This window comes from Nilaparvata lugens, chromosome 2 (assembly GCF_014356525.2).
Source record: "Nilaparvata lugens isolate BPH chromosome 2, ASM1435652v1, whole genome shotgun sequence".
NCBI lineage: Eukaryota > Metazoa > Arthropoda > Insecta > Hemiptera > Delphacidae > Nilaparvata > Nilaparvata lugens.
The window spans coordinates 7,514,130-7,586,218 of NC_052505.1; the positions used below are offsets into that span (position 1 = coordinate 7,514,130).

The following is a 72,089-nucleotide window of genomic DNA, read 5'->3' on the forward strand; positions in this document are numbered from 1 at the left end:
GGGGATGCGAGAAGCGACTCTAAGTTGCAAAAACTTGTGGAAAAATTATATTAGACTAACTACTTAATCCATCAGTCATGCACGTAGCTGTGTGAATAAAAATTTGAAAAGAAATTAAGATTTGGAAAGTTTTGAAATAAGTGTTTTGAGAGATTATTGATGCTTATGATGCAATTCATGTTTAAATTTTTCCATTCCAAATTCATTGAAGCTTTTATTATTAATGTTTGAAATGAGCTTTGTAATTCATGTCTATGAAGAAACTTCCATGACAAAGCATAACTTCGTAGTGATTCATAAGTTTCTCAAGAACAACAACTATATTTATTAATATTCAAAAACAGAAATTATTATTATTTTTCAATTGAATATAGCTTTTCAATGCTTCACTTCCACTACTGATTGGTTTGAAATCAGTACCAAATTCACCAAGTTTGTATGCATATATGCAAGGATGTAAAAGACAACAAGATTGAATTATTGGGACAATCTCTCCACCAAAAGAAGCTGTTAGAGTATCATTGTACCGTACCACCAACATTTATTCCAAGAGTTTTTGTAAATTTTATTTCTCCTGACATGCTCTATTATATATACACTGCTGAAGTATTGAGTGTGGGTATGACAATGTGAGCCGACTTGAAAAGCTAGATCAGGATATACGGATGGCCGTATATCAGGAAGTAGCATTACATCCGCTAGTTACACCTGGGTGAAAAGCACTACCCTACAATACTAAATGGGATTGATAAGGCGACAGAAAAGTCAAAGATTCATGAAAAATAATACAGTAATATATAATATACTGATAAGAATACGTTAGCCACGACTCAAAATTTAACATTCGTTGTTTAATACTAGTAAGTATAACAGGCCTATAAAGCTAATGAAATCATAGTACAGTAATTGTATGATTTTTAATGGTATTAATGAATAGTACAGGATAGTACTAAGCTACTATACTAGTATGCTAGTATTATAATTATGCTAGAAGTGAGAAATAATTGTTTAGTACTATTAAAATGATTATTGTATTAATAAAATAAATAAAAATGGATAAAACTTGAAATGTTCATTTTTCAACATCAGAACAAACTGGTTGACAACAACCCTTTGTGCCGGTTGCACGAGAATCTTTTCAAAAAAGCCTTCTCGGATTGGTTCTCGTGAAATTAATCACGGTTAAAACTCATGTCACATGAAATGATCTCTACTTAAATCGCCCACTTTTCAAAATCAAGAGGAGACAGTGTAGAACTTATATATAGACCACATCCTGTACATCAAACATTCTCGAATAAAAAAATGACAATCGATTTCCGTTTCATAATCAAGGAATACTTCCTTGTTCGTTTCTGTGAATAACAACCGATTTAAAAATATATCAATTTCTATTCAGCGTTTTAATACAAATGAGAATGCACTTCTATTAAGCACTAATTTGTGTATCAATGAAATAAATCAGTATGTAGCACATGAACTATGATGCTATCGGGAAAAAATAATTCAAATATAATTATTATTGGAAAATAATTATCCAAAAAATTGATAAATAATTAATTAAATTATTTATAAAATGAGCATCACAAGTTTTCCCATTTATCCAGTTTTCATTCAATTATTAAAAGAGAATAATTCTTGGTGGACTTGCAGAAATTGTAATAGTATTTCAAATTTGATTTTGTTTACGTTTCTCGTTGTCTCATGAATTGCTCAATTGCATTCTATAAATATCAATTTGTATGTACCGTGAACGATATCCTCATAAATTTTAGTTAGAAGCATACGGAATTAATGAAAATGTACTGCATAAATTACGTTTTCCTATTGTTATCCCACATTCAATGCTAAGTAGTTTTCTTCGATTGATAAAAAATCAAGGCTGTGGATGTATTGATGGATAAGATGATTCAAGACCGGGTAAGAAGAGCAGACTTTGTTACCTTGAGAATCTATTTCATCGGTTACGCCTCTTATTCAATTATAATAGACAGCTAAAATATGCCTTTATCTGTATTATGAACGCCTAACCAAATTGTGCTTCGAATTATTTCAAACTTCAAATAACCTTCAAATCTTGATACAAAAATGTTTTCTTTTTGTTACTACCAAGTTGGATAAGAGTTGAATAAAAAAGAAACAATATCAATAATGCATCCAAGTAGCAACAGTGAGATTGGAATTAATAATATCATTGAAGATAAAAGTCTGTAATTATCTATATTTATGTCTTCGTTTGTATGGATTTTTTTTCATGAATGAGAAAATATCAATGAATGATGAAGTAGTAGCTTGGGGAGTTTCTCAGCACTTAGCCCATTAGTAATAGGAAAATATTTTTACAAATTAGGCTCAAGTCAATTACGTATAAGTCAGATCCCAATTAATTGCTTTGGTTTCTTCAATAATTACGAATATTCAATCGCTATTTAGAACGTCAACACATGAAGAACAACCTTTTTAGTTTAGGATAAGTAGATGGAATTTTATAGATGTTTCAATGAAAGACTAGAGCGGCAGGAACCCACATCACTACTGAGTAATTTACTTGCCTGTTTTCGTTCTTATTTGAATAATGTAATAGGATTCAGCACAGTATCATTCATAAACAGTTGTTTCAACAAACAGTTTTTCACCACACAAAATTAGAACTACAGTTGAACAACTCCTAAGTAGCCAACTCCACAGGTTGCTTGAATGATGCTATTGGTGGCATGAAAAACCTAAAAACATTCAAATTAAATGAAATGGGAATACTATTTGACGACAGTCCTAGAGAGAATCTAGGTTAAACTTAAACTTAAATGATTCAGTTATATAGTTAATTCGCTGATATATGATTACAAGCTATTTGAAAATATCAATTATTGTTGCTTCAACGTTAAAATTTGTTATTAGATCAATGTATTTTTTTATTGAGACAGCATAAAAATATGGGTTGTTCTTTTTTCTCATATAGCTCTACAGCCCATTGTGGGCTTTGGCCTCCTCCACAACATTCCTCCAAGCTTCTCTATGATCTATAAATACTCTCCATCCTATTCTTGATCTTTAAGAATACGAAATGAGAGTTGGAAATTTCCCAATACAGTGTGAAATAAGCAATATAACATAATTTTTATTTTCCAATGCATTCTACATTTATTCAAGTAATAAAAACATACTTATTAAACAATCCAGTATGATATCTAGAATATTTTTATTAGTTTGACAATACAGTAATTGGGTAACTAACCAACGCAAGTTTTTGAAGTGTCGGGGTTAAATAATCGAAGTTTCCTCGTTCCTATTGAGTACTTAATCCAATAATCACAACCTCTTGACTGAAATTTAAGTGCAGACGGATGAGCACTTTTCAGGCATGCTATCAAGCATGTTGCAGACAGCCTTATCAGCAACTTCTTATTTTAGCGCCTCCATATGCAAAATCCCTGGATATTTTTATATAAATATTCAATTGTCTGTATTAATACTACTAATATTTTTCAGATTCATTCAATCGTTCAAATCTGAATTGATTACTGCTATTTAATCTTAATTTTAAGAAATTAAGATAATAGAGCAAAAAATCATGGGTTTACAGTTCCTAATGAGAAATGAGATCACTTTTATTTCAACAATCAGAATACTGAATGATGATGAGTAGCATACAAATCATCAGTTGATTATTGAAATACGCGATAAAACCTATACAACGCGATCTTACGGTACGGTATGCATTTTAGTAGTATAAAACATTTACTTTCAAAAATAAAAGTTTTCAAGGATTAAATGTGAATTTAATACAATAAAATAAGGAAAAACTATACGTAAAATCTTAAGAAGTTGTTTAGAAAAATTGTAAATAGAATTGAGGTGAAATGAAAAATATATTGTCATTGTAGTGAAACTAAAAATATGAACCTGACAATATACTTCAAATTTCACGCACTATAGTATGGATTAATTCCACAACATATCCTTGTCTACTGTAAATTTTAAATAGTTAAATTATAATGAAATCTATTTTGCAGAAGGCAAAGGTTTAAAGTTAGTTAATAGTAAATGAAGATACAAACCCTTTTTGCAACCAGAATCACATTTTTGTGTTCTCCTCTCTCCTCTCCATAACTTTCATCTGCTTCTTATCGACGATCGAAATCAGAGAAACACTTGAAAACTCCATGGCCCGAGGAATACTCTCAAGGGAATCCAAAGTTTGAAGAGCTGAAGGTGTAACCAGTCATTTTTTTAATACTCAATTAATTTGAACACAGTATGAATATAATGCACATCACAATTGAATAGACTCAATTAATTTGAACACAGTACCGTATGAATATAATTCCTGAATATGATTCACAGAGTAAGTTGTTGACAGATAGTTGGAGTCAAGAATGAGTCGCGGAAAATTCAACAAAACAAAAATTTGACAACAACCACAAGCACGTTTCGTATTACAACGGAGAGTATAGAGTGTAAACTCTAGTGAGTTGAGTTTCTCACTCACACACTCCACGGTCCACGTCCAGTACAAAGGCCACGATTGGTCAATGCCAACAGCAACTCTGTTCAAACTAATTACAGACTGCGAGTCAGCTGTTGAATGTTTAATGCACGGAATAGAAGCTCAGCAGCCGTGCTAGTGCTAGCTGCTTCAAATGATGTGTGCTCTCTGTCACTACTCTCTGTCTCTACTCTCCTATCGAGTTGGAGAGATACTGAACTGGCCACCGATCGCAGTACGCCTCCAATCTCCAACATAGGTGATAGCCGCCACCAACGTTTCTCCCTTCCACCCTTTTAAAAAAAAGTAATCTTCACCGCCGGTTAGAAATTTAGAATGGTAATATATCCTACGTTATATTCCGCCAACAATCTCTATATGTATTTTTGCTTGTATTCTTATTGATTACAATAATAATATTATAATCACTTGGAAAGGATTAAAGCACAAAACTGTTCCTATTCCAATTTATACAACACACAGTCAAAAAATATTGAATTGTTATGAATACCTTTTTTTAAAATTGAACGATTTACACCACAAAACCAAGAAAACGAACAAACTTTGAATTTAAGAAATTTTAGATTTAGAGATAGTTTCTACGAACATAGAATAAAATATATTAGATAATAAGTAATTGGAAGAATCCAAAAATCTTGAATTATGTTTGTATTTTTTAATATTTCTTTTGTCTTGAAAATTGTCTAACAATTTTGACGAAATTGAAAATACACAGCGGCAGTAGATTCCTGACTCCTATGACGTTAGGTTTATGCAGCGTGTGAACCCTACTGAAGACTGAACAACCATACAAAGGAGACAATTGGGTTGATTGAATAAAAACTAGAATATAGTGACTAGCAGCTACTAGTCATTGGTTCTAGTTATCTAAGTAAGATTACACAGATGACTCAAGTCTTAGCATTTGCTTGAAAATGACTCAGAATTATCATTTGCTAGCTTTTATATTCAATCGACCTATCCATCCTCTACTTTGAGAAAAAGGATGTCTATTCTTCATTTTTGGATTCCTTCATGAACTGCGATTATCAACTTGACATTTTATATAAATTAATGACTAATAGTCTATTCCAATTGGATTAAAATAGACTTCCAGTCTTCAATCTATTCAAAAATAGATTTCAATAGACTGCTAGTCTTCAATTCTTAAAAAATCAAGAGTGAATTGTATATTTATGAAGAGTATAGTTTCAGCCAAGTGTTAAAAGAGCAATCCAGCTTTGAAAGCTGCTGACTTAACTCATTATAAAACATCACTTATCGACTACGGGGCCTGAAATAAGCAAGCATCGCGTGATCGTATCTTGGAAAATACAATGAACATAAATCGAAGTAAGGTCGATGACAAACTTGTCGATGTAAGTAGGAAAATCGTGATCTTTAAAAGCGTTCCTAGAAAGGCCTATTTCTGAAATCATTGCATCTAGAACCTGCATTTTCTTGACATTGGATAATATTGTTGTTGAACCTAGAAATGTTGTGGAACAGTAGTACAGCCTAAAAGGCTATACAAGTGAATACTATTCACAAAATTGCCTGTAATTAGGGACAAATACTTTGGTGAAATAAATTTTAATAATAACATAGTTCTAGAGCATATTATTGCCCAAAAATTGTATTTGAGTAGTAATAAACAAGATTGTATCTAGAGGAAAACTCAGCCTAAAAATGTTCAGTGAGTTTTAAAAATAATGGTTGTACTGGTTACAGTTCTACAATGCAAAATATAACTCTTTCATGACTTTGAAAATAATTAAGGCTACACTTCAAAAAACTAAGCGAAAGTTTAAGCAGAAAGCCTCATAGTTTCAAGTCGCTGACATAGTTTCAAGTTCGCACGAAATGGAAAAGTTGAATAAAAACACACATATGTTGTACACCATGCATTCTACACCATGTAGAAATTGACAACATATGTGTGTTTTTATTCAATTATGGAACGGTTCTACAATATTGACAATGACTCAGTCTAATTTTGAAATGGGAAAGTTATAGTGGAAATAAATATACTAGATATTAGTTCTGTAGTTGAAGTAGACTTCCAAAGAAACATTTTATCAATTGAAAACAGAAGAAGACTAAATCTATAACAATAAGTGACATATGAATGCTATGATAGGCCTATATGATATAAGTTAAAAAAATAAATCAGGCCCCACCGGTTGCCCACGAATAAAAATTATAATAGAATAATCGAAACTCATAATGGAAACTATATCACAATATAATATAACAAAAAATAGAATATTGTAATATGAATACAATGCATCATTCAGGAATTAATTTATGCTTCAAGAACTTCAACCAATGGGAGGAGGAAGTTAACTGGTGCTTGGAGGTTATTCTTTGGAGGCCAGTAATAACAATTATTATAATTTCAATTGATGATTGATACTAGTCCAACAGGTGGAAGTAGTCTGAAGAGTTGAGCAAAATTATAAAGATTTTGAATAAGAATGAGCTGGCCAAGCATACACTCAAGTATATGAAACGGTGCTCGTTACAGCGAGTCAAAACCGGTAGATCAAGTCTTCTGGTTATCCAAAACTATCAGTACAGGCTTACCTAATGAATACTATTGTACATCGATGGAATAATATAATTTCAAGTCTCTTTAAATGAAGAATTTTTGTTCACATTTTGATCATAAAAGTAGATTCGTATGGTTTTTGTTGGTGGGGAGTCCTTTGCGGGAAGGTCCCACCGCCTGAATATTTAATTTAAGCCGTCAATGGGCCTTACGACTGTCATACTTTATCCAGGACCGACAGTTTAACGTGCACATCCGATAACACGGGAGTGATCTGGTTGAAAAACTTTTGTTAATGAGAGGGTTTGAACCCGGGATCTCTATGCTGCTAAGCAAGCACCTTATCCACTAGATCACGGATCACTCCATTTTGATCATTACAAAATACAGATAGAAAGAAATGAAGTTTCCAGAGTATTATAGGTCTTAGGCCTAACTATTCAGAATATCATGTTCACAGAGCGTTGAAATGTATTGAGACGCATTTAAAAAAGAATGTAAAGGAAACTCTAGATAGTTAAACATTGAGGATACAGAATATAGGTTAACTAGGATAATAAAATAATAGGATGGAATATGTAGTTCCCTTTTTAATTAAAACATTTTAAAACTTTAAAACATTTTAACAAAAAGGGTATTTCATGTTTTTATATTGTTTTTATTAATTTTAATAAAGTAGCCCATACATATGGAGTGATTTTAGCATATAGGACTATGGAGAGCGTTCAAAAAACTTTCTAGTTTTGATAAAATTTGTTGAATGGGAGGGAATTGATGTTTTAAAAATTTTGATTTAATGCTACAAGTTTGGTTTTTCATCCTAACCCCTGCCATCCATTTATTACTAATTATTGTAGTTCAAAACTAAAAATTGAAACAACACTGTCTTATTTTGTCACATTCTATGTAAAAGTCTAATAAATGTGGATATGACAAAAATAAAACTGTTTTTTCAATGTTTAGTCTTGAACTACAATAATGAGTAATAAGTGGATGGCAGGGGTTAGAAAGGAGAACTTAACTTGTAACTTTAAATCAAAATTTTAAAACATCTTTTGAAAAACTGAAATAGTTATCAATCAAAAATCAAAATAAGTGTCTGATGAGAGCTAACGACCCCCTGAATGGGCCTCACTTTTGGGCGAGACTTCCTCGAATAATTCACACAGAAGAAGGTCGAGATGTAAAAACGTAGGTCAAATTATATTGAGTAATTCTGTAATAGCGGTTTTCATCATTACAGTACAAACAAGGAGAAATCTATGGACGATTGACACACTGAATACGAAGTCACATGAAAGATGGATTTATCCAACATGATTCAATGGATATTCAATTGAATACTACTACATCATTAACAATATTGAAAACTCGAGTGTATTGTCAAAATATTTCAGCAACAGTCAGAAAGCCTAGATTCATTACAAAAAATAAATAAATGTAGGCCCTAGTTGCTAAGATTAATCAATTTCCATTAGTTACGCCAATTGTTATATTGTTGGAGTTTAGTAATACTTTGTTGGCAAAATTCAGAATTGATAAGATTTTCAATATAGGCATATTGTCAATTTCAATTTTGGAAAACGAATAGATTCAAAGCAACAATGAGCCATCATGTAATTTTCATTATTACTATAATCGATTAAATATTTTCAATATTGGATTATTTTAGAGTAATGTCATGCCGTAGGGAGAATGGCAACGTCGCTATCAACTGGTCAGTCCAAGTTGAAAGCAGTGGTGAGAAGTTCAAAGAAATAGTTCAAGATCAATTATTGAATTAATTATTATTGCTTGCAATGCAATTAAGCCAGCTGACAGCTTTTCTGTAGCTGTATAGAAACTTTCAAGAAGAATCTTCATTTCCTACATAAAATTTATACAAGTTCAATGGAAAAATATAAGATCTAATGAAAAAATACAAGATATCTTGTATTAGGAAGAACTATATACATTTCTTATGTTCAAGAAATTGACTGGAGAACTAGGTTATAAGCTTGTTTGATAAAATAGAACAAGGAAATAAGTTTGGCAAAATAGATGGAAAAGGAGATATAACTTTAAATATGAAAGAAAAGTTTCAGCCCTTGTTCTTGTTATTCATACAGTGCGCTGCGCTGGAACAGCAACGATAAATTTGTAACGGGCGCCAGCTATAAACTGAGTAGACAACCCTCTTGGCAACAACCCAAAAATTGCAAAGATGATCGACGATTCGATACACAGAGCTGCTTAGCAATTTCGAAAACAAACCCGTTCATTATATTCAGCCAGTGACCAAGCCAGCATCGCTGACTTTATTTGATAAAAACAGTACAAAGCAGACTCGAGACTTTACTTTAATGAAATAGCAGAACAGCAGACACGGTAGCTTCATTCTAATGGTTCTGTTTACAGAAAACATGAAGACAAAAACAATGAGTCGTATTTGAGAAGCGAACTGGATATCGTGCGAAATATACAAAATATCAAAAGATTCTGTTGGGAGCTGAGAGTAGTAAGAACTCAGAATTTCATTCATGATAGGGAAATATAATCAACATCCATTATCTAGAAATTCGACTGAGTCACTGTCAATGTTGTAGAACCGTTCCATAATAAAATAAAAACACACATATGTTGTCAAATTCTACACAGTTTTTAACCAAATAAAACTGTGTAGAATTTTGACAATATATGTGTGTTTTTATTTCATTATCTAGAAGAATATTATTTATCTGAAAGTATATGATTATCAATAAAAAAATATATGCTTTAAACACAGTATTTGAAGTTCTATTACATTCAAGTTCTTCCTACTCAACTTGTAAAACTTTTAAAATCAACATCACCAACAGAGTTGGTTCAGAGTAAAACAAGGTGACGACGTCTCTGAATTGAAGGAAATAAGGGCTGGAGTTCCACAAGGTAGTGTTCTTGGACCAGTTCTTTATGTGCTGTACACAGACGATCTTCCTGAATTGGATGCAGTGACAATTGCTACCGTAATTTTTCTGATGATACTGCAATACTGGCAGAAGGGGAAACAGTACAAGAAGCAGAGCCACAAAACTACAGAATGCTACCAACAGATTCAGTGACTGAACCAAAAAATGGAAAATTCGATTGAATGAGATGAAGTCCATTCATATCAAATTCACCAACAAAAATATTCATGATCCGATTCGAATAAATCTGAATGGGAATGTAGTACCACACAGCAACACAGCAAAATACCTTGGAATGACTTGACGCCAAGTTGAAATTGAAAGAGCATATCGAGATGAAAAGGAGCGAGCTAGGACTCAAATACAGTAAAATCTATTGGCTGTTGAGTCGACATCTCAACTCTCATTGGACAACAAAATATTGATTCACAAACAAATTCTAAAACCTTTCTGGAACGTATGGAATTCAGCTTTTGGGCTGCTCTAGAACTTCTAACATCAATCAGATTCAAAAATTCCAAAACAAAGTACTGCGGAACATCGTGAATGCGCCCTGGTACATAAGGATTTACACCGAGATCTGCACATTTCTCATGTGACCAATGATATAAGACGATTGGCAGCCCATCATGAGTCACGTCTTCATCAACACGACATCACCTTAGTCATCCAACTACTACACAACTCTGAACTCACAAGGAGGTTGAAGAGAACAAAGCCCTTCGAGTTGGTGTAGTGCTAGTGAAGTGAAAAAGTATATTAAATAAAAGTGTAGTGAAAGAATTTAAAGTAGTGAAATTATAGAATGGAACTGTAGGCTTCACTGGAAGACTTTAGCAATGAAAATTAATATTTTAGGATAAGAAATAAGAGAACAAAATTAATGGTTAGTCCTAGTGACTAGTTTTAATAGAAATAATAATAAAATATGCCTTAATCACAGTATTTGAAGTTCTATTACATTCAAGAGCTTAAACTGAGAGCACAATTTTTGCGAATTTGTCAAAGATATTGACCATTTTTAAAGGTGACAACATTTTTTAGGTAAATAATGAACAGGTATTTTCGCCGTCTACACAGTCATGTTCATTTGAATATGGAATTATTCCCAAGTATCGTTAACATTATGTGTATCGTATATCGAAAGCATTTCATATTCCCAGATAAGTATCGAACAATCGGATTTGCACTTGGAAGGGTGACCGCTTGTAGACAAAAGCGTTGAACTTCAATCATATGTCATATAAAATATTATTCCCGGTAGTACTCAATCACTGTCAGTTCACGCCATAATCAGCTCTGTTATATGAGCAATAAAAATACTATTATTAAAAAACATGCAGTTCATACACTATAATTTAATGAGCTTGAAAGAAGAATAAAATTATTATATTTCAACAAGAGTAGTTTATTTTTGAGTAATTTGATTCAATATTATCACTCACATTTTAATGGAATTTTCTTTCATGTGTAGGCCTATCTATAAGTTGGGTACCCATTATATTTTCAAGGCTGACTTTTTGGTGAATTTATCTTATAACTGGGCTAACGGAACTCGATGTGAGCTTACTCAGCTCTGCAGGGGACTTCATTCAGAAAACTTAAAGTAAATTAGTGTGAAACATGAAACTTTATGTAAATACAAAAGTATGAAATGTAACGGTTGTAACCTCAATTTTATTCTTTGTAATGGGACTATTCTAAGGGAAAAATAATTTCTGAAACGCACATCTCACGAAAGCTCATGATAATTCCACCTGAAGACTTTTTATTGGTGCGGTCTTATGTTTACTTGGACGTATAGATGTACCTGGGAGTAAGTAAGTACATCCCACTAAAGGAAACCTAATCTCAGCCAAAAGAAATTAAATTGAATGTAACTATTATACAAGTTTTGATGTGCCAGTATTCTATGTTACCGTAATTATAAACTATAATTCACAGTTTACAAATAATTCCCTTACTTGGAAATTACTTGAAAACTCATAGTGGACAGTTGGTCTTCTCTTTCATGAACTATTCTTAGTATGTAGTGCTAATTGGATTCAGTGATATTGTTTACTTGTTATATAAATAGGTGACAGAACAAACTTGTATTATCTTTAATGTGATTATTTCTAGCGTATTACATTACTCTTGACAATTCCTATACTCTGATAAGTCTCTGGGAATCTTTAAAAAATACACATAGAATGTGTGATGAAGAAAGCTTTCTAGTACCAACTACAGTACACTCAAAAAATATATGCTCATTTCATTATAGTATATACAGAGGGCTCGAAAAAAGTATAATCTCTTTGGAAGTAAATATCTTGGATCTTGGTAATGCACAGGCAGCTGTTACAGTTTGCATCCAGACTACTCCTGCTACACTCCTTGTTGACTCGAACTACAATACCAAAAGAGATCCGATTGACACAGAACGGACGTCGGGCAGAGACGTGGCGCGGGCATGGCACCGACGTGGCGTATATAATGCAAGAAAGCGTCTACTCGCACCACGTCTCTTTGCCATATCTTGTGGTGTATGAGATTACAAGAACGGGCACGCCACTTATTCGCCATTTGTTTGTGAAAGAACAGAGAACTGTTGAATTGAGTATAATTGAATTAAAATGCCACTGTTTTTCCCGTATGGTGTGCATTACATACCCCACGTCCAAGCTACGCCCACGCCACGTCTCTGCCCGAAGTCCGTGCTGTGTCGATTGGGCCTTATTACTTTCCTTGCCCTATTACCATAGGTAAGGAAAGTATTGCTTTCCAAAAAAAATTAAGGTACCCTCATTTTAAGTTTCCTATACGTTTCAAGGTCACCTGAGTCCAAAAACATTATTTTTGATTTTTGGGTGTTGGTATGTGTGAATGTGTGTATGTCTGTGAACACGATAACTCCATTCCTAATTAACCGATTGACTTGAAATTTTAAACTTAAGGTCCTTATACCATGAGGATCCGACCAAATTCAAGTTCAAGAAATTCAATAAAATTCAATTCAAGATGGAGGAAAAAATGGCGTATAATTACTAAAAACCCATGTTTTTCACGGTTTTCTCGAAAACGCCTCTAACGATTTTCTTCAAATTATAAGCCCTATCAACTGACATGAGTCTCATTTCTGGAAAAATTGCAGGGCTCCGTAAAATATTCTTGAGAAAAATGGCAGATAATTACTAAAATACCATGTTTTTCACGATTTTCTAAAAAATGACGACCGATTTTTTTTCAAATTCATACTCTGTACAGTTATTTATCAACTCTATCAACTGGCATGAGTCTTCTTCCTGGGAAACTAATGGCCGGTCCACCCCATCCTTGAGAAATGGACTTTGTAGCCTCCTTCTTGTGCATGAGGTAGGTAGGTGGAGCAGTTTATAAAAAGATCACATAGTAGAGATATTTCATCTGTAGAACAACTGTTTTGACTTTTAAAAAAATCATCGAATTACACAAAGGAAAAAGTACTCTGAAAACAATAATTATATATACACATATACAGTAGTCTGATGTAGTTTCAAATATGTAGCCGCCAATCTTCATCATGTTATTTCCCTAAATTATCCTCGTTCAAGAATGAGGCATACAGTTAAATGAGCAAGGAAAGTTGTGTGAGTGTACCACACCAAATCTATAATCTAGTTCACTTGTTAACATTGTCAACAAGAAGTGTGGTATGAGTATTCCCATAGCCTCCTCCTGTATTAGAGGATGCTATGGTAACTGCATTTGCTGGTAATTCTGCATGCTAACTGCAACAGCTGTCGGTGCGTTACCAAGATAATCACTGTCAAAAAGTGTATACATTGTTTTGGAACCCTCTCTGTATTCTCAAAGATGTTTTGCCATCAGGAGATCTAGGCTTAAGCATGGTCAATTGAAGAGATGAAGATGAGAATGGACCTACAGATATTAAATTCCGCAGCACCGAGAAGTAGGTTTGAAGCTACTAACATAATTATAGAGAACCTCCACTGTAAGAAACATTTTACAAAAATTGAGCAGAAAAAGTAGCTTAAATCATTGTTGGTTATCCATCTTGTTTTCACTAATATTATTAAGTTACTCTTGTATTTTTATATAACTTTCAAGTGAAAAACACTCACATTCTTTGGTGTGGCGACGACCGTTTCGTGCTGGTGTTGCACATTCTCAAGCCAAACAGAAAATGAAGCATTGACGGTTATGAGGGAGAGTATTTGGTCAGAATGGGGATGGAGCGGAGTTTAACTAAATTGTAGAGAATAAACTAAATTGTAAATATTGCAGTAAATTTTACATAGGAAAAACAGCCAGAAATTTCAATATAAGATTTACACAAGAGCGATTTCCCACCCTTCCTCCCATTCCACCTTTGCAGAACACATTATCTCACTGACCAAACACACCCTGACATAAACAATAACCTTGAAATACTTCACTATTCCCACAAAAACAAAAATTAGATGAACTGAACAGTTTGAAATATACAAGTACACCATACCAAACAATATTTTTAATTACCAAATCAACTTATCTTCCTCCTACACCCTGTTTTGACAAACTCATTTAAATCCTCCTCCATTAACCACCAAAAGTCCCCTCCACCCCCACTCTGACCAAATACTTACCCTCATAACCTTGAATACTTTCTGTTTGGTTTGAGAATGTGCAACACCAGCAAGAAACGATCGTCGCCACACCAAAGAATGTGAGTGTTTTTTCACACAAGATATATAAAAATACAATAGTAATAATAGCTTATTTACACACTGGCCACGCTTACTTGATGTAGTGGTTAATTTCCGAAAAGGGTTTGTGAAATTTATTTGTTTTTTGTGGTGGGAACCAAATTAATTATTCATTAAAAAGAAGTTGGTGTAACAAAAAGTGTATGACGAACTTACCCTGATGGAGTCGATGACATGCTGACATTTTTCTCGAACATCCCCGAACGGACAGGATACAGAAAGTCTTAGCAAAGCTGGTATATGCATAATTATCATTGATCTATGATCCACATGACCGTTATTGCCATTAGCAATGTTTCCATTGGAAATTTTCGAATCGCCCATGTCTTGAGGTCCTTCCATCCATTGAAATATGGATTTTTCCATTGCATCAAGAGCTGTAGCTCTGATAGAAGTTTCTCTTGAGCACAAAGATGATGTGAATCTATTGACAATGTCGATGCTAGCCGACTGATCTGCATTTCCATTTTCTGAGACAGTTTCTTGCAATACTTTATTTGAATCAACTCCATTGCTTTTCACTTGTGAGAGGAACATTTACAACGGGAGGTGAAAGGTTTGAGGAACTATTCCACAAATGATAATGAATTTGATAAATGTAACACACGACTAGTAAGAAGAAATATTAGAATTTGATAACACAGTCTACTAACACGTTGAGAATATCAAGAGATTAATTAAGATTAATAACACAGCAATGCTAAGACATGTATCGTTTTCAATGAACCTGTAACAAGAAAAATTATTGATGATCACCACATAATACGGTATTAAAATGCAGAAGAAAAGTAAAAACTAGAAACAATTCGAATAAAAGATTTATAAGTTTAAGCAATCATGACTTTTCATTTTTGAATTACGGTACACACAGTACTTAAGTTGCTACACAAGAATAAACACAGTATAAATAAAAATATAAATTTCAGTACCCTTTTATATTATTTTGTCACAACATGTTTCGGACACTAATGCCATTTTCCATTCACACTTGGAAATAGCATTAGTGCCCGAAACAAGTGACAAAATAATTTAAAAGGGTACTGAGATTTATATTTTTATTTATATTAAAAGTAGCCCTAAAGAAAAAAGACAATTATCACAGTAGTACGGTAACTACTAACTCTTATGAAAATCTGAAAATGGAGATTCATTCATTCATTTTTATGAATCAGTCACTGAAATAGCTCTAATCGGGTTTGAGTCAAAAATGTATTTCCGTTCGTAACTTAACTAAAATTTATCGTTCAGTTTGTTCACGTTTACATAAGTACTTTTAACCTACTTGAAAGTGTGGACGCGTTACATGGCGCCGAGCTCTATCTTTACCAGGCAAGGAGTACTGTACCTTGATTCTAGTACCTTGGTGCACTGTGGTATCAAGGTACTCCTTGCCTGCTGAAGATGGGGCTCAGTACTCTGAAACGCTTCCAGACTTACAAGCAAGTTGAAAGTACTATTGTAAAAGTAAAAGAACTGAGCCATAAAGTTTAATTAGTTACCAATAGTTCAAGTAAGGATGAAAACCTTACAAGAAATTAGAAGATCCTGAATTATCTAAGAACTTGCACAGCGATTACAATTGTAAAAAACTGCCAGACTGATTTATTCAAGCAGCTTGTTCTGCACATATTTCAAAAGAATATCTGCTCTGCTGAACAGAAAGAGGATGCTATTGATTCTAATATGAGAGTTCACACATGTATGACAATGTAGACACATCCATAATAGCCAATGCCATTTCTGTCCATCATAACTGAAATTTATTATAAATCAAGACTTGTCAAAAATATTGTCAAATTATTTTTCTGCAAATTGTCATGAATGATAATGGAGCATTGGGGATGCTGCTAGTGGTATTGAAAAAGCTCTATTGCTGCAGAAGAAAAGCATTATACTGGTACAATAATGATGTTATCGTATTATAATGGTAAACCATTAACTGGTTCTGATATAATTAAGTAAGTATCAATAGATTTTCTACTAAAACATTTGTCTGTGTTACAAGTTTCACTGAAAATTCAGCCACCAAGTAGACTTTGCAACTGTATAGGCGTATAGGGGTACATGAAAAAGGTGTGGATGAAATAGTACAGGCTATCTTAAAGGGGACTTTTACAAGAAACTCCCAAAATCTGCAAGGAATCTACCAACAAAAGATTTTACGGAATGTACCAATAATGAATTCGTAAAAAACCTCAGTACGGTACTCATTCAGTCAATAAGTTCTTCATTCATCTACTGTAAAGAAATTTCTAGCCTAAAGTATAAGATGAACGGTAGGCCTACTTTATATCCTTAGCTTAATATGAGTTTTCCCATCACATGCAAAAATAATTATAAAATTTTATTGTCTTGGATATTTTTATTCAGTCTATAGGCTACAGCTGTATTGTTCAGCTCTTGTTGTAAATTTTGCTATGATATTTGATGGTCAATTTGTTTTGAGAGCTTCAACGGAGTGCTTGGAACGGAATAATATAATTAAAAACTTTGAATTGATAGTTAGTATGTGTAATGCTAATTCCTCATTTTTGAAAGTTTACAAATTCATTTGAAAGTTTTGATCGGCAGAAACCATTCAAAGACCTAAGTTACCGTACCGTACCATACAGAGCTGAATTTGGTAAAACATCAACAATTTCGATTCAAAACTATAACTAAGCCTACTTATGATTATTTAAAAATATTGGGATAATAAATCCAGAATGATTTCATCAAATGTTAATGAATGATTTTTTAAATATCAATTAAGAGAAATTGGTTTGAAATCCAAACAAAGAACATTGACCACCGGCACATCAATTGCAAGCTTACAAAATACGAGCATAATCGTACCTATTTCAATTATCACTTTTCATCACAGTCTTTCGAATCACGAGCTCGTAGAACTAATAAACTTGAACAATAAATTACTTTAAAAACGATTTATAAATAATAACCGGTAGGTCAATTTAATACCGATCTGTCAAAATCGAGCCAGAACCCACACCGAATTCACATCGGCAATCAGCTGATCAGCTGTTTGAGCTGACAGGACTACATTTCTAGAGTGCGCTAGTACTCACAATATTGACAACCAATAGAAACGTTGTATTTTTGAAGCGCCAAAATTTAAATTATTATTTGTTAGTAAAAAATACTATTATAGTATCTTTCTTTAATCTTTCACTTTCATCATACTTAACTATTGAAGTTTTATGAATTTTCACGCTGATTCAGATATGAATATGGATATATGTCAAAAACTATACATTGTCGAATTGTAAAAAACTAACATACCGAAACTAGTTGTTATTGTATTTTATATAAAAAAGGGTACTATGGAATTATTTTTTAACATACAAATCGAGTAGCCCTAATGAAATGAATAATTAAAAATTAAAAGATATTTTCATGAAACAGGGAAAACCTATAAAGAGACATCAATATTAGTTTGCTTAGATAAATAAAAAGCTTTGAGATAATTTAGGAGATTGAAGTTGAAAGATGTGCATGCAAAAACCTTATACAGATTCCAAAAAATAATTATTGGCAAACCTGTTTCATGAAAACAGATGTAAATTTAAAATAATATAATACTCATCTATTTCATCAGGGCTACTCGATTCGTTAGTTGGAAAATAATATTCTATAGTAGGGCTTTAATTCCAAAGTGCATAATAATATGCAATAATATACCTTTATCACATACACCCTGAGTAGCTTCAGAGGTGGGTGATTGATACCCAGGTGTTGCTCCTGGATGACTTCGCTCAGTCGTAATGTGGGCGGGGAAAAGAGGCAAGTCGAAGTTCCTCTTCCTTCTTCTTTGTGCCTCAGCTGGCGTGAACAGCACCTCCTGGTGCTTCTGACGGCGTGAAGGTCGCTCTCTTCTCTGATGACACCACTTTGATGTAATTTTGTATCGGCCTTACGGCCTCGGTTCCGCTCCAGTGGAGTAGGAAAAGGAAGGACAGACAGGATAGGGACGGCAGACAACGGTCCGCTGTGCCCTGGGGAAATGGGAGGACAGGGACGGCAGACAACGGTCCGCTGTGCCCTGGGGGAATGGAAGGTCAGGGACGGCAGACAACGGTCCGCTGTGCCCTGGGGAAATGGGAGGACAGGGACGGCAGACAACGGTCCGCTGTGCCCTAGGGAGATGGGAGGTCAGGGACGGCAGACAACGGTCCGCTGTGCCCTGGGGAAATGGGAGGACAGGGACGGCAGACAACGGTCCGCTGTGCCCTAGGGTGATGGGAGGACAGGGACGGCAGACAACGGTCCGCTGTGCCCTAGGGAGATGGAAGGTTAGGGTCGTACGGCAGCCAACGGGCCGCTGTACCAGGGCAGGAGGTCGGGGACGTACGGCAGCCAACGGGCCGCTATACAAGGAGCAGGAAGGTTGTGAGCGGAATGCTGTGGTCTGGGGCTCGTCCGGCCTTTAAATACTTCCCCAAAGTGGAGGAGATGGAGTTGTGCCGCCGCCAGAGGCGGTGGAAATCGTCTCGATGCGCGGAAGATGGTGCGCCATCGGTACCTTCCTTATCTCCGCGGTCGGCTAGCGTTGCTGATAGCCGAGCGTCTTTCTTCAATATTATTAATTATTTAGCAATATTTTCCGTCACAATTTTACTTTGTGACACCTTATACAAGTTACAAAACATAATCGACTATTAGCAAACCTGTTTCATGAAAATATCTTTAAATTTTTAATTATTGACTTAATTTTTAAATAAAATACAATAACAACTAGTTTCGGTATGTTAAAGTATTTACAAATCGACAATGTATAGTTTTTGTGTGCTGTGCTTCAACAATTATGATTAAACGGTAGCTCTTAAATCATTCAATGAGTAAAATTATCAAATATTCCCATATTTAAACTTTTTCCTCATAGGTATTTTATAATATATTTGAAATCCTTGTTGTTTATTTATAGTTTCATTTTATAATTTTTTTCTACTCTCATCGCCCTTGAATTCTTCTTTCTGTCTACATAGAATATTGGTTTATTTCATATTTAGTATTAATATTATGGAAACCAGCAGCTATACCCAAGTAGCAGAATATTATTCTCCTGATTAGGCTATTAAGTTTAATAAATGAAAATTATTTCAATTTTTTTAAATACCGTATGTATTTTGAAATACTTTGCAACAAACATGGAAGTAATACCATATTGAGAATTATTTTTAATTAATTTTTTTTTGAATTTCATCTACTGTACTGTGCCCCAAAAGATATCCAGTGGTATAAAATCTTGGTGCGGAGTTCAGGAAATAGTTTACCGAGCGAAGTGAGGTCCAATATTCAAGTCGACGGTTTTGCATTTATCTTTGGCCCGGTTGCACAAAAGCCGGTTAAATTTTAACCATGATTAACGAGAACCAATCAGAGAAGGCGTTTTTGAAAAGACGGCTCCTCTGATTAGACTGGAATTAATCACGGTTAAAATGTAACCAGCTTTTGTGCAACCGGCACCTAATGTTTATATTTATGATCCGCATTCACGGCAAAACGCGGCAATAGATCTTCATGAAATTTTTCCCTTTTAAATTGCGCGTCGACGTATATAGGCTACAAGATTTTTGAAATTTTTGAATTTTAAGGATAATATAAAAGGAAAAGGAGCCTCCTTCATACGCCAATATTACCGTAAAAATCAGTCTATAGAATTATTCATCATAATTCAGCTATCGAGTGGATTATTAATTGCATGCAATGAGACATGCAATTGATAACTCGAAGTAATATAGTAATATTTTCTCCCGATTTTTCTTTGCTTTCAACTCGGTAAGCTTTTGATAATAGTAGTAGGCTATACTAAAAAACAGATTAATAGCATTGTCGATACAACTCAAACAGCTATTTAGTCGCTTACACGCCGATATCTCGACGACACCACAGGACATCAGGACAGAATTTACTCTGATGGACAGTATTAGAGGAGGCTGTGATCTTTGACTATAGAAGCTCTGTCTATAGTCAAAGCTGTGATGGTTTATAACTGCGCGAGGTCTACTGTTCACAGAACTACTAGTTAAGAGCAACGAGAGATATGTATTACTCAATAAATAAGAATGAATAGAAAATCAGGTTTGGTGAATTTTCTAGTCTTACATAAGTAAATAATAAATATTTGTTTGTAACTTCCCAGGCAACTTATAATTTATTTCTGCCACTGTTCATTGCATCATGATGACGTTCACTTGCTCCAGTTGTATTTGGGGAAAATGTTATCTGTTGCAATCGGGATCTTGTTGAAAATCAAGAAGGCAAGATCAGAGAATAGCTCTCAGAGACATTGCTTATTACGTCAGAGACATTGCTTATTATATGGCAAGATGCACTGGTCTAGTCACTAACAATATTTTTTTTCAATAAAATGATGAGAACAATACCAAAGTTTGATACAATGATAGAAGATACTATAATACATCAATCAGGATGAACTCAATTTGAAACTCTGGATTGATTTTTCAGAGGTGGTCAATCCAATTGTGATAAGGCAGGTTATTCGATAGTATTCAACTAACCTCTCAGCGGCTGTGAGCTTGCTATCACTTTACCAAGGAGTTGAGTTTTGAGCATTATCTTCTTAATTTTGTTGATTTCTGTCAATCTGTGTCACCCTACGAACCTCGCCAAAAAGTCTCTTCAATTATTTTTAATAATTAGGGCGACATAGGCCTATAGCTGGAAAATGAGAATCAAATAAATTAAAAGTAATCTAATAATTGGGTAAGAGATCTAGAAAGCACTTGAACATCCTGAGAGAAGTGTACGGTAGGCTATTCATTAACAATAAGTGTGATCACATATTGGAAAAAGATATGCAAATATATTTATTTATATATTTATATTTAATTATATATTCACTGTGCCAGACACTAAAGCTAGAATCCCACTTATCAATGCAAAGAATGGTATTGTATGTATCAATGTATAAATAAATAAATAATACATTTGATAATCCGATTTTAATTCATTTGAAAGATTTCAATGTCAAAGAGATAACTTACATTACACCTCTATGACTAATCAAAACTTAGATGAATAGAACGATAAAGTCGCATCTCCCCTATCGAGAAAGCCAACAGACAAGTGTGGATGCACTGGCAGTTATCTGAAGTAAATGCTTTGAATGTGAACGTCAAACAACAATACCGATCACATAGCGAATAGCATAGTGGGGATGCGGCTTTAGAATACAAAGCACACAAAATAGAATATACGTAATTGATGAATTATGATAATTATTGTAGATTATACATAGGAACATCGATGAGATACCAATTTTTTTCTCAAGAAAAAGTACTATTATTATGCAATAATTTTTATTGAAGACATACAGAATAGATATGAAATTTCAACAGCACAACAATTTAATATGAATAGCATTGGCAACGAGCTACAAGAAAATTATGTTTTAATTGATCAGACCTCAGACTATAGATAGTTAATATTTATAACAAGTAAAATAATAAAGGACTTTTAAAGTGCTATTGCGCAAGAAAAACAAAAGATCTAATGAAAGCAATATACTTAATAGCTTTAATGCATAAACAAGTTCTAAATCCACATTAAGTGACATAGAGCTTCAATTGAAATACTTGTTGACTGTTCAAAAGTTTATAATGATAGATGAACCACCCACCAATCAATATTTTGGATTATTAGTTATAAAATACTGGATTATGCACGCCCATGAGTGCTGTTTAGTTATACAGTGGGAGCTTCTTAGAGCAAATAATATTGAAATTATTATGCCCACAATTTGTATGGTGTATTCCAAGAAAATATAAATACGGTTTTGATGTTTCTTACACTGACGTGCAGTAATCTATTCGAGTAAATAAGTAATTTAAACGAACTGGTAGTCAGTAAGTGAACAAAATTGCTTATTTACTTAAATAATTTACAGTACGTCGTTGTAAAAAACATAAAAACCGTGTATTAATACATCGCAGCTAGGAATGGATCGAGCAACAATAATCTTTGAAATATATACATCTTATTTTGGAATTAAAATAGAAGTTTTAATATAATATATAGATTCTGCTATTATTTTGAGTTCAAATGTGTTTGATTTTTTATTCAAATACATAACTTTTAAGATAATTTTAGTTTATTTCTCTATGATAAATTAATAGTCACGTGGAGAAAATATTTTGATACTATAGATCTGCAATCTACAATTCAAGAATAGACAATATCTCTATAAGATGCTTTTTTTCAAATATTTTAGCCGGTTTCCACGGTTATCTCGTACTTAACTTTCGTGCCTTCATATAATTTGAAATCTTGACCATAGTATCTCTAAATATGGTATTCGCATAATCTCGCATATTATTCATGTTTATTTCAAACTTGTAAAATTATCTTATACTTTTTACATGAATCATTTTTGTTTTTTTTGTGAACTAAAATCGTAACCATAATTCGAGTATTTGCTAATATCTTACTTTTCTTCATAATAATTATTATCAGTTGTATTTCGATTTCCTATAGAATTTTGCTCTTCAAAAATTGTTTACTTACTAGTTGGAATATTCATCCTTATAAATGTTTAACACTGAAGTATCAGAATGAAACAGTATAATTCAATGATTGAAGTTTGTATATTAATAAGATCCGTTATTTTTCACAATTGAAATAGAAAATAATTGTCTGTTCTATCAATACTTCATAGATATCTTTTTCACGTTACACAAGAAACATGGTAACCAAAATTAAAACTAGGAACTAATAGTCTTAATCTAGTTTAGTTCTATAATTGCAGAATAAATCAATTAAAAGTGATACAAACTAGGAAACATGAAAAATTGTTTCGATTAAAGCTAATATTTTACTGCACACTAATCTTATTATTTATGTACAGCTATATTACAATAAATATGAAGTTATTCAATGTATACAGGAACAAAGAAGTAGGTTGAGGGTAATGAAACCAACTGATTTTGTACTCTGATTCAATGATTTGTATAGATTCTAAGATTTCAGCAAGTAATGAGAAAGAATGTAGACACATTCAATCATTTACTTTCATGAATACGTTAATTATACAGAAATTTACTAAGGAAATATTTATTACAGTATCATATAATACTATCATGCTTCATGAACAGTACATTATTCAATAAATAGAAACATATTAATTTTATTAATACTGCTGTTTCGATTCCACTAATAAAGCAAGTGAAATTTTTAAATATCAAGTAAATACCCTGATTGAGAAACAGTTTCAAGATAGATACAATTCTAATGTTAGAGCTAGTTTGGGCTAATCATTCATTAATAGTATAGCCGCTAACACCTATACTAAAGAAAGTCTTGGAGAATACTGAATTTCAAACTTTATGAATTGCAAAAAGCTTTAAATTGAAAGTAGTGAGTGTAACTATTGCTATTTGGAAAATTTCAAATATCATTGAAAAATAATGAGACAGAATGCAACCCAAGAAAGATGTTTGCTGTCTCATTAAATTTTTAAACATGATTCGTCATGCATTTATTATTATGTAATCAGAAATTATGGGAAGAGTACTAATTACAGTTCCTTAGCAGAAGTAAATTAACTTATTTTTCTTAAACTATCATATCACAATTCACTTCATAAGAAATAATCTAAGATGAGAGTTATACCAACCAGTTTCTATGCATTGAATCAGCCTTATTGTAACAATTATAACAATAATTTTCTGCACCAACGTTAACATTAATACAATAAAGATAATGTGCTAATTTTTTAGTGTTTCTTATCCACGTGGATGAACGTTGATAAATCGTAGTTTTCATGTACAAAACGTTCTCAGTTCCGAAATCAGTCATCATTAGCACCTTAAATCAGTCGAGAGTAAAAGTAGCAGTGTTTCTGTAACATAGAAAGCAATACAAACATTATAACTAGCCTGCCACTTTCCTGTTTAGGGTCATCTGCACCATCTACGTTTTATTAAACGTCTATCATTAAACGCTAATCTACAATTACATGTAGGTATGGACGCATTTGATATAACGTTTTTCATACCGGGTTTAAACCAACAGCTGACTTATCTCCGTTTAAGGCTACGGCCACACGAGCGCACAAAGTGCGTCCGTTGCAACTTACTTTTTGACGTCCGTTGTAGAAATACATAGAAGTGAATTGGTGACAACACACGAGGTACGTGCGTACCAAGTAACGGAAGTCTTAACGGACGGTGATTTTTGAACTGCGCAGAAATGCTACAATGCACGTCAAGCAATGCAAAAGTTATTGCTTCGTCTGGTTTAATTGCGTAAAGCCAACTGACGTTGACGCACCACTCAACGCTCGTGTGGTGTCATTGGCGACGGCCGCAAAAAGACAGTTGCAACGGACGCACTATGTGCGCTCGTGTGGCCCTAGACTAAACCGAGATGGTACGGAATAACCGCACGATCTGCAGTTATAGGTTATTCCTAATTAGGAACTAGGACATAGGTCCTAGCAAAAACCTCGAAATTGAAACTGAAGATTTGGTAGTGTGTTTCGGTTTGAAGACTCTACTGCCCACAGTAATTTCTTGATATTTTCGTCTCTCACAATTTGTAAAGCATATTTGCTTAAAGTCAAAGTCACACACAGTCAGTCACTGGCTCCCGCTGTTTTCATTTAGCAAAGCGAATTTTCATTTATCGTGGAAGCACATTCTGAACAACATAGAAAACTTGATTGGTTCACATTTGAGTGCAATGAACAGGATAGAATGAGGCTTACATGTATATTATGAGTCAAGCTCATCTAGAATCTCAAACCTATTCCTAATACAGGACCGAGTAGAATATTTAAAATTCACATTGAAATTGTAGAGTATTCAAAATTGACATTGACATTTGTAAAGGTATCAAATTTGGGTAGATAAAAAGCCCTAACAGAAATAATAATAGGTCTAAAAATAAAGTAATTGGCTAATATCGCCAAGCAGATAATAATCAAGATAAGATAGCATCAGCTTGTTCTGGCTAAATGGTACAAGAACTTAAAAAGGATTTGAAGAAAGTTTACTACTCATAAATATATTATTTATAAAATATTTGAAGATTGAGGTTAGATAGATGTATTCACAGATCGGTGACCTAGAGATCGATCAAACCGAAGAACGTAGAATCTGACCAAAACCCCTTGGCAGAGCTTTATTGCAATCAGACGGTGTGCAATGTGAGAAAACACCCGTCCACGTGGCTAATTATTAGTTAGCATGGAATTAATATTAATATATATAATATTAACTAGCATGCAAAGAGCATAAATAAAAAACCAAATAAAAATAATTTAATGTATTCAGGAAATAAGAGTTACCAGGCGCATGAATACCTAATAAAATTTGCATGCACCAATAGTAAAACGGCAGTTAATGGGCGGCAACTGTAGGCCGATTCAAAAATATTTATATATATTTATATAATTGTAGTAGATTTTGTGTAAAAATTTGTGTAATCTATGTTATCAATATGGCTCGAATGCAAAGAAATTATTAATCATATAATCTAAGCAATATTTTGGCATTCTTTGTAAGATCTATTTGAATTTAATGGCGGAGGATTGAGATATTTAAATTTTATGCTAATTTGAAAGTCGGAAAGAGGATCTGTAAAACTTGAGAAGGAAGAACCAGCACTCGCCAGCCAACTCGCCAGCCAACTCGCCAGCCAACTCGCCAGCCAACTCGCCAGCAGACTCGCCAGCCAGATGCCACCATAAGAGGACCCCAAATATTTTAGAGCGAAGTACCTTATTAATAATTTTGTAAAAATTAAAGTTAAAGTAAATTATTAAATTTCTTAAAAGACTTCGTGATGCTATTGTGAAGCAGAAGTCATTTTTCATTTTTATTAAATTTATAAACCCCTGGAGGAGACGATTCCGGCTACCATATTCCCGGACCGCATGGAGTTGGATCGACATCGGCGGCTTACAAGAAGATTTTCGACACGTGAGTGATTTAAATTTGAATTTAGTGATGGGCGCCCTAGTGCTTCGAAATAATCTGATGATCAAAGCTAGCTCGCCGAAAGGGTTATTATAAATTAAGAAATTAATAAGATTAATACTTGCGCAAGTAAAAATTAGTATTAAAGGTATTTAATTGAAAGAAAAATATAGATCAATATTTTAGAAATTTCTATTTAATCAAAGAAGTACGAAATCTAGGCTATCAAACGTATGCATACAATATTAAATTTTTGCAATACAATTTGCGATAATTTATCATAGTTCTAATTCACTAGATGAATGGCTCTACCTATTCCGTCAGGTGCCGAATCTTGCACCCTGAGATAAAAATATATATTCGATACAAATAAATCTACTAAATACTAGAGATTTTAATATATAGATATATTTGGATTATTAGTGGCTAATTTATCAAGCTGATCTTAGAGCACATATTTATGATTGAATTATCCAAGCAGACAAGTATTAGCAAGTACATGTCACAGCTACATGCCAAAGAATGCATATGATTTCAAGATAAAGGCACATGGTAATGATTCGTGCCATAAATCTAGAATATAAAGTTAGCCTGTGATATTTTTATTGATTTCAAATATTGTTCTATTTTTATATTATATTTTTTATCGCTCTATATATATTTTTTGCCTCGACTGATCTTTGCATTATTTATGTAATATATGTGTAAAATTTTCATGGTGTGCAATTTATTTTATATTCCTCATCTCTCTAGTATAAGTATCATTTATATATATATATTTATTATTATTGAATTACAAGAGTTATTGGAAAAGCCCATATCTAGGCCTATCAAGATTTTTTAAGACTGAATACTATTAGAAAACCACGCCCTATTATATTAAATCTCATGCTTTACCGACTGATGCCAAGCAGGAGGCTAATCGTTATTTTATATAAAGAATAACGTGACATAAATACATGTCGTGCCAACGTGGGACTGATGATGAGAGCCAAGCTCATTGAATAATTACTTGAAATTAGGTCAATAACCATAGTGAAAATTATAGATAACTTATACGAGTTGTGAGGAAAACTGGCGAAGGAATATTTGTATTACTTTTTGGGGAAACAAGAGCTTTAAATAGAGAGTAATTATATGTTTTAAAGAAAATTTTATACTATTAGTACTGTGAAAAATTACATGTTTATAGAGAGAGATTATATTTTATAAGCCTAAACTGCTATTACTTTCTAGTCAAAAAATATTAGGTGTTTAAGCCGGTTGGAAAATAAGTCGCAGCCTGTAAACTAGCCAAGAATAAATCAACAAAACATTGAGGGCGCTAGAGCATTGTAAAAAACTTAAGTATAAATACCTGGTTGTAGAGTATCCAAACACATTACACATCACTGTTCACTGTAAGTCCCGGTTGTGTCTCTTTTTTAAGCATTTTCGCTTATCATTTTTATCACTGTTTAATTAGCATTTATCATATTTGACATAATGAATCACACTCCCGCAAACTCTGAAGTTTCATATATGTACGGCGGTTGCACAGATCCCACTTTGTCGACTCCGAGCACATCAAACCCCACCACGGTAGATGCCAATACGCCACGAGAAAGGGAACCAGGAAGCGTCGGGTCGATAATTTTCGATCCACCAGGTCTGCAACCTCTATCCTCCACTCGAATCGACGCCGCTGACACACCATTGAATCAACGGATAGTAGAGATCAATTTTGAAGGGGGCGAGGAGCAGTCTGCAGAACCCGCATCGCCGGAGGCCGAGTCACACCTGGGCAAACAGAGTATGTTTTCAACCACAGAACTAGATCCGCTTCAAAAGGTAATAATGGAACAAACGAGTAGCACTTTCAACATTATGTTACAAAAAACAATGGATAGTATGATGCAGGAAATTAAAAAGGAGATTGCTACAGTAAAAGAGGAAAATAAACAGACAGTGGAACAGGGCATGAAAGAGACCACAGGCGCTATAAAATCGGTAGAACAACGGTTGGATAATATTGAAACTAAAGTAGAGAGTCATAGGGAAGAGTTAAAAGCAATGATAACCCTACAAAAAGAAAGTCAAGATAAAGTTACGGCAGGATTATCGGAAGGTTAGATACGGTTACATGTGAACTCAATGAAAGGATAGACAACTTAAATACACAAATCACTACACCTATTCAGGATATAACAAATAACATTAAGGCCGATTGCCACCAAGAAATCCACAAACAAATTACCGTTGCCAATCAAAACTTAACAACTACAGTTGACAAAAATATTAACAATATTAAGAAATACAAAACAAACAGATTAATATGTCCACAAAAATGAACCAACTGCAAGGTAGCATCAATCAAAACACTGAAACCTGTAAAGCTTTAAATGGAACTCTACTAATTCAGAAATCCACTCTGACTCAACTAAATCAAGAAATAAACGCAAATAAAATTACACATAATAGTCAATGGCAGATCACACAGGAAAAAATAATAGCATTGGAAAATCATATTCAACAACAACCTCAAGGAATTCAAACAGACAACCTCAACGTACATAGTATATTACAAGGACTAGGAAAATTTGATAACACTGATCGCCATTTGCAACCTCAACCATTCATTGATCAGATAAAATTAGTACAAACTCTTGCACCTACCTCTTGGAATTTTTGGCGTCTCCGTTTGACTAATTTATTGATTGGCGAACCCCTGATGTTTTTTCGGAGTAGAGCCCATGAGTTTACATCATTGGATGAGTTTGTCGCTGTCTTCCTGGAACAGTATTGGAGCAGAAGTAAACAGTTGGACGTGCTAGCGGACATCATATCATGCGATTTCAACCCTAACTTAGACGGTGCATGTACCACTTTCGTCACTGCCATACAGTTTAAAAATTCTCAATTGAGCGAGCCCATTAATGAATCGGCGTTAGCAAGCATTATTTTAAAGAAGCTACCGTATCAAGTTAGAATGGCACTCGCCACACAACCCATTACTGATTGCAAGCAGCTAATTAATCATTTATATGGCATACAGTCTGCAATGGCAATATCAACCCACCGCTCAGACCAGAGATACGCATCAAATCAGCATAATTCAAAATTTAATCCGCATAACAGCCAAAATTATGAACCGGTATCATATGATCGCTACCGATCTGCTCCCCAATTTGAACGCCGCTATGAGCACAGGCAAAATGGTAATTGGAATAATGAAAAATTTCAAAATCGTACAACCAACCACTATGCCCAGCAGAGCAATCGTAGGAATCACTATGATGGCCGTGATCGATTAAACTCACATAATAATAATACACAAAACAGTTACAACAGAAATTATAAACCACCACCTCAACAAGTAAGTACAAACTATACACTAACACATGCAATAGGTTTGAATCAACAAAAAACCCGGAACCCAACACCCAACGACCCGCCACCAGATATACAGAAAACTACAGCTAATAAACCAGGACTATATGATACCCCCAATATAACAAGCACAAGCTCAAATGAAACAAACCAAGAAAAGCAGGATATTTCAACGTCATACACCACATTCATAAATGATTTACCGGAGACTTTGTTACAAGAAACACAGGATAACCCACCACCAGACACACAGAAGCCAATACAAGACAGCCTACCACCAAAAACCGCCGCCAACAATGCAATTAAAACGCCCCGAAAGCATCAACCTCTATTAAATATTCTGTTCCCCCCCGAAGAATCACTACCGGCCACGACCCTACAACAAGAACCGATACACTATAATAATGCTGAAATCCCACCACTGCCAAAAATAACCAGTTGCCAGGAGGAGACCGCCACCATGCACCCGCGCACAGAATCCATGCATCCGCACCAATGGACACCACCGAAGCAGACAGAGGACGACACCAGGGAGGACAGCATACAGGATAGAAAGAGGAACATGCATCGCAAGGCCCGGAGGCGTAGAAAGCGAAGGAGGAACCGCGCGCGCCGATGGAGGCCGCATGCACGGTTCAAACGCCCGAAGAAGACACCGGACCGAACCCAGGAGACCGACGTCATGCATCCGCGGCACATTCGCTTCAAGAGGGCAAATCAGCAATGTGACCGAAAAAAGGAATCAGATAATTGGAACAAAAATGGAACTGGTAACAAAACTACTATGGATTCATGCGTGGAGGATAATTATAAAGTGGACTACTTATTGAGGTTAATTAAGGATAAACGGTGTTTGAGAAGAATGGAAGCAATAAAAAATAATATTAAGAAAGTGAAAATACCTGGCTATATGTTGAGTGATTATATTGTTAAAATGATGATAAATGTTTGGATATGGTGTTTAATGTTTGTAATAATGGCTGTGATATTAATAAAAGACTGTGTTGTGGATAGGACGAAAAATATTGTATTGTTGTTGTTAAATGGATCTATTATTGATGATTGGAAATTTAATATTATAAGAATGTTTATTGTTACAAACCTAATGAGTTATAATGAGCCGAAATTAAGAATACTAGATGAAAATAATGAAAGGAAGGATGAGTTAAGAGTACAGATTGATTGGAAAAAGAATGGATTAAAAGGAATTATCATAAATGAAGCTTGGAATTATTTAAAGGAATACACCAGATACCGGGGTTTTATATTCATGAAGATAAATTAATAATAGGACAGCCTCAACAATCAACAAATGGATAGCAGATAACCCAACCAGCCTACAGTATAGCTACAAGAAGAAAGCCCAAAGATACGGGAAAAATCACAACAATTCTACATGAAATATCGTCAGAATTTGAAATAAATATGATAAGAAGTCAAAGGAAAACAACACTATCAAGCCAATTACTAACCTTCCTTAATAAATTTAAAATTGGTATAGGACCTCGTGGCAACAATCCAATGTTTTAACTCCTTCCAGCCGTTAGAAGCCTGTAATAAAGAAAAGAACAATTTTTAAATATGTAATTAAATTATATACATCAGATAAAAAAGGACACAAGCGGGGATAATAAAATTAAAATTTGTTAATTACCTTTTTAAGAGAAAAAATCGAGCAGTTAGGTTAGTTATGAAAGTCGATAGCAAATTCTGATGTAACATGAAACACTATGAATTGTAGAACAGCGAACAGCTGACCAAAGCCGCCCAAATCAAATGAATGTAATATCTGTTGAACATATGTTTATAAAAAGAATTACTGTACCCAAAGAGTTATTTATTATTGTTATTTATTATATTTATTAATGTCGATATTTATTTATATGTTTTTATATTTATTACTTTTAATTATGCCACGTTTGTTACCTGAAAAGATTTAAAGTGAATACCAATTACCAAAACCAAAGAGCCATTAGCAAAAGAAAGTATTGTACCTGATGTATAGAAAATTATTTATATTAAGACCTAAGAAATACTATAAGATATAAGCCCAGAAGTTTATGAATCGAAATTATTGTCTAAAAGGAATCATTTATGAGAATTATGAAATGTGTGTAGTTAAGTTGGCAGCCCTGCAAGCGGCGAATTCAAAAATTACTGTGTTGTAAATGGTGTCAGGAGGAGTGCGTTTAGAAGTTTATATTTATGATATTTTTATGTGTGTTGAGGAGGAGAATTTGTTATTGTTTTTGATAAAGGTATAAAGGAGATGCAGCAAATATGACTGCGAAATGTGATAGAAGTAGGAGAGTATAATTTATAAATAAAGTATAGTGTATATCAGTGTATTTGAAGGGTGGGTTTTCATTAAAAACATTGTGATTCTCAAATATTTTGAATTCAAACCCAGGGGCGTGTGTAAAGGTATCAAATTTGGGTAGATAAAAAGCCCTAACAGAAATAATAATAGGTCTAAAAATAAAGTAATTGGCTAATATCGCCAAGCAGATAATAATCAAGATAAGATAGCATCAGCTTGTTCTGGCTAAATGGTACAAGAACTTAAAAAGGATTTGAAGAAAGTTTACTACTCATAAATATATTATTTATAAAATATTTGAAGATTGAGGTTAGATAGATGTATTCACAGATCGGTGACCTAGAGATCGATCAAACCGAAGAACGTAGAATCTGACCAAAACCCCTTGGCAGAGCTTTATTGCAATCAGACGGTGTGCAATGTGAGAAAACACCCGTCCACGTGGCTAATTATTAGTTAGCATGGAATTAATATTAATATATATAATATTAACTAGCATGCAAAGAGCATAAATAAAAAACCAAATAAAAATAATTTAATGTATTCAGGAAATAAGAGTTACCAGGCGCATGAATACCTAATAAAATTTGCATGCACCAATAGTAAAACGGCAGTTAATAGGCGGCAACTGTAGGCCGATTCAAAAATATTTATATATATTTATATAATTGTAGTAGATTTTGTGTAAAAATTTATGTAATATATGTGTAAAATTTTCATGGTGTGCAATTTATTTTATATTCCTCATCTCTCTAGTATAAGTATCATTTATATATATATATTTATTATTATTGAATTACAAGAGTTATTGGAGAAGCCCATATCTAGGCCTATCAAGATTTTTAAGACTGAATACTATTAGAAAACCACGCCCTATTATATTAAATCTCATGCTTTACCGACTGATGCCAAGCAGGAGGCTAATCGTTATTTTATATAAAGAATAACGTGACACATTATGGTGGGTCCTGGGTTCAAGACTATACAGACACTACAGTAATTTCTATGGTTCTATCAAGAGTATAGAATAGCAAATTCTGCAGGATGTACTTAGATATCCTAGGGATGTTCTTAAACATAATAGGAATAAGCCATAGGATGTAGTATGGAATGGTTTGGTTGAATACTGTACTTTGATACATTCATTTACTTATTTATTTTTAATAATGAATAGCAATACATAAGTCTACTATATCGACAATTGTCAATTAACTTGAAAATATATTATAAAAGTCTTGTAATAACTGTCCCACTGTACGCACCCTTCTGTTTCTAATGGCTTCAAAAAATAAATCAGAGATCAACTAGCATCTAGTTGTAAGAACTGTCATCAAAACACTGACATCAACATATATTTTGCTTTGGTTATTGTTTTCTGTTTGATGTTCTGACTTGGCCTGTAAGTGAACTGTATGAAAATGTAATTTGTATTTGGAATTGAATAAATAACTTACCAAAAGCAGTGCAGAATTGAAAAAAGGATAAAAGATCAGTCTAGTGAAGAGAGAGGATCAGGCTGCACATCGTTTAATATTTGCTGACTGGCATAATTCTCATCCAAGATGTTTCATGAGATTGGAGTGTAGGCTGCCAGAGTTCAGCCTACTCTACTCGGTGTACCTCCCCAATACGAGAGATCGAAGTAGAGGAGCCACTTCCTTGGGATCGTGCAATACTTCAACTAACATTTTCTCGACATTCCTCATGATGGCTACTTTCTGATATCCTTTCAAAGGATACGTGACTTGTCCTGTTGAACCAGCCTGAAAGTTGAAAAATAAATATATTAATTGAAATAACTTAATGAATTATGAAATAACTCAATGAATTATGAAATAAATATATATTAACGAATATTTTATATAAATTTGCGAGAGGAATAGCACAATGTTACCTTATTTTTCCTCTCCCTATCATTTTTATAATGTAAATATTGTATAAATGAATAAAGAATGAATGAATAAACATTAATTACAAAATAAAACACTGATAACAAAGTATTTCTGACCTTAAAAAAATAATACGAGGAGATATTCAGGGACATCTGCTATTTTTTGGACATTTAATTAATTTATCAAAATTTGGGAATGGAATAGATTTGGGCCAAGCCTGTTGTTCCTTCCTAATCATATTTATATGATTTGTCCACGAATAAATAAATAAAGTATGTGTAACGCTAGCTTGCCTCCAAATGGTGCAGATTGGTCAACGCTGAATAGACAAGCAAATAATGGCAGTCAGGCAAATTTATGTTCTCCTGACCAAACACAGTACAACATCTCAGAAAAATTGGAAGTATACAGTATATATTATGTAGGTATTTGAGACTCAAGTGTTTCATTTGTGTTGTGTATCTGCCATACGCTAAATCTATATAAATGAAAATCGAGCATCAAATTTTGACATTCAATAGCTTTTTTATGTGTGCACCGAATTTGATTATTTTTTCAGTTGTGTTAGTTATGTTCAGGACCAGGTTTAAGGCCTATCAAATTTATAAACCGACTTCAGGACTCTTTCCTACGGTCCTTCAAAGTTTACATGTAATCCTATTTGTGAGCTGGCCACACACAAATAAAAATCTGGTGTGGGCACTCACACAACTTTCTTTGCCGTTATGAGAATTGATCACCTGACGCTAGTGTTCACGCGCATTTCAAGTCTACTTATAAACAAAGATCTGAGCCAGCTGGTGACAGGACAATAACGCTGGAGACATACGAGGTCTGCTATCTCTTCATAGTGAATCATGTAATAGAATCAACAGTTGCCAACAGTTTGCAATTGGATAATCACATTTTCTCAAATTTCGAGCTTATTTTAAATTTTAGAATTTTTTGTTTAAATTGTATCTGAAGTTCTGAAGCCTGATAATTGGGAATATAAAATCAAACTTTGCATAGATGGGGCGGAGCTCCTGAAATTTTTACAGATATGGGACTTGTGGTAGTTCATAGAGCTTATCAATGACTATTTCAGGTATAAATTTAATCAAAATTGTTGGAGCCATTTTCGAGAAAATCGCGAAAAACCCTGTTTTTGACAACATTTTCTCCATTTTAGCCGCCATCTTGAATTGCATCTGTTCGAAATTGTTCGTGTCGGATCCTTATATTGAAAGGACCTTAAGTTCCAAATTTCAAGTCATTCCGTTAATTGGGAGATGAGATATCGTGTACACAGACGCACATACACTCACACACATACACACACACACACACACACACACACACACACATACAGACCAATACCCAAAAACCACTTTTTTGGTCTCAGGGGGCATTGAAACGTATAGAAATTTAGAAATTCGGGTACCTCAATTTTTATCGGAAAGCAATATTTTCCTTGCCCTAAAAAATCAGCTGTTATAATCATTGCGTCATACAACAGCCCGACGGCTGTTTGTAGACGATAGTAGACAAGAGTGTGTGCTGCTCTATAACCGCCCATGTATTTTATTCTAAACGCCCCGACTGAAAACAAAATGACTGCTCTGTGTGTAACCATCCAGCAGTGCGGACTCAGGTTAAAGACTTACAAGCTCTAAATACATTGCTTTGTTTCGAATAAATTGTGCTGTCTTCGGTGTTCAGAATTAATTGATTTTTAGTAAATTATTTATTTTGCAGTTGGAAAATTATCTATATAAATAAAATGCCGCATCGCGCCTCTTCAGGTGTGCATCCAGCTAAAGTTTGTCATGAGATGCATCAAACTATTTGACGGTACGAAGTTCGCCGGGCCAGGTAGTAAATAATAGATAACCAGTAAAAAAATGACTCTCATCAAGAATTTAACAATTCTCGTTTTTATCTCATATCTCACTCATATTTCATAAAATAAGTAAAATAGAAAAAAATCTAATCATTAATCATTGTTGTTTTCATTTTATTGAAATTGTTTTATTATTAAGCTGGGTTTACACCAAAGTTATTAACAAAATGTGAATAACTTAATCCATAAGATTCTATTAAATTAAACATAACTTATCATACGCCTTAAAAGTTCCGTTTAATCTGATAGAATCTATAAGGATTACATTTTGTTAATAACGCAGCTTTAGTTGTCATGGAAATCTCATTCAAGTTTGATAAAATTGAAGTTTACAGATTGAATTGCGGGAAAACCAATAAGTAAATGATCACCGGGTAGTGGTGAGATATATTGTAAACATATTAAGAGAGGAGTCACTTTTGAACGTGACTAAACGAATGGAGGAGCCACCATAGAGAAATTATGGTTGGAAAATCATGTCATTGAAATGCTAGTGTCTGTACTCATAAAGAATAATACAATAGTTTAATTAACACAACATTCTTGTAAGATACAATGGCTATTTTATAAGAGCATCGGCAAAACGCCTGCCAGACAATAGCATGTTCCTGCACCTTAATTCTAGGAAATATGATTAATTATAGGCTTGAGGTCAGAAAAGTAAGTAAGTTACGTTAAAGGAGAATACAGGTTATCGAAACTGTGATTCCGTTATGAACTGAAAAATAATGTACAACAAAACTAGACGGGATAGACATAGAGCCTAGAAACCGAAAGTACAGATATGGAGACAAAACTAGACTGTATAGATTTGAAATCTATTCAAACATAGAGAATTTGAGCAATAATTTACCTTATACCAAAAGTTAACTGAAATAGTGTAGCCTCCGCCCAGTAGCGCCTCAATGTGATGCCACCAATAGTTGGGAATGTAGAGCACATCTCCAGGGCCAACAACAGCCTCCATGCCTCGCAATTTCTTCAAATTCGGAAATCTTGTGTAGTCGGGGCAGTCAAAGTCAACCTAGAATTTCCACAGAGGCAGAAGATTAGTGTACGAGGTAAGCTATATTATCTATACTATAATAAAGGAAAGAACTGGCTTATACACACGTACGGGATAAAAAATTCACGTTAGACACATCATCACGTCTGAACTACTGGACTGATTAACTTGAAATTTGCATAAAGATTATTTATTTACTGAGGATGGTTATAGGCCTATTTTCAATTCTTCGAGATTCCATTACGTTAAGTTTTCAATTTGTCGTGCTTCCAGTTTGTTATATTTTTCTAACTATGATTGAGAGTGGTAATAGATAAAATAGTGTATTCAAAGCACCATACGCCTGCTACTCCCGTTGTAGGTGTGACCACTTGAAGAGCCAACTTCTCTGAATACCATTTATGAGTTTAATAATCGCTTTCCGGTGGTTCGGAAGCCACCTAAAGCTGTAGGTCCACTTATCTCTCATCATCACCCGTCTTATCACTCACGCACAAGTCTAAAGATCATGTGGGCATTATCCTCAGGAAAAGCAATGATTCCCATTCAACCTGCTGACAGTTTAAAAAAATCTCACTATAGGCTAATAACAGCTCTTTTTGAATATATCTCAATATATCTTGAAAAATTTCTTTACTGTTTCAACTAATTTTTTCCAACAGAGTTGGAAAAATAAATTCGACTCATTTATATTAGACATCAGCATTCAAACTTCCCACATGAATATGTAGTAAATCTGACATGCAAAATATTCAATGTTTTATACAAATTATGACTGGGAAAAATGTTCCACACACGATCCTCCCCTATTTTGTAGGAAAAAAGTACAGAAAACATAATAGCATACCTGGCTTTGTCTATCATGCGGATGATAAACTGGATATGGATATAAACACTCGAATTGATCAGGTGAAAAAAGTATGCATCGTTTGTAACCTCGAATTTGAGCGAATAAGTTTTCTTGCTCGTCGTAATGGCAAGGGGTGACATTTCCTACAACGATAAAAACACAAACAAAAAAATTAGTACATGAATACATAGAAGAGAATGAACGATGAATAGGTATTTTCATTTTCAATAGTTTTCTTAACATTCATGATTGATCTCCAACCCCTTCTATTTTATTAATGAATTCAGGGAGGCCAACCTCAATTCAATGATTGCCAGCTCATCTGTGTGCAGTAATTGTTTCATTTATTTATTTTATTTATTCATTTATTATATATATATATATATATATATATATATATATATATATGCGTATGGCGTGAGGGAAGAAAACTATCATAAATAACATTATTTACACTGTATGAAGTGCTGTCATAATAATAAAATGAAATAATATTATGAGAATGTCATGCTTGACAGCCAAATGGCTCTGTCAAAATGTAAAACATAGAAAAAATAGTTATTGGGTTCAAGTACCCTACACAGAAAATCAATCTCCATATTTTCAAATGTCAACCTCCATGTCACTCAGCCACTCTATAGCTTCTCTGGTGAGAGTAAGGAGGCCCGCAGTATTTATTGTAAAAAATGCTATAATCATAATACAATTATGACATTGGAGGAAAAACTAGGCTGAGCCCGTACTATTTCTCTCCAAAAATGTTGATAAAATGTTAATGTTGTCCAAAAGATAAGGTTATGTAATCACACACTGCTTCGTTACTTGATTTTCGGTCCAGGAATGATGATTTAAAATTTTGAATTTTGAAGGTTGATTTTGTACTCTAAATGAATCACAGAATGTATCACAATAAATTAAAAACTTTAGAAATATTGCACTTACTTGAAAAATTTTAATACAAAATCAAAAAAACTACTCACTATTTGTTATTCATTATTCGTTATTATGTTTTGTTTATTGTATTTGCAAGTTAACCACATTACATTTTTAGGCTATACTAATTCCATCTCTGAGGATTAAAACTTATGAGTATTTTGCATGTATTATATTTCCAAAGACTAAGTTTAGTGCATTCTGTGATAATAATTCAAGTTGATAATATATATTTGTTATTATAATAATATGACTTATCTGTAAATAAACATATCCTAATGTACTTAATGCATTTTTTTGGCTGAAATAAATAATTGGATCATTGAACAGTTCAACTATGACGGAAAATATTCAGTTACTGAGAGTCTTGGCTCGCAGGGCACTGTGGTAGTACTGTACTGGGATAACTTTATTGTATGTTGTAGATGGCTGTGCAATAATAGTATAAAAGCTAAGAAAGTCGCAGAACAAGGACATTGCATGGCATTGCTAAGACCTACTGAGCGACCAGCAGCTCTTATTTTTATATGCGAGGGTCAGTCAATTATTATTCGTAATGTAGGTGTATTTCTGTTCATGTTAGTAGAACTGTTAATTCGCGTTAATGATGCATTCTTTGCTTTTTGTGCTCATGTCTAGGCTAGTTTCAAACTGCTGTTTTTATTCCATCATCACTGACATGTAGTTGATTAAGGCCACTCCACTTGTCATTTGCACCAACGTTCAGTGAACTGTTTTCCGTGTCTGAAGGTGTATCAGAGGAAATTCATAAAAAATGTCAGTGCTTTAAGGGAATAGTATTTTACCATATGGTTGGTAACTGAGTGTTTAAGAATGAAATTCAAAAAATTTTGTCCACTCTCCTACTACGAAAAACGGTAGGCTCACTAATTGTTATACTCTTATTTGGTGCAAATGAATAGTGTAGCTGCCATAATTAACAGCATGCCAGTGATGATGGAATTGAAATAACTGTTTGGAACTAGCCAAGATATAAGCACAAATGAACAAAGAAAACATCATCAATGCAAATGAACATTCCAAGTAACATAAAGAAGAATACACCTATATTGCGGATAATAATTGACTTACCCTCGTATTTCCTCGTAACATAATATCTATTACATAAACAACTGAACCTGTAGGTGCATCAAGTTCCTTAAAACATTATTCAAATGGTGAGATTGGAATTCGCATGAGTCTCCTAAAAAGCCTTAGCCATTATTTTTCACAGAAGCGTGAGAGTTATCAACAGAATATAAATATTAAATAGAAAAGGAACGGATAACTAGATGGAAAAAGTAACTGCCAATACTTTATGACTGCATACTATGAAAGGACAATAATTGTCCTTCCAAATAATTATTTCCTTAAAATAATGTTATAAATAACTTATTAGTACATGTTCATAGAACAATTACTGATTTTTCTACAATATGAGAAAATATAGACCATAATCAGGAAATGCTACTAAAAAATTTACAAGGACATACGAGTATGCCAGTCATATCGTATCTTTAAATTAGAACCCTATCAAATTTCATTATTAACAGCTTGCAGACATGATTATTTTTGATCCACCCATTTTGCATCCAGTGCCACATTTATGATTTCACAGCAAAATGTGCATGATTCATAGAGATGTCAGTAAATATCACTAACGAAAACTTGAAGCTATTAATATACATACTATAATAAGCATGATACCTCCAATTACATGTTTAATAATTATATACTACTTGGATATTGAACTTAGAAGAAAGACAGAATTTAACGTTTCCTTCACGGTCATTACTATTGAGACTATTTCTTTTTTATAAATACTCTTGCTGTTGTAAAAACATTTTAAAAGTCGGCTTTAGATTTTAAATCTGAATCAAGTTATAAAAATAAGCGTTTTATCTAGCATTTAAACATAAGCCTGTTGTGCCATCTAAAAAGTTTATAACTTTACAATATGGAACAGGCTATACAAAGTATTCCAAACCTGTGATATAAAATGAAACCCATTATTCACTACGGTACTCTTAAAGAAGTGACTATTTAAAATCGTGTTTGATAATTTGATATAGGCTATCTACATAGATCAAATCACCCTTGTACTTGAATTGAGAGATGCTAAATTAACCAGAACAATTATAATAAAAAAAAAAAACGGTCAGTTTATTCATTCTGCACAGCTCAACACCATTACAGTAATTTTTAAATCGTGTTCAAAGTATATCGTAATTATTAGTTCCATAAATGTACAGAAATCTACCCTCTGAAATGTTCTACTTGAACAAGAAGTTATTTATTTTTGCAACCAACAGAACAATTAAAATATTCAGTGACACAGAATAACGGGAACTTTTAAATACACCATAAAATATTAGTGGGAAGGGCAAAATTTTATAAAGTGAAGAAAACATAACCTATTTTCTGGGCTATTTTAATGAATCAAAATTCGGGAGAGGAACAGTTTTGGGCTGTGCCTGTTGATTCTCCCCAAATTATTTTACATGATAATTTTGTATCATTGAACCAGTATAATAATAATAATTTTTTTTTCCTTTCAGTAGGACATTTCAAATAATATAAACCAGACGAATTATAAATTCTCCAAAACCTTCTAAAGAAGGTTTGACTGGAGGAGTCAAGTTTTACATTAAAAAAAAACATAGAAATAGTACATTGGTACATTGATACAATCAATCAGTGATCCCAAAATAATAATTTTCAATAATAATAATAATAATAATAATAATAATAATAATAATATAATAATAATAAAATGATTTTATTTGAACTAATGTTAAGTTCAAGACTTGCCATTTGAGAATTATTAATAACATCTATCGCTTTTTGACAATTACTTGATGGCTTCCTTCTGAACGAATACACTCTTAAAATCTGTGTTGACGTTTTCTCATTGATCGATGCAACATCTGCTTTTCCTGGTCCCATGATCTGTCCACCTGCGATTTTCTGTTTGTGGAGCTATCTCAAATCAAACGTTTTCACAACTTGGCCAATAACTGTGGTTGAATCATAACAGACAATTCAAAATGAAATAAACAATATCCCAGCTGAAATGTTGCAGCAATCTTTCAGGAATCTCAACACAGATTTCAAGAGTATATTCGTGCAGGAGGAAGCCATCTTGAAGAAGTGATTGCCGAGAAGTGATAGATGTTATTAATAATTCTGAAATGGCAAGTCTTGAACTTGACATCAGTTTGAATAAAATCATTTTTGCCCTTCCCACTAATGTTTTTAAAAGTTCCCATTATTCTGTGTCACTGTGTATTTGATCAAACCATCAAGTCCATACAGATTTAGGGCCAGACCATATAAAGCGTTTTTATAATCGGGAGGGCAGGAAGCTCTCCGATTGGCTGATTGGTCTGTCACTTGTAGTGGAATGACCGTTAAGTGAGATTTATTTGAACACTCACCTTCCATAGCAATGAGAAGGAGGTTGGCAGTGAGTGGACCCCATGAGTTGGACTCTTGGATATGGTCCGCCCAGTACCATTTGAATGCAACAAAATCGTGGACTATTTGCGGACCAACCGTGTCGTTTAGAACTTGTTGCAAATACATCCTGCAAAAATAACAAAAATATTTCATTATTTTTCATTTTTACACGAAAAAACTGACCGGGAGAAAAAACCAAATTTAGATAACATAAAGTCCGAAATAGGGTTATTATTATACTTTCCTGAAATCTAGTCTATTTTTTCTTATTGACCGAGCGATGTGAGGTCTAAGATTAAAGTCGACGGTTTTGCATTTCTCTTTATGTTTAAATTTATGTTTTATGTTCCGCATTTACAGCGAAATGCAGCAATAGATTTTCATGAAATTTGACAGGTATGTTCTTTTTTGATTTTCGCGTCGACGTATACATATGGTTTTGAAATTTTGTATTTTAAGGATATGTTCCTTTTTGATTTTCGCGTCGACGTATACATATGGTTTTTTGAAATTTTGTATTTTAAGGATAATACAAAAGGAAGAGGAGTCTCCTTTGAACGCCAATATTACCGTAAAAATCAGACTTTAGAATTATTCATCATAAATCAGCTGTCTAGTGGATTAAAATACTACCCGTTCAAAAATATCGAACATCTTGAAAATGTATCTTTCCATCAAGGTTAGTAGACAGTTGACTATAATACTACCCGTTAAAAAACATCGAACATCTTGAAAATGTATCTTTCCATCAACGTTGTAGACAGTTGCAGCCAGAGCTGATAACAGCGCTCACACTCACATTCCGGGACGACACGTCACGGTACGATAGGACAGAAAGCTCTGTTTATTTAGGATTTTTTCTATAAATTTTTAAATTGATTAATTATTTATTAATTTTTGAGAAAACATAACAACAGGTCAATATAACTTACTGAGCGCGAGATCTACTGTTCACAGAACTACTAGTTAAATTTAGACAATAATCTTATACAATGATTTTATTCTTGTTTTATGATCAACACTTTCTTACAAGTAAAACATACAAGGCGGATTAAAGAGGAGTATAAAGACAAACATTTTGACAGGATTCAGGGCATTATTACACTGGCCATACAAGTTTCACCTGTATTGGGATTAAGCTAACAGAAGTCTCCGAACTGAATAAACAGTAATGTCACGCAATCAATAACTCATTCTAAAGCGAACCATCAACCGACTACATTACTTTTCACCGAAGATGCTTATTTCACAGCATACAACGATAAAAATTGCGATCCATGGAAATTTATCTAGGATAAGGATATTCATATAGCTTCATGGACATTTAATGGATAGAGTATTTATTTATAGTATAGTACATATAGTTTATCTAGGATAAGGATATTATTTATCTAGTTTCAAGAGTTGAGTTTTTCTATGATTAGTCAATTGAAACCTCAACTAAATCGGGATTCCGATTTTAGAATATTCCACACGTTTTACCTTTAATGCACGAGCTACATAAGTTGTGTTATGAATTTGATACTGAGAATTGAGAATATGATATTGAGAAGAGAAAGTTTTTAATCATTTGGAGGAATTAAGTTTGAATGTTTCATATTGCTATGGAGTTTCTGATCGCTCCCTTATTACAATATAATAACACAACAATCTTCATCACCTACACCTACAGAAATAACCAACTAAATTATTAAATAATTGAATGAACGAATGATGGGTTTAACTGCCACTTAAACGTCAACAAAGAAATAGAATATCGTAGATATGGATGAAAAATGAATTTAAAAAATAATAAATAGGCTATACTTTAAGAATTCTTGAATTCTCCAGAGAGAATCTTCTATTACCACATTTATAGAATTATAATGTTCATATTTAAGGGATTCCATGTACAAATTTAATTCATTTTGTTTTGAGGAGTAAAGGTGATAAATAGAAGATGTAACGCCACCTAATAGATAACATCTACGCGTATGTTTCAAATAAGATCAAACTGAACTTATGATTCATTTTGCCGTAGAATTAATTCCAAATTTCAAGTGATTTGATAGGTGTTGAGAGCTCTTAAACTAGTGCATGAGCAGGGATTTCTTCTTAAATATATTAAACTACATACTTTTTTCATCACTCTAAGATGTTATTACGTGCAAAACTAGAATACAATAGACTTTGCTGAAACTAGCGCATCGGCTGAGAATTAGATGACATTTGAATAAATTTGAATATGAATTGCAATCCTTGAATCGATCCACAAAAATGAATAATTCATCCACTTAAGTTCTAAGAACACGAAATTCTTTAATGATGCATTGAGTTCACGATTTCACAAGTACTAGTTGCATGATGGAAAGCTGGAATTCATAATTGAAATTTAGAAATATAGTCTGCTTCTTCAAGATAACATTATTGATTAATTTTGTGTTATAATCTACATTTTTGAAGAATAACAATCAAATAAGTTCTTACTCTGAGCTTCAAAAATAGCCTACGTGGTTAGATGGAGGTATGGATGATTCGGAATAACAGTCCAAAAATGTAATTTTTTTTTTCAATGCTTAGCTTTGATGTTTCCATTAGAAAAGAAACAGACAAATTCAAATATTGGTATAACAAAATAACACTAAGCTTTCTTTATACTAGGAATTTCCATCTAAGCACTCTTGTAAACGCTCAAGGAGGTTGTTTAAGGAGTTCAGTAGCAATCTCAAAATGCTCTATGCCATTATAATATAGGAACAGAGCCCTAAGTGTACTTTATGTGTTGGCAATGCACACTAGCGCATCCATGTGGGAATCTTCAAAGGAGCATCTCAAACTTCTCAAAACGTTACAGGAATGAACAGATGGAGAAGCCTCCAATCTAACAGTTTTTTATGTTAATCACCTATGTTCAATATTTTCTGTTGATTCATTTTGAATCCCACTCAAAAATTATAAGTACTTGTAGGGCCGGTTTCCGAGCTCGGGATTTAGCTAAGTTCTAGACTTTAAACAGCTGGAGTCAGAAAATCAGCTTTCCAAAAAGGTGCGTAGTCGCAATTTTTATAACAGGAGTCGCAGTTTCTATTTTCTCATTTTTATAATTGGAAACGTTTTTCCTTGACGAAATTAAACATTTCTAAATAATTCAAAATAGCTGAAACTATGAATTATTTTCTCCTTATTCTATTTTGTGTTTAATTTTCTAGTTTTTTGAAATTTAATTCAAACGTGACTGTGACAATGACTGCAACTACGCCCCCGTTCTGGAAAGCCAATTTTCTGACTTCAGCTGTTTAAAGTCTAGGACTTAGCCAAATCCCGAGCTCGGAAACCGGCACCTATTGTTACTACTATCCCTCCTTTTACCAAGTACTAGGTTGGGAACCAGATGGCATCTCGTCAAAATGAAAATGAATAACTCTATATTTGCCGGAGTTGGGACTTTAACGTAAAACTTTAAAAATAAAAACGTTAATCAAGAACATCTACCCATCCCAAATTGAAAAATGGCACCATCAGACAAACTATTGTCTGCAGAATGGCTGTATTCATGCTTTCCAAATAAAATGATCCTCTAGGAACTATCTAAGCAAGCAGAATCTACTATTCTCCTAGCTAACAAGTCTAAATTGATTTTGAAAGATATAGCTTGGTTTAAATACATTTCCAATAACTGACCTTTCGTCTCCTTTGGTCCAGCCTTCCAATCGTTTGACGAACTCAGACATTTTCATTGACACGCCTCTGGTTGGAGGTGTGAACTCCGCCCTCACATCAGGCGTTGCTTTACTGTCGTCATAAAACTTGAATTTGTGATTTTGTGAATAGATAACAGTACACTTTCCATTGCCCATATTTTCTTGCAAGTAGTCGAGATCCCATTTCAGTGCACTGCCAACTAATTGTGACCCAGTAATAACCACTGGTCGCTGGAAAAAATAACTCACTTAGAACATAACATTCAGTAGAAGCCACCAATAGAGCTCAAGAGCTTATCATTAAATTCTAATTACAGCCAATTCATCAAAAGGATAGGCAACAGTAGCAAGAAGTTTTCGCTGGTGTGCTTATTAAAGTGATGAATTATATCCTATGTTAAATTTCTGGATTCATAAGTTTACGAATATAAGTTCGTGAATTTACGAAAAAGTTCACAGTGCTTTCATTCACACTGAATCATATACTTGTGTTAATAGATAGTGATTTGAAAATTGAGAAATTAACACAAGAACAATATTGTGACTTGATACTAATTTTTGACTTCGACGTCGATTGTGTAAATCGAGAATACCCGGCAAGATATTTATCTCGGGCCACTCCCGTGTTTCGGATGGACACGTTAAGCCGTCGGTCCCGGCTGCCTAAAAATCAGTCGTTAGGTCATGTCAGAGGCCCTGAAATTGATCAGTTGCGACCTGAAAACTCTGACACCAGACCTGAGCCAGCCAGGTCACTCGATATTATTTATTATTATCAAGAATACCGGAAACAGGTGGATGTAGAAAAACAACTGTGTAATTCCCGGTTGACTGAGGAAGCATTGAATACATGCAAGGCTACATACAATCATTGTCAATTAAAATGAATCTAAGGCTCCTTCCTCAAAATGAGGGCTAGAGGGTGATTATAATCACGGAATAAAGCATTATAATACAATTATAGTAGTTCTCTGATATAATCGATACCTGATGGAGACAGTTGAGTGTACACCAAGAATCTTGGATGATTTGCATGGTATTTCAACGAGAGTTTTCTCCAGTTGACAATTCAAAATTACTTTATATCGTATTTTATTGGATAATAACTATCTTTAAACATTTTAAAATATACTTTTCTGTTTCATTTGGGTGGGCCCAGCCTACTTGGCCCTTATGGAAGCGCCGTCACAAATTAAGAAACAGGCCGTTTAATCATAGAAATAGCTTTGAGGGGACTCCTGTTGTGGGAGAAAAGTTGACTAAATCGAAGATTTTGACACCTCAGAACATCATCATATGTATCTAAGAACTCAAATATTGATTTTCCAAGTTGTCAGCTTTCCTTCAGAGCTCAGGGTCTTCTGATGAGTTCCTTCCTATATTGTCAAAGTCTTCCATGCATTCAATTTTTCTCCCACAACAGTAGACTGATCAAAGAAATTGCCATCACCATATGGCATGTTCCTGGTTGTACCATGAACTATCTCCATCAAGAATTGATATGTCCTAATTTAATACGGACCTAAATATAGGAAATGACAATTGATTATGAAGATAAGTGGAGAAAATAAAATATGATATATTACAGTTGAATCGATACAGAAGAAATTTCTCAAAGTTTGGAAGGAAACAACAAGCGACAAGCTATTTAAACTTAAAAATAATCAGGAATAGAGTTTATTCTGATAATATTTATAGATATGTTAATTGCATGATAACATCAAGTTTTGACACTAAAATGACGATTTGCCGAATATTTTGGGAATGAAATTATGCCCAATAGTGAAGAGTCCGATAAACCACTTTTCACACCTCCTGTCTCAAATGAACTGGAATGAAATGGTAACACCTTGCCATGCAGAGGAAAATTACATCAAATCCTTCAGTCAGTTCAAGTATCTCTTTGACAACGTTTTTCCAGTAAAAATACAAAATCCAAATCGAAGATCCAAAGAAATAAGCCCTGTTGGATGAACCAAAAATTGATTATACTAAGAGCTGGGTCATTCTAGCCTACGATCGGTACAGCAATCTCAAGACAAATGATGCCAAGCAAATGTAATTTATGCTCAAGAAGGACTAAAAGGAGAAACTCTTGAGAGCAAAACAAAATGCCAATGCACAGCACATAAAGTGTTCACAAAATAGGTGCTCAGCTGCATGAAGAGTAATTAGAAGAGAAATAGGATCGCAACAAAGAACCACAAGTAATGAGGCAAATGTTTTCAACTCCTACTTTTCTGATTGCAGATCGTGATTCAATAGGCACTCTGGAAGTATCAGTCCTGCAGTTTGTAAATTCTGTGCCCAAATCTCAGGCCGCTTTCTCACTTCGCCCGGTTTCATGTCAGGTGTTGGAAATTGTTGGCGAATTAAAGGATTCAAATAGTAGATACTTCTTTGGAATGTTAGTGAATCTGATCAAGAGAGCCATCCTGCCAATCCTTATACCATTGACCTTCGGTCTGAATGCATGCATCATGGAGGGTGTCTTCTCTGATGTTCTGAAGATAGCCAATACCATTCCAGTGTCTAAGAAGGGATCTTTTAACATACCTAGAAATATCTATTATACTTTATTTATGATAAATAAATTATTATTTATTTTACTAGAAATATCTCTATCTCTATTCAGACCTATCTCTATCTTGCATGTTTTCTCAAAACTCCATGAATGCATCATTAAGGAGCAGTTATGCTGGTACTTCGAAAGCACTGGCCTGTTTGTAGATGCTCAGTTTGGTTTTAGAGTTGGCAGAACTACAGCCCAGGCAGTTGGCTGGTGACCACAATTTTGGATGGCTTTGAGAACCGTTGTTTCACTGGTTTGACATTGCGTGATCTGAGCCGTGCATTCGACACTGTCGCCAACCAAATTCTTCTGTCCAAGTTGGAGTATTTTGGAATCACAGAGTGGATATTGAAGCTCTTCAAGTCATATTTGTCAGACCATGGCCAGGAAGTTCAGGTGAATGGGAGGTTATCAGAAATGAACATTATCCTACATAGGGTTCCCCAAGGATCCATACTGGGCCCCAGTACTTTTCATTATCAAGTTGAATGATCTTCCATCAGTGTTTGGTGACAGGTTAGTTGCATAATAAGCAAATGACGCCACATTATACGATGTGAACAAATCATTGGACAATCTGACTTTAAAGATGTGTCAGTCTCTGTATACCATCTCAGCTTGGTTTGAGACCAATTATTTCAAACTGAATGAGAAATAGACTCGAAGGATGATATTTGGCATAAGAAATGTCACATATGAGGTGAGGAGTGTTGCACTTCTGGGCTTCCATCTGGTTTCAAAATTGACATGGAAGCCACACATCTGTACAACGCTCTCCAGAGAAATCTACCTTCTCAGAGAGATGATGCTATGTGTACCTGAAAACTGTGAGGTCTGCCTAGGCTTATATCTATTTCTTTCAAGGAATTGTGACTTATGGATTGGAACACTGGGGAGCTGAAAGTAGCGAAGAGTACTGCAGAAGAGGGCCATCAAAATTATTACTGGCTCTGGCATCGTTGATCTGTGATGACCTGTCTTTAATGATATCAGGCTTAAGTGCCATTAAGTTAAAGAGCAGGGCCTGTTTATTCATAATATGACGCCATCGATCCTACAAGTGTAAGGTAAAGACTATAATTTGCTTACTATATCAAATTATCCTTTTTGATACAACATACAAGCTTTTATGTATTTATTTTCTGGCAAACCAATTGAATTAAAATACAGTTGATATTTTTATAGTTTATTAATTGTAAAAAGTTATAACACCGACTGGAGCATGCTTCAAATTGCATAGGATTCATTGTCAACAGTTAAATATTTTAGTCAGTGAGTAATATTTTACACAAAATGTTATATTTTATACAATCAATATAAGCCTAGACTGCAAGTCGTCATTTTAGTGTTAACGATTGAAGAAACATATAGCATTTCGTAATGGATGAAGAAATAATGACTGCTTGATAACATTACAATTTAAAAAGTTTTCTATCATGAATCCCAGCTTGCTTGACTCACATAAAATGCGGTCGACTAGCTACAACTACGGTTTGACGTAGCCCTACTATTTGTTGATTGTTATTGTACACATAACCTCAAAATAAAACAAGCTGTTTGAATTTTTTTTGTGGGAAAAACAATACATTTATGACTACTGGCAATAAAGTTGAATCGGTAATCTATATGATACATTAAGATATCTTTAAAATTTAATCAGAATTTAACAAACAATATAATTTTTACCTTGGCAGCTATCAAATCTTTCACTTTTGGATCATCCACATGAAGCCTTGGAATGGATTCCAGAGATAAAAAATCGTATTTTCGTAATTGACTTTCGTTCCATCCTTTTTCCTCACCCATAATAAAAAGAAAATAAATAAGTGCAATAAATTGGAACAGCTACGTGCAGATTCAACAAACACGGATGAAGGTAACTTGCTCTTCTTGCTCCTACTCACTAAAGTTGACAAGACAAAAATGACATCAAAACCAAAACTGTGCAAGAAGCTGTGACACTGTGATGCCCAGACCGCCACACTTTTGCCGAGTAGCTTGCCAACTGGCAACCCGCTCCCGCAACGCCGTCTTGTCAACAAAAAATCGAAACTCGACAAGCTGTGCCGAGTGATGGCGAGTAGTGGCATGCCATAATATAATATCCTTCCACCCTCTTGCGCGCTCACTATTTGTCAGTGAACTCTATACTAACTGGAACGGGTTGTCAGCCAAAAGTGTGTAAGGCGGAGTGAGGAATGATTTTTTTTCCAAAAAATCGGAACTCGACAAGCTGTGCCGAGTGAAGGCGAGCAGTGGCATGCCATAATATAATATCCTTCCACCCTCTTGAGCGATCACTATTTGTCAGTGAACTCTATACTAACTGGAACGGTCTGTCAGCCAAAAGTGTGTAAGGCGGAGTGAGTGAGACAGGCCTACCGTGTGGGATTCCCTTCTCTCTCGTACTCTTACACTTAAGCAGGTTGTTGCAGCTCTTGAGTAGGATTTTCATTTTTAAAGTTGAAAAACGGATTTGAATGAGGGCTATCAGTATTAGATCACAACCTTTTCTTTTCAATATTGTGATGCATTTGTCGTAAAATGCGTAGAATTGAACAAAAATACGACCGAGAAATGGTGATGTATTGTGTTGCATTAGGATGCAAGAATAATGGGCATGTTAAAGGAAATGAAATACCATTTCACAGGTAAGTCAAACATTTTTAGTCCATTAATTAATTTGAAGGAACCTTTTTGTTGTGCATACATTTCCAATACTTTTTCCTATATTGATCAGTTTATTTGACCAAAAATAAAACAAGAAATTTGGTTATATATTCATAGTATACGGTGATAGTTTCTATGCAAATTGAAAATTTAGGCCTACTTTATAGCATCTAAAATAAAAAATCATAGTTGAAGAACAAATTAATTCTTATTCAAAAAAGAATAAATACAAATGATTAATAATTCTGTGTTATCATCAAGAGATGACATAATTTATTTTAGGTACCTACTTTTATTTTGAAAAATATGATATTGCTATCAGCTGAATTGTGATTAATTTTTGAAAACTTTCCGTTTCAAATAATTAATAATTGTTCAATTTACATTATTATAATAATTATTAAGCATATTTTACTGTTTGCTTATCATATGGTCATAATTATAATGCAATTAATAACGGGTGATTTTTTAAGAGCTTGAGAACTTTTTTAAACAATAAAACGCAAAAAATTTGCAAAATCTCATCGGTTCTTTATTTGAAACGTTAGATTGGTACATGACATTTACTTTTTGAAGATAATTTCATTTAAATGTTGACCGCGGCTGCGTCTTAGGTGGTCCATTCGGAAAGTCCAATTTTGGGCAACTTTTTCGAGCATTTCGGCCGGAATAGCCCGAATTTCTTCGGAAATGTTGTCTTCCAAAGCTGGAATAGTTACTGGCTTATTTCTGTAGACTTTAGACTTGACGTAGCCCCACAAAAAATAGTCTAAAGGCGTCAAATCGCATGATCTTGGTGGCCAACTTACCGGTCCATTTCTTGAGATGAATTATTGTTCCACAGAGAAGGATCAGAGGGAACATTCTTACCGACTATTGTTTCGCCTAATGTGTAGTATCACTTATACCGGTAGAAAGCGCTTGTATACGCAAATGACGATTTCTGTCTGAGCTTGATTAGTATTGTTGTAGGGGGACGTAGTGGGGAGTCATTGGCATCCTACACTTCCCTCTCCAACAAACCAGTTCACACCACTCTCTCCCCCTAACAAAACAACTGCTGACAGGATTTATGGCTTGAGGCATGCATGCATGTCATTGTTTTGCTAATAATACATAGACTAGACATTCATTTTTCTTATTCTAATCACTTGCTACTCTCAACTCTCCAGATCGCATGAATGCTGCGTCTCCAGTGACAAAGAGGATTAATTTTTATTTCTAATCAACAAGAACTAGAAAACAATAAGTGAATGAGTAGCCAGATAAACTTTTGTCCATTATAAAAATATAATATAATCCAAACTTTATTACATTATGTACTTTAATTCAATAATTGAAAAAATTTAAATCAATCTAATTTAATCCATAATATTGCGATTTTGAACTTAAAAATTGAGAAAGAGCATGGAATAATTTTAATCATGACATGTTCTTGAGGTGCTGTGTAATGCAGGATTATATTTCTCTATTATTGTTCTAAAATGATTTTAATAAATGATGTCAAAACTGCTCATTAACAATAATATTGTTTCAGTTACTTTTTTTCATTGAATAGCCAAAGATTGTTAACCTTAAAATATATTATTTCAGTTGCTTTTTGTTTTCATTGAATAGCCAATGGTTGTCAACCTTTTTCATGGACTGTACCCATAGTGGAAAGTTCTAATTTTGCATATGAACTAAATGCTGTTAGGCTAGCCATCTAGCGGGAGATTGGGGAAGAGGGAGTAATTTGAAAATTCAATGAATTTCTCTCATTATAAACTTATAAGAGTTATAATCTTCTTAGCATTCAGTAAAATAACATCCAGTTTCATTGTATATTATAAGGAGGAAATTGATTGATACTCTTAAAAAGATTTACCTACCCCTGTTATTATGTATGTGTATTTTTGTCGTAAATGTATTTCCTTTGCTTGATATAATACAAAATTATAAGTAGAGCAATAAAGAGCAAAACTAAAATCGTAAATCGATTTTGAAATAATCTTCATGACCTTTTAGAAGAAACTTTGTGGCTGAATCTGCTAATCAATTCCGACCGTGTTGATAAACTTGAAACGCAAAAAATGCTGTTGATTTTATCATTTTTATTCATAGTTCACTTGGACGCACGGTACGATTCAATCACTTGAAAATATCAAGAGATTGAAGATATTCTCCTCATATTCACGATCTCGGTAGTTCTAAGATGGAAAACAGTAGTTGAAGATAAATATTTAAGGTAACTGAGCTCCTATAGGATAAAATTTAGAACCAAACATGAGTTTCTATGATGTATGATCCTCATTCAAGAGACTCTTGATTAACAGTGGAATTGCGAAAAAATGGTAAAACTTTAATCATCACTTTTTCAATCGGTTGCAACTTTCTAATGGTATTGAAATCGAAAGTATTGTTGATTGGAGTGAGAAGAGGAGGAAATTCCTCACATCCTTGACTAGATTTTGATTTTATATCTGAATTATTTCATAAGATATGCAGCATTGAATAAATAAATTGTCATTATTTTGTGTATGGAATATGGGTTGAAGTACAGTGTACACTCAACAAAAAATTTCCCATTTCTCTTGGGAACTTGACTCATGATATATGATTTCCAACTACCTTCACAAGCCGAAAAGAAAGAGCGTACGGGAAGATCCAAAAATTGTATCAAAAGTTATGAATGAAATTTCGATCCTTGAGGTGTCCTGAAAATCTTTGAGATAGAGCGTTCTACCTGTTCTCAGATTGTAGAGCACAAAATTACGCCTAGTAGGATGTTGAATTATACATTTTTGAATTGTGACAATCGGAAGATATTGTTGATTAAATACTATAAGATTTATCAAAATTGATTTTTCCATGAAATTCTACTCGTTTTGGAAAAACTGTAGGATAGAACTGATTGAAGTTAGAGAGGTCTGAATGATTTCATTTTACCCCCCTCCACACCCACTCCACACTGCTGGTCACCCATTTAGTGAAACATTGGATAAGTTCTCTGTCCTGTTCTCTGTGATTGTTCTCCGAAGTTTTCCCTCAAAATGGCCATAGAATCACGAGCTGTGTGGCATGTAGTGCCATCTTGTTGAAACCACATGTCAACCAAGTTCAGTTCTTCCATTTTTGGCAACAAAAAGTTTGTTAGCATCGAACGATAGCGATCGCCATTCACTGTAACGTTGCGTCCAACAGCATCTTTGAAAAAATACGGTCCAATGATTCCACCAGCATACAAACCACACCAAACAGTGCATTTTTCGGGATGCATGGGCAGTTCTTGAACGGCTTTTGGTTGCTCTTCACTCCAAATGCGGCAATTTTGCTTATTTACGTAGCCATTCAACCAGAAATGAGCCTCATCGCTGAACAAAATTTGTCGATAAAAAAGCGGATTTTCTGCCAACTTTTCTAGGGCCCATTCACTGAAAATTCGACGTTGTGGCAGATCGTTCGGCTTCAGTTCTTGCAGGAGCTGTATTTTATACGGTTTTACACCAAGATCTTTGCGTAAAATCTTCCATGTGGTCGAATAACACAAACCCAATTGCTGCAAACGGCGACGAATAGACATTTCACGGTCTTCAGCAACACTCTCAGAAACAGACGCAATATTCTCTTCTGTACGCACTGTACGCATTCGTGTGGTTATTGTTTGCTCACTTGGTCGATTATGTAGACCATAAATCGGGCGTAAAGCGCGAAACACATTTCGAACCGAACACTGATTTTGGTAATAAAATTCAATGATTTGCAAGCGTTGCTCGTTAGTAAGTCTATTCATGATGAAATGTCAAAGCATACTGAGCAAATACTAATGCATGAAAATCCTAACCTCAAAAAAATCACCCAATATAAATGTTTCTTCATAGATTTCTTTGTATCATTTCTGAAACTCCCACACTTACATGATTTGAAATGTTATCAGAATACCTAGTATATTGCTATCATTACATATTCAATAATCCTGTGTTATTGAATCATCATGAGTCCACATAAGTCATTTTATTTACCTACTTTTACTGTAAAAAATATGAGATTGTTATCAGCTGAATTGTAATTAATTTTTGAAACCTTTTAATTTCAAATTGTTCATTCTACTATGGTAATTATGTAGCATATTTTACTGTTTGCTTATCATAGTCATATAATATAATAAAATGTTTCTTCATTATTTGCTTCATTTCTGAAACTCCCACTCTTATATGATTTGAAATTACACCAATGCACACCTAAATAATATTCTACATTCATAGCCTGCTGTAAGTAGGCCTATATTATTTTCTTGAGATATTTCCTTAAACAATAAATCATAAATATTTCCTTTAACAATAACAATAAATCATATAATCCAAAAAACAATAGAATATCCTATCAAAATAAACATAAGACTGTGTTTAATAGTTTCAATTAAACACAGCCCTCCTTTGGACTGCGTGTACGAACAAAATTCGGGATTGGAATAATAAGGACTATGAGCCTGTTTTTTCATTCCCAATCATTTCATGACAGTTTATATTTGTCCTTGTTTAATAAATAAAAATTAATGAATGATACGCTTCTCTGAAATCTGGCCCAAAGTTATTCCCTTGCTTGTGAAAAGTCGACAATACTAAAACTACTGCAGTCACAAATGAAAAAAATCTTTTCATTATTCATATTCAACCTATTTCATTATTTTTGCTCTAAAAAAGTTAACAATGAACTGCTCAATAAAGGAAAAATAATGCTTCCATGGAATAAGACATTCAATATAGAAATAAAATAGAAATTGAAACTGTGCAATGCATTTTCCCATAAGAGCCAATGTGTTACAAAACGACGAATCCCACAGCAATGCGGGTTGCCTATCTTTACCAGCTGCCTCACTTTCTTTGTGTTGCTAGTCCATTCCAGTTAGTATAGAGTTCAGTGCTATTTGTACGCGCAAGGCAAGTGTGTGGCGCCGGCATGACGAATGTACACCAGCTTTCCGATGAGCTATTGAGAATGCCTCAGATATGCGAGATTTTAATTTTTCTAGTGTATGAAGATAACCTATAAAAAGATCTGTTCAATTAGGTTTGAGAGGTGAATAGAGGGAGTTTAGGTTTTAAATTCCAAATATCAATATTTTATTATCACTTGAAATGTGTTGATAAATTTATATAATAAACACATAAACCATAATTTAAAATACTCGTACTATTGAGATATTGCAAATGACCCAAACTAGCTCAACACATTTTGAAATCTTCAAATAAAATAAAAAAATATCAGATCATCTCTAATAATACTTAACAGCATTATATTGACATTGCAAAAACTTAACCTCCTAGCCTACCATAGTACCATTCTACCTTTAAAATATCAATTAACATTCCTTTTTGACCGAGCAAAGTGAGGTCTAAGATTCAAGTTGACGGTTTGTCATTTCTCTTAATGTTTAAATGTTTATATGTTGCGCATTTACGGCGAAACGCGGTAATAGATTTTCATTTTAATTTTTAATTGCGCGTCGACGTATATACAAGGTTTTTGGAAATTTTGCATTTCAAGGATAATATAATAGGAAAATGAGCCTTCTTCATACGCCAATATTGGAGTAAAAATCAGACTATAGAATTATCCATCATAAATCAGCTGACAAGTGATTACACAGATGTGTGGAGAAGCCAGTATATTGCTGTATTTCCATAAGGTCTATAGTTTCAATCAGGTACTTGTGGATGAGAATACTGCGTGAGGTCTACTGTTCACAGAACTACTAGTAAGATAATGTTACTGTCGCTTATTGATCCGATTAACTGGAAAATTAACCATTCCCCATAATGACGGCGCCACACTCTAGCCAAGTGCAAATGACGACGAGCGTGAGAGAGTGCAAGTTACAAATAATATCATACAATATTGTAATAATCCATTATTAATTTATTACTATAATATTTATAAGGAGCATTTTTCAGACCATAAAGTTTCAGGTGCGATGGCACCTGATTGTTTAAAAGTATTATTTTGTGAAGATAACAAAAAAATTGAATTGATCAAATTGATCGAGCATGTATGGTACTGTAGAACAATGATGTACAATAGTTATTTGTGCATCTAGGGACTAAAGTGCAACTTTTTCTCCCTGAGGGAAACTGTTGTCGCCCGATGGTGTAGCCGAGGGCGACAATTTCCCTGAGGGAGAATAAGTACTTTAGTCCCATGATGCACACAACATTTTTCCTCCACCTACACCAATACCTATAACAATGAATAATTTTACTACATCTTCACGCTTTCACACTATTTTTTTAAAAACAAAATTTAGCTCACCTCTGATAATAGAAAACGTACTATAACGAAAAACGTACCTTTAGATGAATGCTCTCGTAGAGATGCCAATGACGTTAGAGGTGTGTACTTTTTCATATCCACCAACGGTTGAACATAACCTAACAATCGAAATAGAGCTACTTATTTCCTAGAGCTAAAATATTCCAAAGATCGAAAACGTACCTTTAACGAAAACGTATAATAACGAAAAATAACGTTTCGTATAATAACGAAACGTATAATAACGAATTTTGTCGTTTTCGTATAATAACGAAAACGTACCTTTAGATGAACGCTCTCGTAGAGATGCCGATGACGTTAGAGGTGTGTACTTTTTCATATCCACCAACGGTTGAACATAACCTAACAATCGAAATAGAGCTACTTATTTCCTAGAGCTAAAATATTCCAAAGATCGAAATAGAGCTCTTTTACTTTTCCTCTACCGACCACGACAGTGTTGCCACATTCCTCATTCTTCAATCGCGGCGTTGTCGGACTTCTTCCCATGTTAATCTTATGGGTTTATTTTTACTCCCTTGGGAGTAAAAGTGATCACTTTTCCCGCTGGGAATTATTTTTAGTCCCATGGGAGGAAAAGTAGTACTTAAGTATTCGATTCCAGGGTGTAAAATGAGACTTTTGATAGTAGGTGGAGGAAAAAATAAATTATATAACTGCCGTAGCATTCTCTACAAAAACTGTCAATCAGTAAAATTCTTTGGTTACTTCGAAAAAGTAATAAGTCCTATATTTATAGAAACAATACACTTATCCATTCTTTTTGCTAATTTGTGAATATATCCTTGGCGGAAAAGTCTATTTGAGGTGATCTCAAAGATACCTTTGCAAATGATTTTTTATTCCTTCATTGGATTGAAGATTTTACCGTTTAAGAGCCTCCTTAAGATCCACACCACATTAAGCGTTTTTCCAGGCGACAACCAAAGATCTTAAAGATTCTCTTTAAGGTCGTTGGCGACAACCGAATCAGCCAATCAGAGATCTTCCTGCCCTGCCCACTCTAAAACCGCTCAATATGGGCTTGATAAACTCTTAATATGCTCTTATCCTAATAAAGTTGGATTTCCATATTGGTGTTAGTGAAAGTGACCAGTATAGAAAGCATTCCTAATGGGGCTATCCATCCATACTGGCTCGGCTATGTTGAGTGGAAATAATACAATTTTCTCATGTAAATTACATTTTTACTGTACCTGTACGTTACTGTATGTTTTAAATTAAATGGTTCTCACAATTCTATGAAAAGGTTTACACTGCATTGCCATGAAAAGTTATATGGTAAGGTTTTCGTGAGCTTATGCGCTATCTGGGAACTGAAAAGACAAGCTCATGATTATACTTGAACAATATTTTTCATCCATAATCCGTAAATTAGGGGCCGGTAATCATTCCCCAATTCAATTGTTGGCTCTCTAATTATTACGTTGTAATATCCCAATAATTTATGTAATATAAGTTCCTTTTCCATTGATGAGGGATTTAGGTATGATATCTGTAAATGAATTATTGAAAATTAAATTCCAAAAACTACTTTTATTGTTATATTATTATTATAGCCTATTCATATATTACTATGATATAGTTCAATCACTGCTTAATAGTTAACGTTCGGTCGTACCTATAGGCCTATTGTATTCCCATTTAATCAATAACAATAAATTGACTAATACAAAATCCAAAATTAACTTACTTGAGAAGTTGCATAAACTGCTCACATATACTTGGGAAAACTATGAAAAATACTATAATGATTAAATATAATAATTTTTCAACTATACTGCCTTACAGTGTTTATTGTTCTTCTAATATCACTATAGTGAGTTCCATGTTATATGGCAGTGGATAAAGATAGAAGAATAGCGATGCTGATTCTCTGCATTAATTAATTATATTTCTAAACTGTAAAAAACATAATTGGCATCGTTGTGGACCTATAAAAGGATAGTACCACCGGCTTTGTCGAATGATAGACAAGGATAGCAAAACCAAAGTTGATCAAATACTGTCATTATAACGTGGACCTCACTATAGTCTTCATTATAAAAATAAAAAAAATAATGTACCCATTTTTAAAACTCTATTTTATTAGTGAAAGGAATGAAAAAAATATCCATTTATACAAATAGATGCCAAATAATAGAAATTATTTTATTTCATTCACTCACTTAAAAATGGCATTAATATTTCGAAACATGTCGTGAGTAATAAAATAAAGTTTAAAAAATGGTACTTTGATTTTTTAGTTTTCTCATAAATACGGGTAGCCCTCACCTAAATTGTAATACTGTTCTTTATTCTATGTATTGATCAATTCTTATGACGCTTAGTTTTGGTTATCGTCTCTTTATAATACTAATTTATTATGCCAACCTAAACTCAATGGGAAGTCCTCTTATACATTTGGTATTATGCATATATAGACCAAGGTTGATGAAAGTAGTCTCTATAATATTCTACACCAGTGCCGTATAGTCTCAGTAGAATGTTTCAGCCACTGGCAGGCCTTTATCCTGCCTCATCTTAGCAGCACTCATCCCTACTTAATGAAAGCAACAATTGATTGTCATTAATCATTTAATCATCAGCTTCGTATTATAATCATTAAGACTGGAGGTGTTGTGTAGTCCTGGGTTATACCGCTTACACAAAAGATTTTTATTCTCTCGTATTCCAGTAATTTTGTATTATATTCAATATTCAAGGGTATATATAATTGATTCATTCTATAAATTTAGAATGAATTAATCAATTATCATATTCATTCTCAACTTGAAGAGTAAAATACACATGAACAATTTAGAAGAAATTGAACATGCTACATTCAAGTGACCTCAAGGCTTCCATTTCTCCAGATACTTATACGTTTGATGGGTTTGAGCCATGGATCTTGATAAAAAGTTTATAGTAAATTGTACATAAATGATGAATAAAGGAAGTTACAAGTGAATCAACTTTCTATAGGGCTAGTTCGCATTGCTAAGAACTGGAATTTATATACAAATAGTACATTGGGTATAGAAATGGATAGGCAATGAACTCGAGATATAATTGTTCTATTCAATTTTCAATTTAATCTGTTTTCACAGCGTCAAATGTGGAAAATTACAACATAATTTATTATATCTTCACTTTCTCTGTATTAGGCCTTCTGGCCTACACTGAATTTGATTTGACAGAATAGATTATATTTCCAAACGAAAATGCAGCTTTTATAATCTGAAACAATCAAATAAATTATTTTCATTGATAATCAAATTCATTGATCATTTACCATACTTATATAAAAAAGACTGATAAACTAAACTTCAACTATGAATTCAAGATTTAGATGAGAAAAAAAATTTACTTCAATGCCTGGCCTTTGCATCTGCCAACTTATTAATACTCAATTTTTCTGCCATCTTCCAGATTCTACTGGAATCTTTATATTATTATTAAATAATATAAATTTTATATGAGTCTGACCTTTTTATCAGTCTAGGAGACTATATTTTCTGCTCCAATATATGCTACACTCCAAAAGAAAGCTCTATATAAGTCGATTTTTTGTTTTAAAAGGGTAAATTATTTATGCTAACAAAAGTCCTCTTCGTAAAACAGTATATTATACCAAACCAACATTTTTAAATGACTCATGGTTCAATATGTAAACACCATAGGGCTTCAACTCATTATCAATGTTAGCTCGTCCCATCATGATACACAATGCACTTCTGAACCACTTTGGCTTGTCTATCCATGCAACTTCAGTCAGGCTTTGACGGAATCTATCGTTCTGAAAGAAAAAAAATTAATAAACGGCAAGAATATCCCAAAATCTGTCTCTGTATGGATCTATATAGGTACTATAATAAAGGAAAGAACTGCTTATACACGTACGGGATTGAAAATTATGTTTGACGCATCATCACGTCTGAGCTAGCCTACTGGACTGATAAACTTGGAATTTTGCATGATTCATAGCTATTTTGCATATTATAGGAGTATTTCCTATACAAGTTATGATGATGTAAAAAATATTTCTTCTATGTTTGGTTTTGAAGCATCTAAATTTGGTAATCGACTTTGTGAGAATATTCAAGGACTGAAAGTTTGTGACTTTACCCATTTCGGACTATGTGTAACCTTATCTGAATTTGGGAGAGGAATAGCACAAGGTTACCTTATTTTTCCTCTCCCTATCATAAATATAATCATTCCAATGATGTATTTATTGTATGTATGAATGAAGAATAAAAAATAAATAAAGATTCTTAATTAACTGAGGATGGTTTGTAGGCCTATTTTAAATTCTTTAAGATTATTAATTATGTCAAGTTTCAGTTTGTTAAGTTTTAATATGGACCCTTTGCGGAGACGGGGTAGGCTACCTGCTAGTCTAGAATATTTATTTTCACTTTGGGTACGGTATTGGAACTGTCATATTTTGGGGAAAGCCTACCCTACTTATGAAATAATATTACAATTTGTAATGTGTGACATACACTTACATTATACAATATAGTTATTATTACAGATCTAAAATCAACCAATAAATATCCTTAAAGTTTTTTAAAAAACGAAGTGGAAAAATCTGGTGTGGTGCACTCACACAACTTTCCTTGCCGTTATGAAATTGACCAAATTACGCTAGTGTTCCCGCGCATCTAAATTAGTCTACTATTCGAAGATCTAAGCCAGCTGGTGACAGGACAATAGAATCGATTCATGCAAAAAGGGCTTCAGTCATCAAAAATACCAAATTGAGTTAAGGATGGAATTATGGTTTTAGATGGTGGCTTCATAGTTCTATGCAAGAAGGAATTCAGTCTAACTGCTCTAATGTTGTCAAATCAGCAGCCAACTTCTAACTTTCAATGCAGAAAGGGTATAGAAAGGGTGCAGAAAGTGACTTTTTGCACAGTAATAAAATTTCTGCTGAGCAGCTGATTGAATAATAGTCAGCTGCTATTCTGTTCTACTATTCTACTTCGATTATATTTATTCACTTTTTGTTTTGATGTTATACTCTTTTTGACAACATTTTAGCCGCCATCTTGGATTGCATTTGATCGAAATTGTTCGTGTCGGATCCTTATAGGGGAAGGACCTTAAGTTCCAAATTTCAAGTCATTCCCAAGTCGTTAATTGGGAGATGAGATATCGTGTACACACACACACACACACACACACACACACACACACACACACACACAAAATAAGTAGGCTACACATAATTTCTAGTACCACAGTATTATAAAATCTGGTGTGGTGCACTCACACAACTTTCCTTGCCGTTATGAAAATTGATCACCTGACGCTAGTGTGCACGCTCATCTCAAGTCTACTATTCAATGATTTGAGCCAGCTGGTGACAGGACAATAACGCTAGAAACACACGAGGTCTGCTATCTCTTCATAGTGAATGATTTAATAGAATTAACAGTTGACAACAGTTTGAGATATCGTGTACACAGACGCACATACACTCATACACACACACACACTCACACACACACAACACACACACACACACACACACACACACACACACACACACACACACACATACACACACACACATACAGACCAAACACCACTTTTTTGGACTCAGGGGACCTTGAAACGTATAGAAATTTAGAAATTGGGGTATCTTAATTTTTTCGGAAAGCAATACTTTCCTTACCTATGGTAATAGGGCAAGGAAAGTAGAATGAGTTGAATAGTGTAGTTTCGATGTGCATGAGACAAAAACAGAAATAAGAAAAATAAAAATAATACAGTAAATTGTTAATTACCTGATTGACAATTTTCTGTCCATGGTGATAACAGAATAGTATGATCAAATTGATGAAAATACAAGCCACAGCAAAGTTCACCATTATCTTTATATTATTAGCCTGGTAATGAAGATAATATTATGATTCGATTATTTTCCAACGTTCCAACTTTCATCTTTTCATAGTCAGTTTTCAATTTTATGAAGCTTGGTTTGGGAAGCGTTTGAATTTCAAGGTCTATGAAGTATGAAGTATCCAACTTTTATCTTTTCATAGTCAGTTTTCAATTTTATGAAGCTTGGTTTGGAAAGCGTTTGAATTTCAAGGTCTATGAAGTATGAAGTGAAATGCTTGATACTATGAAGGAACATTCCAGGGATGCTTGGAACTTTTCATGCATTTTCACAGCATTTCAATCCCACACAAATACTATAGTCTGGTCCACGTTATAATGGCAGTGGATAAAGATGGAAGAATAGCGATGCCAATTCTCTGCATTAATTAATTATATTTCTACACTGTCAAAAACATAATTGTCATCGTTGTGGACCTAGAAAAGGATAGTAGGTACCACCGGCTTTGTCGAATGATAGACAAGGATAGCAAAACCGAAGTTGATCAAAAACTGTCATTATAACGTGGACCTCACTATAGAGAGTACCTAGTACTAGGGGTACCTACCTTAAGAATTTTGAAAATTTGTATAATTCTGACAATACGAATAAATTATACAATGATTACGTCGTTATTTATGTATTTGATATTGCATGGTTATAACTTTTGAAATTTCCCAACATAATATATACGTATTATGCCCAAAACTTCATATTTCAATTTATACAACACTCCAAATACTTTTATATTGAGTTGCAGTATATTGAGAATTTCAAAAATTAGCATCATAATGATAAAACGACATACAGTAATGCAATAATTAGGTAGTATATCATCTGACTGATTATGTATGTATAATCAGATTTTATTATTTCATCATTTTTGAGATGTTAATTTTGAATGTCACATTGTATTTTCACTGTCTTAAAAATTGTACTCACCTTCATGACAGTGTAGATACTGATGACAGTGTCATAATAAATAACAAACGTTAATGCAACAGTCCCGTACGCTGAATAATCTGAATAAGTTTTGAAGTTGCTGCGATGTCCAACAGAAAAATATTATATAGTCAGTTATGATTGTGGAAATAATCCAGCATTCTGATTGCCTGTAAAGCAATCTTATCATAACCATTACATTTACACATCAATGTTATTGTTTTAAGAAAATGGTGGAACTACAACTACCTACATGAAAATTAATAGTGGTGATTCACAAAAAAACAAATTCTGGCACTTGAGAGAATGAATATCTTACATGCTTTTGATTAGAAGTCTCCTCGCTCTTTTCTACTTTTTTTTGATGCCTACCGTTTTGTCTATTGAAAAGTGAATGGAAAATGTATGCAATTTCACCATCAATAATGTCATCAGGTATTTATTTTTGTTGAAAAAGTCCTTGGCCTCTACTCAAAGATTTGATCGGAATGTAATTTTATATATAAGGAAGAATCACTTCTTTTGATGGATTAGAAATTCTCTAAACTTTAATATATCTCCCACATATAGGTTGTCCAATTTTTCGCTTTTAAGATTAATGTTATTAGTTTATTCATTCATCAAGCAAGTCATAATATAAACGCAATGAAAGCTGTTTATTTTGAAACCTTGCAATGCATATTTCATATAGACCCTATATAAAAAAAAGAATCAAGATCCTTTTAAAATTCTCTTAGAATAGATATTATAATTTAGATGTGAAGAAAACCAAATTGAGTTTGCTATTAGAGAAGGGGTTATCCATATAGTTGATCTAGTCCTAATGTGTATAGGCATCTATGGTCATTTCAAATCCAGCGAGACTATACATACATAAATTTGGTAAATCATTTGAAAATACAACTAGCTTGACTGTACCTGTTTAAGGTCTGATGACTTTTTACTAACACAGCTAAATCAACTTTGAGATTTTTCTCAAATTGACTGTCATTCTGAATGTATTGATTTTTTCTGTAATTATCATCAGATTCTGCGAAATCATCATTCAGGCTCTCTAGCAGCATGTAAATAGTTTCGAAATCAGTAAGAACTCTTTCTGAGGCCAAACATGTGGCGAAAATTTGACAAAAGCCTTCTATTAACATGACATACATCAAGGCACACTGTATAACCTCTACGATAAGAAAGAAAATGATACTATCATAACCTGGAGGACACCAGTATACAACAGGTGTTGGCCAATCCTTGAATGAAGTTTCATTTGACTTTCCTCCCAATAATTCATCCAATACATTTCTTCCAATTATTGACACATATACAAACATAAGGATGATATACATTCTTTTGAAAAGTTTATCCATGTATTCTTTTTTTGTGTCATAATTCTCACAAATCCTCTTCCATTTATTAGTTCCTCCAAATCTCACTCTCATGCAATCATCCATGAGGCTTCCTTCAATTAATTCTATTATTTTTATCACATTTCCAGGTCTCAAACTGCGTTCTATTGTACTTTTAATCATGCATATAATAGAGAAAATATATTGTATTGCTCTATGGCGTTTTTCTGCATTATTCTGCTCGTATATAATTACCAAACATAGATTCGACAGTGACAATACCACAAGGATAGTTATTATCAGGAGTAGAATGGAATTATGTATTTTGTCATAGTGAACCAGATCAGTAAATTTCTTAAGGAAACGGGTACTTTCCATCTGTATCTGAAAAAAATGTTACAATCCTTGAATATTTTTTACGACATTAGTATTTTATCTCTTCCAAAGTTAATGAAATAGCCTTATACTTTGATACGGTATTATAATCATGATATAAATTCAAATTCTATAAATATACAATTGTAATGAGTACTGTAATAAATTATTATAAATATTGTTTACTAATTTCAAGTTCAATTATGACTATTAATTTTATATGTGGGCGATTGCTTATGGATGCATTCATGCGGTGCATTCAATGATATAATGTTTGAGAGTAGCCTACCTACTTTTTGTCAAAATTGACAACATTGGCTCCAGCCTAGCTTATCTAAACACAATAATCTCTGGTATATAGAATCAAATGTTGTCTTTTTAGAGATGATTCAATTCATATATTTAAAATTGAATTTATTGCTGCTTAAGAAAATATCACATCATTTGATTCTAAGAATGTACCGTATAGTAGGTAGATTTAAAGAAATCTGAGAATCGCATTTATTATTATAAATTTCAAAATCCAAAAGCGCTCCACATATGTGAGTACTAGTTTCAATAACTACCTATCATTCAAAAAATTGACTGTAGTGACGTCAAAATAGTTCAAAATCGAAATCTGAGACATTAAATAGGTAAATAACTTGTAAGAATCATCGAATTACTAAATTTTTCATGTGATGAGTCTATAAATGTTGGTGATATATTAATTGATCTATGATTTATCTCCATATTCAGGTACCTTACTATACATACCATATTATAAAAAAATGAAGAAATTTCGATTTACAACTAGGAGAACAACTCTGAACCATTAAATGAGATTTTCTAGAACTCTACACAGAGTTCTCAAAGATTTCTCATTGGTCTGATCACTCTTTAGACAGAATATAGGACAGGGCACTGATGTCCTGGACAGAGATCAGACATCAACTGAAAGGAAGTGTCCTCTGAAGTGGAGACTTTTCTTTTTTTCTATATTTGCTGTAAATTGGTCAATCATTAAACACTTAATCGTTGTTATTACAACTAGTACATCCCATTGTGATGGAAAATGAACATTATTATTCTGCACTCAAGAATAGCTAAAAATGAGTGCAATATTGTAATTGCTGTTATTGAAGACAAAACTGATCACTGTTATTATGGGCGAGGAAGTAGGCCTCAATCACTTTGTATAGGCTACTCGAATTTAGAAACAATTACGCCCTCAACTATATTTAGTTTTTCGTCTCCTTAGACACAATATAGGCAGATTCCAAAAAGACTGCTAATAATCACCCTGTTTTTCAATTAGAGTTTTGCAATCAGAAAGCCTTTGTCAGTGCATAAATAATTCACAAGACAGAAGTTTATTTCCTTTATTTATAGAAAAAGTCGCTGTCATTGTTATAGGGAGAGTGAGTCAAGTGAATAAGTTTGTCTTGTGTTCAGTATATGCTCTTAGTATAAATATTAGTTGAACTAATTATTGAAATAATTTTCTATCGTCGAATAAAAATACGGTAGTTTCAATTATTTAAGATTCAATTTATTATATAAAAATGTTGAAATGAGGAACTGTTTAGTAATGAGACAAATTTCTGGTTTTTGCATGAGCACCGCCCTGTCTGCTTTCAAAGGTGAATATTTAAACTGAGGGAATATTGATAAATAAGATAGAGTTATGACTTTCCAATTATTTAATTTGCATTATTCCCATGGTTTACTTCTATATAATAACCAATTTCATATTATAAATCACATTTTTGAACACTACATACGCTAAATTCAAGTTTATATATTATACTCTGATTAAGCTGATTTTATGACTCACACTGGCGCACAAGGAATCTTCCTTTTGCCGTTGTTTTTGTCTCACCTACTGTATACTCATGGGAGCATAAAATAATTAGGTCTTCATTTAATAATTATTATGTATGATATGAATAAGGATATCATTTCGTTATTAAATAAATTATCAGCTCCTTAATTTTTATGTAGGCTATGTATTTAAGTTGAGTGCAGTAGCTTATACGGTATTTATTTTTTGTACAGTAAATCTTTTTTGTATTATGTTTGTGGCAAATAAATAAAAAATCAAATGAACTCCCATAATGTACAAACAAATTGATAAACTATTATAAAATAGTGTAAATAGTCAAATGATAGTATCCAATGTTAAATATGCAGCCAAATTTCAATTGAATTGAGTATGGAAATCTTCAAACTCACTCCACAGAGGTGCAATGGGGTCTTCAAGCTAGAAATAAAATTAAAAGATTTTGCTGGAATGGAATATTGAACGTCTGTAATAGAATTAAACGGCCGCGTTTTAAAAATTTCAATGAAAACATGGATACAATCAGTTATTGCTCTATCGATTACCGTACAGTACCACATTTCTTCTTTACTCATAATCTCTTCTCTCCTTTGGTTCATTCATTAAATAATCATAAATAGAAACGTTCATATTATAATAAAATAACATTTATCTCCTCATCACAATATATAGGCTTAAAATACTTGTGGAGAGTTGTATTTGTAAATGAAGAAATAAATAAATCAGCTCTGAATTGGAAGAAAGAATAAATACCCTACAATAACACTTCAAAAGATTGATAATCCAAAATGAAAACTGAACATAGAGATATCAAATATCTTCAATTAAAGCTGAGTCGAATGAATATGAACATTTAGATTAAGAATCAATTTTAAAATTGACCATTGTCTTTAAAGGATTAATAAAATTAAACTTGATGGACAATTTTTTGAGTTTTCCAAGAATGTCACACTTCAGACTTTCTGTTCACCAATTCGGGTGCAGAATTAAATTTCAAACAATTTTCGTCTCTTGCGAAAATCGTCTACAATGCATTGTTAAGAAATATAATATCTAGACCTTTTCCGCTAATTGAATCCAGATAAGGTGGATTAGAACATGAATAATTTTGGCAAATTTTCAAGTTTCCTCCAAAAATTCATTTTTGATGACGGATTCGGGTGTGTGAATTTCCAGCATATTTTGTCCTATGTAAACATTCTGTCAGAAGAGCCATTAACGAGCTACTGACGTTTATTTTATTTTTTAAAAATAGTATGTGATTATTAAAAATTCTGAAAAAATCATGAACGTTTCTGTTTTTATTATCAACCTTGTCCCAGAATTTCAAATGATTCTATCCAAAATTGAAAAAGTTATATAATTTTCAAAATTAGATTAGGTACAGTTTGTAATGAAAATCATGTTGTATTCGAATAAAGACTTTGAAATGATTTTTCAAGATTTCCAATTCTAATAATAACCACCTACCTATGTTATTGATTCCAACATTATTTCAGTGTCAAGCATAAATGTCCCACCCCATAAAAAATCATTAATCCGCCCCTGAAATAATGTTTTAATGCTAATAATAAAGATTGTCAATATCAATAATTTTGAAATTGCTGGGGTGTACTTTCCATGCCACCATATACTATCGAATGGAAACATCCATATATATTGATACTATGAAATGAAAATATCAAAGATTCAACAATCAATATAGCAAACAAACTAATTCTACCTTTTTTAGTGGGTTGAACTGATTTTATTGCATTAAAAAATGTAGAATTCAGGATTGTCTTCCACTTTTACTTATTTTAAATATGTGACTTGAATAATGAATTTTCAAACAAATATGTAAAATATGTTTGAAGATAATAATGATTAATAATTGAATTTCAATGTATTGAAAATATTGATAATTTCTCATCGGCGGGGGGGGGGGGGGTTGTTGTTGTTTGGTTAATGTAATGGTAACGGTTTTCGGCGTGGTTTGTTTGTAATTTTTGTGATTGATCCAGTAATAAGTAAGTCAAGTGAAGTTCTTTTTCAAAGGAATATAGGCCAGGCATAACCTCATGACAACACTGAATTATTTATGGCATAACTCAATAATAATATCATTGCTGGAAATGAAATGTTTATTATTCTAGGCAGACACATACCAGGGTTATGCTGTCACATATAAATTGAAATGTTTAACAAAAATTTCTATTTAGCCTAAATAATTATTGAAGTCACCACATAGGCACCTACTAATCTACACTCATCTTATTATAATGAACTTAATAGCGATATATGACTGTGGATAGATAGATTAGATGACTAAAGGCATAATAAATTTTAATGGAATAGTGAGCATCATTATAAGATAACATTCTTTTTGAGATATCTTTATTTTATACTTCGAATAATTTTGAATAGTTTTAATAATAGTAGATATCATTAATTGTTTTCTATTCAAATTTATTCAGTTGTTTGCTGGAGTGGCAGGCTTTATTTGGACTTTTCCAACAAGCAAGAAATTCATTTATTCATATTGACAGCTTTATATCTTATTCTAATTTAGAAAAACTGTTATTGTAGTCCTCTCATTTTAGCAATTTATATTTTATATATAATAATAGAGAGTGAGACTGAGTGTTTGCAAAATATGTGCTTTTTCCAATTTTCCAGTCAAGAAATATTGTTTGAAATATAATTAATTATAAGTAAACTTTCGTTCCATTTTTGATAGGAGCTGTGGTGATGATATTTTCCAATACAAAAATGAAAGTCATGCAAGCAGTATTCAAAGACTGGCTGAAGTCTTCGAGAACTCGGCTTACCAGCAAAGAGAGATCTAAGTAAGTATTGAATTGAGTATATTGAGTATTGAGTATTTTAAAACAGAATATAAAGTCAAACAATTTTTTCTATGGGTGATGCCCACTTGGAGCTCTAGGCTTGTGCTTGGGTAATGGGAGAGGTGATCATGATAGTAAACAATTTTTTGGGCCGTCGGGACCAACGGCTTAATGTCACTATTTTCTGAAAGACAGGAGTGGCACAGTGAATTTTGGTCTAAAATGTTTGGATAATGTATAGTTTGGAACATATTTGTTCATCCATTAGGCCTACTGAGCTGCAGAAATCATAGAAATACATTCATTATTTCTCTAATTAATCAATGCATTTCCACAACAAATAAACTCAACCATTTATCAACAAATCAATATATTTAGCAGTTAGTAATTATATAACTATTTTATATTATAATCTAACGTAATAATAAGTTTCTATTTGAATTTCAGTCAGTAAGAAATTAGGCCTATTCAATAAATAATTTATAATCAAAATGAACTCTACAGATTTATTAATTAAAAAGATAATTTGGTTTGATTCCATTTATTCCATAAAAATCTATTATATTTTGAATTGTGTTATTTTGTTACTTGTTAAAAATATTAAAAAGTTACAAGTTTACTGAATGTAATATAATTAATCATATTTATTATAATATTGATTATAATTAATATATAATTATAATATAATATATATAATTATTGATTGGGTGATATAATCCTACCACTACATTCTATATAATAGTCCAGTCAAGTGGTTGTTTTTCAGGAAACAGCCCCGAAAGAATGTTTCTCGACAGTTCTATATGTATTTTGGGGCGCTGAATTCGAATCTGAAATTTGGAGAGCTTAGGAGAATGAGCTGTAGTACGAGGAGATCTAATCATTTTGTCAAAAGTGATCATTTTTTATGTGTTTAAAGTTTTGATCCTTGACGTATCCTTATGACGTACCCCCCCCCCCCAACTAGGAAATACTGAAATTAAATGTTTCTAACGGGTGATTCTCATAGAAAATAACCCTCGTGAGATGATTTCAGCATAAATATGTATTTTTTGTTAGGAAGGCCTTGAAAAGGTATTATAATGAAAAATTTGTATTTTAGCTGTAGGACATGAATTTCTATTTTTGGGTGTATTCCCCTTCCCCCCACTACTAAATTTGAAAATTTCCAAGGAATCCTGTTCATAATGAATTATTCTTTCACGTGATGTGTGGTTTTTTATCTATACAAGAAAAATATCCAAGTTGTATTGGGTAGAAGTGGTACCGGTAGGTATGCATAATTTTGAAAACCCCTTAAAAATACCCTTTACGAAAATTCGTAGCTATGGAACCAAA

General features: G+C 33.3%; 3 protein-coding genes across 4 annotated transcripts in view; all 3 read right to left on the minus strand.

Moving 5' to 3' along the window:
- The window catches only part of LOC111048054, a 14,925-nt gene extending 10,110 nt beyond the window's left edge, over window positions 1-4,815 (minus strand). The window contains exons 1-2 of one of the 2 annotated variants that reach the window (XR_005570409.1): window positions 4,059-4,815; window positions 2,554-2,723 (exon numbers count right to left, since the gene is read on the minus strand). The gene's annotated coding sequence lies outside the window, so the exon portion shown is untranslated. Of the gene's footprint in view, window positions 1-2,553; window positions 2,724-4,058 lie in introns of those variants that run through there. The other variant, XR_005570408.1, reaches the window with a different exon arrangement.
- A 16,819-nt stretch (window positions 4,816-21,634) lies between these two features.
- Window positions 21,635-50,545, minus strand: LOC111048055 (hypoxia-inducible factor 1-alpha inhibitor). The gene is made up of 7 exons (XM_039420454.1): window positions 50,277-50,545; window positions 45,999-46,249; window positions 42,317-42,465; window positions 37,944-38,089; window positions 36,944-37,114; window positions 33,771-34,079; window positions 21,635-24,547 (listed from the first exon to the last, which is right to left on the minus strand). The coding sequence occupies exons 1-6, from the start codon at window positions 50,394-50,396 to the stop codon at window positions 33,924-33,926; spliced, it is 993 nt and encodes a 330-aa protein (XP_039276388.1). The 5' UTR covers window positions 50,397-50,545; the 3' UTR covers window positions 21,635-24,547; window positions 33,771-33,923.
- A 10,164-nt stretch (window positions 50,546-60,709) lies between these two features.
- On the minus strand, window positions 60,710-64,556 carry LOC120349775. Its single transcript, XM_039420455.1, has 4 exons — window positions 64,387-64,556; window positions 63,350-63,451; window positions 61,192-61,347; window positions 60,710-60,788 (listed from the first exon to the last, which is right to left on the minus strand). Exons 1-4 carry the CDS (start codon window positions 64,390-64,392, stop codon window positions 60,726-60,728), a joined length of 327 nt encoding a protein of 108 aa, XP_039276389.1. The 5' UTR covers window positions 64,393-64,556; the 3' UTR covers window positions 60,710-60,725.
- Between the last annotated feature and the right edge of the window lie 7,533 nt (window positions 64,557-72,089).

Excerpts from the sequence above, each read along its gene's own strand:
- LOC120349775 (XM_039420455.1), bottom strand. Across the intron at positions 61,348-63,349 it reads GACAGAAAATTGTCAATCAG|AACGATAGATTCCGTCAAAG; the intron begins GTAATTAACAAT and ends TTTTTCTTTCAG. Across the intron at positions 60,789-61,191 it reads ACCATGAGTCATTTAAAAAT|ATTATAAAAGCTGCATTTTC; the intron begins GTTGGTTTGGTA and ends TGATTGTTTCAG.
- LOC111048055 (XM_039420454.1), bottom strand. The coding sequence starts at position 50,396 with ATGGGTGAGGAAAAAGGATGGAACGAAAGTCAATTACGAAAATACGAT. Across the intron at positions 38,090-42,316 it reads CCTTCTCATTGCTATGGAAG|GAAATGTCACCCCTTGCCAT; the intron begins GTGAGTGTTCAA and ends TTATCGTTGTAG. Across the intron at positions 34,080-36,943 it reads CAGTTAACTTTTGGTATAAG|GCTGGTTCAACAGGACAAGT; the intron begins GTAAATTATTGC and ends TTCAACTTTCAG.